This window comes from Aspergillus nomiae (genome assembly GCF_001204775.2).
Source record: "Aspergillus nomiae NRRL 13137 chromosome Unknown contig00215, whole genome shotgun sequence".
Lineage (NCBI taxonomy): Eukaryota > Fungi > Ascomycota > Eurotiomycetes > Eurotiales > Aspergillaceae > Aspergillus > Aspergillus nomiae.
Genome location: NW_015378270.1, coordinates 1 through 52,734, shown reverse-complemented (window position 1 = coordinate 52,734; position 52,734 = coordinate 1). Strand labels below are relative to the sequence as shown.

At 48.5% G+C, this 52,734-nt stretch overlaps 17 protein-coding genes across 17 annotated transcripts; 10 read left to right on the top strand and 7 right to left on the bottom strand.

Moving 5' to 3' along the window:
* ANOM_007268 (histone transcription regulator 3) lies at positions 1 to 2,238 on the top strand (the record flags this gene model as incomplete). Its single annotated transcript, XM_015552524.1, has 4 exons — positions 1 to 258; positions 311 to 533; positions 598 to 753; positions 814 to 2,238. Coding segments are annotated over 4 exons (1,998 nt in total), but the record flags the coding sequence as incomplete, so codon positions are not given.
* Positions 2,239 to 2,436: 198 nt separating this feature from the next.
* On the bottom strand, positions 2,437 to 5,315 carry ANOM_007267 (kinesin family protein; the record flags this gene model as incomplete). Its single annotated transcript, XM_015552523.1, has 6 exons — positions 2,437 to 2,916; positions 2,981 to 3,041; positions 3,093 to 3,623; positions 3,680 to 3,804; positions 3,854 to 4,904; positions 4,953 to 5,315. 6 exons carry the CDS (start codon positions 5,313 to 5,315, stop codon positions 2,585 to 2,587), a joined length of 2,463 nt encoding a protein of 820 aa, XP_015405240.1. The 3' UTR covers positions 2,437 to 2,584.
* A 971-nt stretch (positions 5,316 to 6,286) lies between these two features.
* On the top strand, positions 6,287 to 10,093 carry ANOM_007266 (uncharacterized protein; the record flags this gene model as incomplete). The annotated part of the gene is made up of 8 exons (XM_015552522.1): positions 6,287 to 6,311; positions 6,371 to 6,470; positions 6,526 to 6,675; positions 6,728 to 7,371; positions 8,022 to 8,367; positions 8,450 to 8,570; positions 9,519 to 9,635; positions 9,718 to 10,093. 8 exons carry the CDS (start codon positions 6,287 to 6,289, stop codon positions 10,033 to 10,035), a joined length of 1,821 nt encoding a protein of 606 aa, XP_015405239.1. The 3' UTR covers positions 10,036 to 10,093.
* Positions 10,094 to 13,919: 3,826 nt separating this feature from the next.
* ANOM_007265 (putative GTPase activating protein (Gyp3)) lies at positions 13,920 to 16,280 on the top strand (the record flags this gene model as incomplete). Its single annotated transcript, XM_015552521.1, has 1 exon — positions 13,920 to 16,280. One exon carries the CDS (start codon positions 13,920 to 13,922, stop codon positions 16,278 to 16,280), a length of 2,361 nt encoding a protein of 786 aa, XP_015405231.1.
* Positions 16,281 to 17,243: 963 nt separating this feature from the next.
* ANOM_007264 (choline transporter-like family protein) lies at positions 17,244 to 18,998 on the top strand (the record flags this gene model as incomplete). The annotated part of the gene is made up of 3 exons (XM_015552520.1): positions 17,244 to 17,532; positions 17,653 to 18,660; positions 18,765 to 18,998. The coding sequence occupies exons 1-3, from the start codon at positions 17,269 to 17,271 to the stop codon at positions 18,996 to 18,998; spliced, it is 1,506 nt and encodes a 501-aa protein (XP_015405230.1). The 5' UTR covers positions 17,244 to 17,268.
* Positions 18,999 to 19,238: 240 nt separating this feature from the next.
* ANOM_007263 (extracellular serine rich protein) lies at positions 19,239 to 20,839 on the bottom strand (the record flags this gene model as incomplete). Its single annotated transcript, XM_015552519.1, has 2 exons — positions 19,239 to 20,678; positions 20,753 to 20,839. The coding sequence occupies 2 exons, from the start codon at positions 20,837 to 20,839 to the stop codon at positions 19,239 to 19,241; spliced, it is 1,527 nt and encodes a 508-aa protein (XP_015405227.1).
* A 1,076-nt stretch (positions 20,840 to 21,915) lies between these two features.
* ANOM_007262 (uncharacterized protein) lies at positions 21,916 to 23,891 on the bottom strand (the record flags this gene model as incomplete). Its single annotated transcript, XM_015552518.1, has 2 exons — positions 21,916 to 23,107; positions 23,161 to 23,891. 2 exons carry the CDS (start codon positions 23,889 to 23,891, stop codon positions 21,916 to 21,918), a joined length of 1,923 nt encoding a protein of 640 aa, XP_015405226.1.
* A 413-nt stretch (positions 23,892 to 24,304) lies between these two features.
* ANOM_007261 (uncharacterized protein) lies at positions 24,305 to 25,828 on the bottom strand (the record flags this gene model as incomplete). Its single annotated transcript, XM_015552517.1, has 3 exons — positions 25,495 to 25,828; positions 25,142 to 25,415; positions 24,305 to 24,629 (listed from the first exon to the last, which is right to left on the bottom strand). Exons 1-3 carry the CDS (start codon positions 25,805 to 25,807, stop codon positions 24,305 to 24,307), a joined length of 912 nt encoding a protein of 303 aa, XP_015405229.1. The 5' UTR covers positions 25,808 to 25,828.
* A 611-nt stretch (positions 25,829 to 26,439) lies between these two features.
* ANOM_007260 (bifunctional AAA family ATPase chaperone/translocase BCS1) lies at positions 26,440 to 28,028 on the bottom strand (the record flags this gene model as incomplete). The annotated part of the gene is made up of 3 exons (XM_015552516.1): positions 26,440 to 26,483; positions 26,543 to 27,803; positions 27,876 to 28,028. The coding sequence occupies 3 exons, from the start codon at positions 28,026 to 28,028 to the stop codon at positions 26,440 to 26,442; spliced, it is 1,458 nt and encodes a 485-aa protein (XP_015405228.1).
* A 453-nt stretch (positions 28,029 to 28,481) lies between these two features.
* On the top strand, positions 28,482 to 29,924 carry ANOM_007259 (putative Zn-dependent hydrolase/oxidoreductase family protein; the record flags this gene model as incomplete). Its single annotated transcript, XM_015552515.1, has 4 exons — positions 28,482 to 28,681; positions 28,740 to 28,775; positions 28,842 to 29,480; positions 29,546 to 29,924. The coding sequence occupies 4 exons, from the start codon at positions 28,482 to 28,484 to the stop codon at positions 29,922 to 29,924; spliced, it is 1,254 nt and encodes a 417-aa protein (XP_015405235.1).
* Positions 29,925 to 30,632: 708 nt separating this feature from the next.
* Positions 30,633 to 31,466, top strand: ANOM_007258 (uncharacterized protein; the record flags this gene model as incomplete). The annotated part of the gene is made up of 1 exon (XM_015552514.1): positions 30,633 to 31,466. The coding sequence occupies one exon, from the start codon at positions 30,633 to 30,635 to the stop codon at positions 31,464 to 31,466; it is 834 nt and encodes a 277-aa protein (XP_015405242.1).
* A 455-nt stretch (positions 31,467 to 31,921) lies between these two features.
* On the top strand, positions 31,922 to 33,924 carry ANOM_007257 (chaperonin-containing T-complex subunit CCT3; the record flags this gene model as incomplete). Its single annotated transcript, XM_015552513.1, has 6 exons — positions 31,922 to 31,946; positions 32,003 to 32,069; positions 32,125 to 32,333; positions 32,390 to 32,980; positions 33,036 to 33,673; positions 33,727 to 33,924. 6 exons carry the CDS (start codon positions 31,922 to 31,924, stop codon positions 33,814 to 33,816), a joined length of 1,620 nt encoding a protein of 539 aa, XP_015405233.1. The 3' UTR covers positions 33,817 to 33,924.
* A 58-nt stretch (positions 33,925 to 33,982) lies between these two features.
* ANOM_007256 (PRKRIP1 family protein) lies at positions 33,983 to 34,573 on the bottom strand (the record flags this gene model as incomplete). The annotated part of the gene is made up of 1 exon (XM_015552512.1): positions 33,983 to 34,573. One exon carries the CDS (start codon positions 34,571 to 34,573, stop codon positions 33,983 to 33,985), a length of 591 nt encoding a protein of 196 aa, XP_015405234.1.
* A 761-nt stretch (positions 34,574 to 35,334) lies between these two features.
* On the top strand, positions 35,335 to 41,052 carry ANOM_007255 (ubiquitin conjugating enzyme; the record flags this gene model as incomplete). Its single annotated transcript, XM_015552511.1, has 11 exons — positions 35,335 to 35,397; positions 35,465 to 35,524; positions 35,581 to 35,595; positions 35,663 to 35,761; positions 35,825 to 38,471; positions 38,522 to 38,919; positions 39,585 to 39,657; positions 40,032 to 40,167; positions 40,227 to 40,395; positions 40,492 to 40,566; positions 40,627 to 41,052. 11 exons carry the CDS (start codon positions 35,335 to 35,337, stop codon positions 41,050 to 41,052), a joined length of 4,161 nt encoding a protein of 1,386 aa, XP_015405238.1.
* Positions 41,053 to 41,562: 510 nt separating this feature from the next.
* ANOM_007254 (uncharacterized protein) lies at positions 41,563 to 43,135 on the bottom strand. Its single transcript, XM_015552510.1, has 4 exons — positions 42,668 to 43,135; positions 42,390 to 42,548; positions 41,834 to 42,331; positions 41,563 to 41,771 (listed from the first exon to the last, which is right to left on the bottom strand). The coding sequence occupies exons 1-4, from the start codon at positions 43,015 to 43,017 to the stop codon at positions 41,744 to 41,746; spliced, it is 1,035 nt and encodes a 344-aa protein (XP_015405236.1). The 5' UTR covers positions 43,018 to 43,135; the 3' UTR covers positions 41,563 to 41,743.
* A 2,209-nt stretch (positions 43,136 to 45,344) lies between these two features.
* ANOM_007253 (uncharacterized protein) lies at positions 45,345 to 46,112 on the top strand (the record flags this gene model as incomplete). The annotated part of the gene is made up of 1 exon (XM_015552509.1): positions 45,345 to 46,112. The coding sequence occupies one exon, from the start codon at positions 45,345 to 45,347 to the stop codon at positions 46,110 to 46,112; it is 768 nt and encodes a 255-aa protein (XP_015405237.1).
* Positions 46,113 to 48,175: 2,063 nt separating this feature from the next.
* ANOM_007252 (uncharacterized protein) lies at positions 48,176 to 49,691 on the top strand (the record flags this gene model as incomplete). The annotated part of the gene is made up of 3 exons (XM_015552508.1): positions 48,176 to 48,565; positions 48,645 to 49,239; positions 49,315 to 49,691. The coding sequence occupies 3 exons, from the start codon at positions 48,176 to 48,178 to the stop codon at positions 49,689 to 49,691; spliced, it is 1,362 nt and encodes a 453-aa protein (XP_015405232.1).
* Positions 49,692 to 52,734: the final 3,043 nt, after the last annotated feature.

The window sequence follows — 52,734 nt, the reverse complement described above, 5'->3', positions numbered from 1 at the left end:
CGCCGATCCTACGCCAGAGACTCGAGCACTTATATCCGACCTCTACACTGACTTTGGAATTCGTCTGTACTCATCGTCTCGAGAACCCTTATCCATGGCGGCTTTTAGCCTTTCCGATTTTACTCGACATTACAATAGTGAGGAAAACCAGCAGATGTATGAAGCGCTCCCCTTCAAGGAGATGAAGTTGTACTCCGTCTGGAACCTTGCCAGCTACCTCCTTAAGCGTGCCATTCCCAATAAACCCAAGAGTTGGATGTATGTCTTTCCTTAGCTAGAACTGACAATGTGGCCACTAACTGTGACTTAGGACTCGTTACATGCTAAGTAAATGTCTCTGGAAGATGTTCAGCTGTGATGACTCCGTCAGGGGCACATCAAGGCATATTCACCTTGATGATCTCCTAGATTCTCTGCTCGATGCTATTGATGCACTGCCCCAGAAGAGGGATTCTCGGTCCGATCCTATCTTCGAACCTCACTATAAGCTCGTATCTATTGTTCACAAACTCGTGCACAGAGGAGTAGTTACGGTACGCAACATCCCCCAGGGTTGGCTTTGACCATGTGTGAGCGGCAGTTAACTTTTCTTTCCAGCCGGCTGAAGGAAGCAAGACTCTTGTGGCCACTCCTTGGGCACGAAAGGTGCCACCTCCGGAGGAAGGTGCCCCTTGGAAGCCATATATATTGGCTGTCATTCGAAACTTGAAGCATGCCGACAAATCGAACTGGCATCATCGCATGGCTGTCAGGGTAAGTCTAATCATCTGCACTATCTATTAGCTGTAGCGAACCAAGGCTTACCTGGACTAGGCTGCACATATCACCTATGATGATGACAAGGACGCTGCTGCAGCTGCAGGAGCCAAGGGTGAACTTACACACCAGATATTCACAAAGACAATGACGATCCAGGTGTGGAGGCCTGAGAATGAGCGTCCCGGAAGACACTTCGTCTACACGACACGATACGTGTATTTCTTCGTGGCTCTACTAGAACAGCTGGATGATCGTGCAAGCCTCGACCAACTACTTCGTCGGGTCAGGAAAAAGCAGGGCGATTTCATCAACCATGCCAAACTATGGGAAGACCTCTGTCTAACCTATGCACGAGTCATACGAAAAGCAGGAAACATCAACGAAGGACATGACGAAAGCGTCTTCAAACCCATCGGATGGGACGAATTCGTCGCAAACACAGCTCGCCTAGAAGGCCTCTCGCAGTTAGCTCCAGAGAGCATAACACTCCTCGAACTTCTTCGCGATGCCGTCGAGCTGAAGAAGTTAAACAACAACCTCATGAAAGTCTCCTTGTTAGAAGACCTCATCGCCGACATCTACTCCCGCCTATACGAGGTCAACATGCCCAACGTCATCGAACAAGCGAACGAAGAAAACAAAGAGAAGATGAAGGTAGACCACCTCCTCATGGCCAGCGATGGCGCCGCAGACACCCCTACGCCCCCGACTTCCGCGCCTGCATCCGAAGCCCCGGCACCCCGTGGCCGTACAAAGGGCATTGCAAGACGGGACATACAGAAACGGGCTGAGACAATTGTCCAACGCAAACTCGCGCCTCGCGCTCCTGTCGCCAAAGCACCAACCGCTGCAGAAAGTGAACCATCCCACGCCATCGGCGCAGTCACTTCCGCTCCCGCGCAAACGAAGGATACAGCTACGTCCGCTGCGGCGGCTGATGAGCTGGCCTCGGGGCAACAAAGCGATATCCCCAATAGCTTGCATGACAGTGCCGATGATGAAAGCGAGCTGAGTGAGATAGATGATGAGAAACTGTCTAAGCTTGCGGCAGAGCGCAGCTTGTTGTTCCCTAATCTACAGGATAGGGGATCTTTGGATCCGGAGGTGGAAATGTCGGCTCCGGCCAGCGCTGATGGGGATGGAGCTAATGAAGCGGCTGGCGACGGGGAAGAAGACGGTGATAGGGATGAAGATGCTGATCTTGGTGATGAAGGTGAGACTATGGTAGAGGAAGGCGAGGAGGGTGCTGAAGGCGATGAAGGCGAGATCGACGGAGAGGGCGAGGGAGAAGACGAAGAAGATAATGAAGCCGCTGGGGAAGAAGAAGCGCTGGGGGAAGGTGATGGCGAGCCTGAGGGCGAAGTTGACGGGAATGAACCCAACCAAATGGAAGTCGACGAGGGAGGCGAGCAACCCGCAGCTCCTGAGGTTGACCAGGAAAGTGACCATGTGTCTGATTCTGAGGCAATGGATATCTGAGGCGCTCAGACTCTAAAGCTTTTTTCATGATTTCACTGATATCTCAGGACCAACTCCTACGGCTGCATGATTTCTATCATCTGCTTCTAATTTGCTATGGTAAAAGGCGTTCAGGTGCGAGGAAGTATACGGTAAAGGTGGTATTTTAAAATGTGTACCATAAACAAGAATTAATATTTATACATGAAATGTCGTAACATCACAAGCCAAAGCATAACGCCCATGATCCTTTTCATATAATGTACAGTGAATAAGCGTTCCAATGTGTCAAGTCAAAGAAAGATGAACATGGGATAGGGCATGTCAAAACTTCAATCCGACTTCACGGAATATATCATCAGGGGATTTAGATGTCTTCCTCGGGGGCGAAATCCCATTTGCGGGTTGCCATCTTTCTTAGCCTCTTCCCAGGGGAGTTCGCAGGTGGAGCAGGAGAGAACATGCTGTCTGCAAGCTTCAACTGATCCATCCGCTGGAGAGCCATGTCAATGTCACTTTCGCGACCAAGAATGTTGGAGTTGCGAGACGGCTCGAGCGTATTCTTGGATTTAGACTTCTTTGTAGGAGACCGGCACATCAGTTCACGTTCCAATGATGTAACCTTGCTGCGAAGCTGGTCAATTTCAAACTCCAGTTCTTCCACCTTCTCATCCTTAGAAGGCTCGGGATCTGTATGGACTAGGTGCACCTGTTAGTTTGACCACAGACTATCGAGGGATAAGGGAAGGCGTGGAAACAGTACCTTGGAAGCCACGAGACAATAGTTCGATCTTCTTATCAAGGTGTTCATCGTTATGGCCAGCCTGCAACGATCAGCGATATTGTAAAAGTTGTCTACAAGTCAAGGTGCTCACCTGTTCCTCCAGCGCAATTTGCCACTTCTTTCTCTCTTCTTCCATCCTCTCATCCATTTCGGCCCAGCACTCTTCGCGCACTTCCTGCTCGATCATGAGACATGTTTCTTCGGTAGATTTCAGTCTCATATCTAATTCTACTCTCATGATCTCTTCTTCTGCTAATCTCACGGAAAGTGCCTCATTCTCCTTCATCAGTCTGTTGATTTCGGCTAATGCTTTGTCGAGCTCTTCACTGGTTGCCATATTCGGTGTAGAGCGTCCGCTAGCAGAAGATTTGCGAGGTTCAACTGTAGCAGAGAAGACAGACTCGGTCGCAGATGGAGCCCGGGGCACAGTGACTTCCCGCGCCAACGCCGAATAACGCAGGATCTGCGAAGTTGCGTTGTAGTCCCCGAGGGGATCAGCGGTTACTACCATAATTGCCTTCTGCGGGTGGCGATTGGGACCAGACGTCTGATTAGATGATGGGAATGAGTTTGAGAATAGTAGCTCGGTGAGCTTGCATTGTCTGAATGGGACCAGCGCAGTCTATGATAATTAGCAAGACAGAAGCGGACGCTCGTAAGCGTGAAAGTAAATCATACCTTCCCCTCTTGTATCTCACTCTGCATTTGTAAGCATTGACCGAGATACATCAGACTTTCGTTGATTTTGCCCGCTTCAGCCAGGGTAGATCCAGCTGTTTTGGCGGTTCTTGCACGCTCGGAGCCTAGAACACGGTTAGCATCGTTCCGATATGCCTTTATTTGTCACCTTACCAGCAAGATCTGCCACTGTGAGAGTGTTGCCCATCCATGTTTCTTCTCCCGTTCTCTTGTTGCGCATCCTTCTCTTGACTTCGAGACAGAAGAATCCATGGCTTCGGGAACTGACACTGTTTGCGCCAGTACCTGTGACTTTGCGCTCAGTAAGTCCGACTTCGAGGATGGCCAGTGCCTCTTCGTAACTACTGCAGGCTATTTTGCGTAAGCCCGCGACAACCTTTCTGTCGGGAGATCCTTCAGTAGACTTGAAAAGGAGGGGTCTTCGTCTGTCCTTCTGGGTGGTTCCCCCTCGCGATACGGTACTACCTTGGCCTGGCACTATCGCTGGCGACAAGAGGTCAAAGATGCGGTCATTATAGACTTCATACATTGACACCAGTACAATATATTCAGAGTTAGGGTTCAGTTCCAATGTGAGGTGGCTAACATCGGGCGAACGAGGTGGAACATTTGGCCGCTGGGGCAGATTACGTCGAGGGAAAATAATGGCAGGGGCCGGTTCCTTTAAGTGTTGAGATTGTTTAGCGTGATTCAGCTCAATCAAGGTAGGCTGAGTGTATGAAAGTGCAAGGGAAAAGCCAGGGACCATTTGTCTAGGGCTCGCTTTGATGGCGAGATTTTGGCTAAGGCGGCTCATGTGGCTCAAGATTGGGGAATATCCATTGCGTAGGCTATACACCACATTTTGGCCGCAAAAAGGACTTGGACAGGGGACTTGAGGGCGCAAAACCAAGGACCTGAGCAATTGGCGCTGGGGAGGGAAGCATACCGTCAGAGGAGTCTGAGCTCTGGAGGAGCTCATTGGGGTCTGTGCTCTAGAATTCCTACCACGATCGGCACTTTGATCTCCGTACACAGCCTCGAGAAACGTCTGTGCCGTGAATATCTGCGATTCTGACTGGTCCGACGACGCAACTGAGGACAAAAGGAGGGGATTGATAGAATTATCTGGTGGTTTGATTGTCGATGCTAACGATTTGAAAATCACATCGAGACTCATCTGGGTGAGGCCTCTTTGGGTCTTCGAGCCCAAGATGGTGTGGCTCTACATGGCCGTCAGCGCCGCTTCATATCTTGCTCCGTTTGATCCCACCTTTCCACTTCCTGTCACACCTAATGTAGCGACCAAGCCATCCCTTCCCTCAAGCAACACTCCCCGTATAATTGAATCGAGTCCCGTGTCCTCGAACACACTTAACTGAGAAGCCGACTCTTCGAAAACCTTGGTAAAGCCAAATTTCTCAACTGCCCGCTTTCTAGCATCGCTTGGTGGTTGTAGAATAATATGAGTTGCCGCTGGAGCTGGAGCCTCTTGGCCAATTTCAACGACATCTTGAGATTCAGGATACTCGACTGTTAAGCATCGTTCAACCTGGTCATCTTGCTGAGAGATGGGCGGACGAAGGCGGAGGTACACCTGAAATAGTGACGATTGAGAGGGTTTCGCTGGATTCATAGCTGCGGGTCCTTGTCTGTCGGCTGTTCACATAGGAGGAGACACGACAGCAACAAGTGGGTTAGTATCGCTGTCTCCACGTTGGCCTGGTTAGTCGGATCGTGATAACGTGAAGCAGTTGATGGGTTTCCACTTTCAGATGTCATGTTGAGGCAGTCATGCCCCTTTAGGTTAGTGTCATGTTGCCCAGGCAACTATCCTCATCAGCCGAAATGGCGTTCATGCCCCCTTCATCAGGCCAAAATCCAGCATCCCGAGGTGCAGCCCTAAGCAATACCACTTTTGTTACGTCAAACAACACACACCTCATGCATTGTCCACTGTCAGGGTCTGTTTTTCATGACTTCGAAACTCTCTATACGAGGTCCCGCCTCGTGATAGCCTAGTACCTCCTCTGGTCACTTACTTGGCTCAGCCCTTCTCGTATTCGTTAAGCGGAGCCACAAAATAGATGGTGACTAGCGAAGTCCATGTCACCATGCATGCGCCCGGTAGTATATTTCGATCCTCATTGACGATCCCAGACGTAATAAGCCTCCAGTGCGATTTCAGATGACAACGAGTATGGCATTTAAAATTAGCCTCATTTCCAGAAACTGTTCGGTTTGGGTAAGATAAATTGCTTAAACCAACCCAGAAAGAACGGTACCCACTAAATCCACCTCTACCACAATTTAGATTGAGGCTGGTCTGACTGTGTCATTGGGCACTCATTGAGGCTTGTACTGAACGTGAACCAGATCCAGAACTATTTTCCCCTTTCCTATTTAGGCCAGCTCGTTTTCGCTTGTGGCTCGTTGATAGTTCCTCGAAGGCCGGTTGTTGATATATAGATAGCCATAACTTCTAAAACAACAATTAAGAATTTAGACTGTGTTTATCATTTTGGTTGTTTTCCAAGCCATTATCAAGTATTAGTATATTTTCTCTCTCTATACGAATTTTTATATCTTCAGTGCTAGCTAAGGACTATGATCGATAAAAGATCGCCCTACCGTATGTTTCCCCCCCGACTTGCCCCCAACAACTGTTCATCGCTGACTTAGCAAACACAGAGGAGGGAAGCCTCTGGTACTATGCGCCAAATAAAGGCGCCCCGATCGCTTTTGCAATTCTTTTCACATTATCCGGTATAATGCATGGCTATCAGTGCTTGTATGTTGGACATACTGTATCACCGAGGCTCGAGACTGATCTTATTCCTACGAAGCAAATACAAATCCTGGAAAGTAACAGGCCTACTACCTTGGTCTGCTTTACTCTTCACAGTAGGGTTTGTGATGCGTACCATTGGGGCATTCGGGCATTGGGACGATCTGGGTGTTTTCATTTCGAGCACTGTCTTCCTTTTAGCTGGGCCGTAAGTCCTCTTTACGATAAATGAGTGATTGAAAAAGCTAACCGAGTGTCAGTCCTGTTTATGAGGGAGCCAACTTCTTCACTTTGGGCCGTATCCTATACTATATCCCGTATCATTCTCCAATTCATCCTGGTCGGGTGTTCACCACATTCATTGCAATGGGTATCGTGATCGAGATCATAACAGCAAATGGAGCAGCATTGGTTGCTAATACGAGCAATCCCGAAAGTACGCAGAATACAGGCAAGGCTTTACTCAAAGCTGCCTTGATCTTGCAACTCGCATTGATGGCGGGGTTTGTTGCTCTGGCTACCAAGTTTTACTACAACTGCCATCGCGCTGGCGTTCTGAATACTAAGGTCAAGAAGGCCCTTTATGTGTTGTATTGCAGTTGTGCACTCATCACCATACGCACTATCTACCGAACTGTTGAGTATTTCACAGCTGCAAGTCTGAACACTAGCAACATCGATGATATGAGCCCTATTCTTAAGGATGAATGGTTCTTCTGGGTATTTGAGACAGTCATTATGTTCTTTAACACTACCCTCCTCAACGTCTTCCATCCCATGCGGTGGCTTCCACGTTCAAACCGAATTTACCTTGCAACGGATGGTGTGACTGAAGTGGAGGGACCCGGTTACGAGGATCGTCGGCCATTTTTACTTACTCTCTTCGATCCTTTCGATATAGTCGGTATGGTCACAAAAAGGGAAAGAAAGAGAGGTTTTGGGAGGTTGACCAGCAGCCATCAACTAGGGTCTGAAATAGTTTATGTTTTGTTTTGCTTTGCTTTTGCTTTGCCTTGTTTTGTCTTGGTTTTCGTTTATTTCCCTGTGCCATTCATCGGATACCATTCTGTATAGAGATAGCCTCGATTATGATCATGAAACTGAATTTGGAAATCGACTAGTCCGTTGGTCGTACTATTATTTTCATATGGGGATGTTGTACTATAGTTCATGTTTAGTCCAATCAAAATGCACGGTTGGGTCTGCACGGAAAAGCTACCGAGAGCCGCAATGGAACCACATGGCCTTTTGGTACGGGCAACATTGAAGGACACCTCTCCCTTGCCCAACCGGCGGACAACCACCCACGAGCAGCCGTCTGTTGAAAAGCGTAACACGGCTAATACATACTACTGAGCGACATTAATATCGGACGTGTTATCTCTTCATACCACCGTTACCCGCGAATATCCTCTCCTTCGAACCCCCGAAGCTTCGTCCGCCGCGAATCACAGGCATAAGCTGTTTCTCAACTCGACCGTGAACAAACAATTGAACAAGCGCCTTTATTCTCAATATTTCGGTAATTGAATCGACCTCGTCCCTCCGAATTAGGTCGCCAAAATGTTGTCATTTCTCTCGTCGAATCTATCCACGCCCGGCAGTCACTTGCCCAGGCACTGAACTTCGCGCTGGTGCTCTCTACTGCATTCATGATGTGGAAAGGCCTCTCCGTGTTCACCGCATCCTCCAGCCCTGTTGTAGTTGTTTTATCCGGTAGTATGGAACCGGCATTCCAAAGGGGAGATCTACTTTTCCTATGGAATCGAAGCCCGCGAGCTGAGCTAGGCGAGATCGTCGTCTACAATGTCCGGGGCAAGGACATCCCGATTGTGCATCGCGTCGTGAGAACCTTCCCAGAAATCGAAGGAAAGGCGAAGAAGGTGAAGGAGATTTCCGAGTATGTCCAGCCCTTTGTTCTCTTTGATGCATTAAGTGTCACAAGAATCTCATCACTAACGGATCACCCCTTGCCCGTCTAGGTCCTCACCGATCCCCAACAACATGCTTCTTACTAAGGGCGACAACAACATTGCTGACGATGTTGAGCTGTACGCGCGAGGCCAGGACTATCTCAATCGCGAGGAAGACATTGTTGGCAGCGTACGGGGGTATATCCCCATGGTGGGATATGTGACTATTTTGCTCAGCGAGCACCCGTGGCTTAAGACAGTCCTCCTTGGAATTATGGGATTGATGGTCATGTTACAAAGAGAGTAGTAGCACTTTTTTACCATTGGAGTTCGGCAATGAGTACTGCTGACATCTGGTTGTTATTTCCTGGGTGATATTGATTCAGCGTATTGTGTAGACGAGATCCTGTGCATGGATCGCGGGGGCGGGTAATTATAGCTCTAATAGTAACGCCCGATGCAACCCTGGGGCCATAGTGCACACTGCACAGCAAATAACGCGGCAATAATAGTACCCAATAGTCAGAGGGGTCCACAGATGCCATCCTAGCAAAATTGAACGCATAGCTTTGCCACCATGAATTGTGCGCAAAGGACTTCTTTTCAGCGGAGGGGGTCATAAGCGCCAACAAAAAGGGGATGAAAAGATGAAGCCCGTCCCTGCTAAATAAAGCAAACATTCAATACGCAAGGCCGCTCTGACGTCGTCCATTCATTCAACTTTCCGCCCCGCCTGATCGGCTCGGCGGCCCCGCCAACTGCTTGAGCTCGAAGGTGGATGACTCGACTTTGGACAACACACTCTCTTTAACGCTTGCGGTCCTTTCAACCCCTGCGTCAATCTTTAGTCACACGGGTTCTTTGACTGTGTATCAGTTCTGGGGTATTCTTTATTCTTCTAAACAAGATCCCCCAACTTTCATCATCTAACCCAATAGAGCTCCGTCTATTCGAGAGCTATTACCCTCTTTTTGAATTTTCCCCTCCTACATTTGCTCTTCGGGCCCTCCCAAAAAAACAACTTGAAACGATGGGTAGCAAAAGAATAGCCAAGGTATGCACAAGTTTCACGTCTCGTCCTAGATAGAGCTCCCAGTGATTATTCATCAAACAGAGGGGCTAACAATCAATTTACTAGGAATTAGCTGAGCTCACAGCGTCTCCTCCAGAGGGCATTACAGTCGAGCTAGCCAACGAGTCGGATATCTACCAATGGAAGGTTTATATGGACGGCCCAGAAGGTTCACCGTATCACGTAAGTCTTAGGAGACGGAAGAGCTCCTATCCTGCTTTGATGTTAGCGCAGTGAAACACTGACCCGTATTCCCCTGAATCAGACTGGCAGATTCCTAGTCAAACTCAGTCTTCCCACTGAGTACCCCTTCAAGCCGCCATCCGTTTCGTTCGGGACCAAGATTTACCACCCCAATGTGACCAACGATGACAAGGGCAGCATGTGTCTGGGCATGTTGCGGGCTGATGAGTGGAAGCCTAGCTCCAAGATCGCAGCGGTGCTTGAGTTCGCGCGTCAGCTGCTCGTAGAGCCTATGCCTGATGATGCTGTTGAGGGCCGTATCGCAGAACAGTACAAGAATGACCGCGCACGCTATGACGAAATCGCACGGGAGTGGACCAGGAAGTATGCGATCGCATAGGGTGGTTATCTAGAAGCGCGATTACCAGGCTTAACTCCGTGATGCTGCTCTCGGAGGGAGATTCGTTGACCGGACAATATTTCATCTTTGAAAGGTGAGGTACCTGGCTGGCTTTACGTTCAAGCTGAAAATAAGAAGACACAAGAGTACATATCCGCTACTGCCATTATTTCATTCGAGCCAAAATCTCATTTGGGGGACTGTAGGGACAGGTTTGGGAGTTCTCATATTCGATGTCTGTGCCATTCATTAGCATTGCAAATCTTTTCTAGGACAGGGTCTTACCTTGCTCCGCATGTGAATACTTCAGGTTAGAGTCATAGAACCATCCAAAGAAAACAGGGGTCTTTACACAAGTTTATGTTTTGTACCCGTGAAGGGGTCAATCATAGGTACATCACCATTAGTATGGGGAGAAAATGCTGAGGATAAACGTACTACACTGCCAGTTGTTTGTAGCTTGTATACCATACAGGGGTCCAGTAGGCATATTGTTCGGAGTGACCGTAAGGAACACGTAGCGATCACTTACTATTGTATGTACTTCCAATTGATCCTACACTCTAAAATCAGTTTTGGCTCGACTATCATAGATCAACAAATCATGTTTACAGAGATGGTTCAATACCATGACCAGATTACGTTAATACTGCTCAAATCAATCGACTCCGAGGCAGATCGACATGATCTACCGCAAGGGTTACTTGTCTCGGATTAAATAGAACGATATATCAAGATATCTGATTCCGACGCTTGTTTATACCCTTACGGAAGGGTGACTACCCGGGCGAATGGTCCGCACAGGAAGGTCAGTGGCGATGAAATGAAGTGGATCGGATATAACCGCCGGATTTCCCTGGATGGATTACTACTAGTGGTGTGTATGCATCGAGGATGCATGCGTGACGGGGGTCGTTCGGAGAAAACACGGCCTGGTAGCCTCAACGGGCGCCTTAAGATATGCGTCTATACTGTAGGCCGCCAAGCCCAATGTTTTTCTTGATGTGGAAAATTGTGGGTGAAGCTGAGTCTGATGTGCATTCCACCTCCATGATGTTTCACAACGGGCCCCAGTTACCCAGCAGTCGCTTACTTTATGGTGGGTAAGGGACCGTGGGGTGACATGTAAGTGTATCTAGTATTCAGTGTTTGAGAGAAACGTTGGGGTCCATCATCATGGAACAATGGTTCGGAGACGACAGCGAATCCGAGATGGGGATCTAAAACACGGGGGTATAACAAGCGCCGTTGCAATGCGTGGGAAGAACATCAGTTTGTCAGATGTATATCGAACTGGATTGTTCCCCTCATCCTTCGCAGGCCCGGTATGGTGTGTGCATGCACTATTGACCTGTGTGCCTCTACTAACGATACAGATAGATTACATGGGACACGCCAAATGCCGAGAGGCAAAACCTCGAACGCTCGGTTCGTTCCCCAGAAGAACATGGGTGTCAAGTAATGTCGAGCAGATTCTGCACTCTCAGAGCTAAGAAAGCTAATAATATACCCTCGATGCAAGGTCAGAGAGTATCTAAGCGCTATCATGCCATCTTTAGTCATATTTCTGCACTGTTGTCAGGACGCTGTTGGTTTGTTGGGGTACCAGCGAATCGCCCAATGCAACTTCGACCCACCGATCTGTTGCCTTCAGGTACAATCGGAGAACATCGTCTGGTATACTACGACGCGCCCGGCAAACGCCAAAGCAAACTTAACCACAGCGTGCAGTAGTCTGCGGACAGTTACCGGTAAGCAAATCTCATTGTTCCTTTTCTTATCTCCGTCTCTTTTGCGTATTCAGATTTCGATTTGCGCCTATTCCCCACCCTTTTTGATTTTGAAATTTACGCCAATTCCGAGTGTTCCAGTCGAGAACACGAAAAGCCAATCTGACGAAGTGCCAAGCCGAATTAAAGAAGAAAAGAGATTGGACGGCAAATTTTCTCTTTCTGGAACTCAATTCAACAAGCCCGCGAGGAGTCAATCTACCGTTCCCCCCCTATCCAATAATAGTGATGATTGATAGACACCACTCTCAGCCGCTACGGCACGACGCAAGGGTGGCTAACGGTGAAGTGATCTCTCACAAGGGGGGAAAACCAACCGAAACAAATCCAGAGCAGCGGATTCGCGTCCACATGTCGAGTATCGGAAAAGATCACCAAGCAGCACCACTTTCTCGAGAGTTCGGAAGGACTAGGAAGACGCCGGCGTGTTCTTGGTGGCTTCTGAGGGTGGAGCGAGATATTAGTACCAAGTATGTTAGGACGATGCTAATTATCTGAGTCTGGTTAGGATCCTTCGCGACGGAATCCGGCATTTCTCCACTTCAGAACAGGTGTGCTATTCCTGTCGGGATTGGGAAATGGATTGCGGGCCATTATATCCATAGTAATAAGATTAAGGCGGGATTCTTTAGTTCCTCCTCGCTAGTATCAATGGATGGAGTCGGGACGACGGGAGCACTCCCGTATAGTGCTAATTCACCGAATTAGTTCGGGCATCTGTGGATTGGCTTGGGAAGCCTTCCATGTGAACTGAACGTGATCAATAATGTTTGATATCGTCAATTCGAAACGAATTGCAGTTGAAACCCGTTTGTTGCAGGTATGTTTTGTCTTGGACCAAAAATGCGCATCCTACCTCACGACTAGTAGGGGACTTCTCTTAGCGATGCATGCAGTCTCCAGACGGAACGGAACGAACACCCCACATACGATGTATGGCCATGTATGTATGTAGATACGAGCAACTGTAAAATACATGAACACCATCTCCTCGAGTCATACAACCTAAAGGATTGACCCCAAATCTCGATGGTTGGGGGCAGTTCCAACCTGCTGGTGGGCTGTGGGACAGAGAGGATGCATGACTGGCTGTCAATGATCCTCGTGCATATTACCTGTCATTATTATGCAGAGTAATGATCTATCATATATGAACTGACTGTGAGGATGTCTATAATGACTGATGATGTGAAGGACTCTGACCTTGCAGTGAAGACTTGGGCGTCAGAGGTGGTCAGGTGCAGCGACAGGTATTTCAACGGTGTTTGTAACCCATTGTTGACAACGGAGAAAAAAACCCATCCAGATGTACAATTCCATTATGGCATTTTTCCACCATTGATGGTCAGCTTCAATCCCTGTTTGAAATCCCGCGTTTCGAGAGGATATACAAGGAAACGATCAATAAAACAAGGCCGTTGATATCATGCGATCGTCACTTTGAAATCGCACAGCGAATCATAGCCGATGAAAATATTAAAGGATTTTATATTGGGAAAGAAACCCATTGGAAAAATACCACCAGGGTCCGTTTTGGTGAAACCCCATCCATACCGCGCTAAGCCTCAAACAAGCTGTTAGCTTCATTTTGTACCAAAATTCCCCTTTTTTTCATTCCCACTTGGGCGCTCCGCTTTCGCGCCCTCTCAGGTTTTTCAATCGCTCGTTTCCTTTCGCTCTTGTTGCTCACAGTCTCTGTCTGTGTCTCATGAGGGATGGAGTCTCCAAGTAAACCTCTGGTAGGATCGAGAGACTTTTGATGGATTGAAACACCGGCGTGGTTAGTTGGGGCAACTTCTCCGATTTATTTTCCTTCCCTCCACTCATTCCTTTTTCCCGCATTTATTGGATCGATTGTCGGGTAGCTTGGCTGCTTTTGAGATCCCATCATTCGTTTTTGAACTACGACCATCCGAGCTCTATTTACAGCTCGCTCAGCCTTTCCTTTCCTCTGTCAATTGTGCGCCGCCTGTTCTCAACTACCTTTACATATCTGAATCGGTCCGTCAAGCGGTGAAATTCGCTTCCTATTACATTCCATTTGACCTCGTTATCGACAAATGTCCAGCGGGAACTGGGTTATCAATCGTGGCCATGGTCACAGAAAATGGAGACTTTCGGTATCCGCCGTCTCCAGGCGAACATAATACTCCCAATGGTCGTCGAGGGCCTAATCCTCTTCGTCTCAATCCTTTAAGAATCAACCCCCCCTCTCCGCCATCTTCTCGAGCGTTAACCGCCACCGCCCCACGTGCGCTTCCGCTGCCACGCTCTCCGAGAAGACCCCCTGCCATTCCGGACGATCCTTTCCTGCGCTCACCCTCACCCCAACCCGGAATGGGGGGTGATATTACCTCTCACAGGCCGGCATATCGCGTACCCGTCACTGCCAATCCAACGTTTGACCGCTTTCCCAGAGCCCCCTCTAGAGAAAGCGACTTTGATCGTCCGTCGTATCGTCGCAAGACCCCTCCTCCTCAGCCGAGATTAAGAACCTCCAAATCTACGTCGAAGCTCCATAACAGACCCCCCAAGGCCTTCCATTCCCTAGAACGCCAGTCCAACGAATCCCCACAACAGGGACTGAGCCTACCGCGCTTTTATCCTAATGGATCGACAGAGGCCAATGGGGAGGATGCTCTCCGCTCCAGTGTGAATTCCGCCATGACGTCGCGCTCCAGTGTCGGACAGGCGAGTGGAACGGAGCGAAGCAGTGTCTTGACGAAGAGTAGCTCTATCACCGATCTCTCTCCAGATACACCAGATGGACCGTATGAGAAGGACGGAGGAATGAGTGTGGAAGATGCGATTTCCATGTATCTCGATGGGTTTAGTGATGTCACAGAAGAGCCAGGGTCTCCTGACTGGCGCGGAGAGAGCAAACCAAGACCGCTCAGTCCCCGTCCGCCAACGGAGCTGACCCTAGACGATGGGCATACTTCCGATGAACATTCACCCGAACTAGATGCTACCAAAGATTTACCACCGGTGCCACCGCTCCCAGCTCTAAATCCACCCGACCAGAATACGCTGGATGAGCAGTTCTTGGGCGACACGCAATTGAATGAAAAACAATTCAGCGAGCCCCTAGATCAGGCCACAGCGGATCGGCCAGCTGATACAAGTCCACTAGAGACGAAGATTTTCATTCCCGGTACCGTGCCGCCTCCGTTCGTGAAGCCTACCGAGACCAGGGACCAGTATGGATTTCGGAAGGCCAGTCACCATGTCACATTACAACAGTACGAGGCCTGGAGTCGCCCATATGCAGCTTTTGCTAGGAGTCGGAGAAATAAATGGTCAGAATTGCTGAAGGAGCATGGACTGCCCACCACCGAACCGAGGACTTTCCCGCCCAAATCGAACAAGATCAAGCGTCTTGTCCGCAGAGGCATTCCTCCCGAGTACAGAGGGGCTGCTTGGTTCTTTTATGCGGGTGGCTACGAGCACTTGAATCGTAATCCTGGACTGTATGATCAGCTTGTCAACCAGGCTATGGAAAGCCCAAGCAACGATGACAAAGAGCATATCGAGCGAGACTTACACCGCACTTTCCCGGATAATATCCACTTCAAGCCCGAATCTACTGACGGGATCGGGACTTCAGGCGCTAGCTCTGGTAGCAGCAACCTGAAGCATGGCTCAGTCACTGTCGAGACGCAAATGATTCAATCGCTCCGGCGCGTGCTCTATGCCTTTGCGTTGCACAGCCCCCAAGTCGGCTACACGCAATCACTCAACTTCATCACAGGCCTGCTCCTCCTGTTCCTCCCAGAAGAGAAGGCGTTTTGGATGCTGCATATCATCACTTCTGTTTACCTCCCCGGCACGCACGAGATCAGTCTCGAAGGGGCTAATATTGACCTATGGATCCTTATGGTCCTCTTGAAGGACTCAACCCCACTAATTTACAACAAGATCACGGGTTCCGCTCCCGGCAAATCCAAGACGCCTCCGTTAACGGTCGACTCGCGGTTACCGGACATTACCCTAGGCTTGACCAATTGGCTCATGTCATTGTACATTGGGACTGTGCCGTTGGAGACGACCTTGCGCATCTGGGATGTCTTTTTCTACGAAGGGTCGAAGACATTCTTCCGAGCCTCGCTAGCCATTTTCAAGGCTTGTGAGAGGGACATCCTCGCCGTATCTGACCCCATGGAGGTTTTCCAGGTAGTTCAAACGGTCCCCAAAAGGTTGCTAGATGCCAATACTCTACTGGATGAATGCTTTGTGCGGCGCCACCGAGTGGGACAGGGCCGCATTGAGGAGCTAAGAGCATCTCGACGGACGGCCGTTCGGCAAGAGAAGATGCGACGGTCGAAAGCTTTGAGCAAGGGATACCTTCAAGCCGCCACGGATGAATGGCCGACGACACGATCGCGGACGCCGGTTCCTGGGGTTGAGCGCAGCATTGCCGATGGATGGCGTCATATGAAAGATGCGTTCCGGTGAAGGTCTCGCCGTTGCTTTGTAACGAAATCGTTTTTATTGATACCCGAGAAACCATGCCTTGTTCCGAGACTATTTGGTACTCTACGTCATCTGTTGTGTTCTTTTGTCCCATCATCCTCGCGCACGGTCGTCTCCGGACGCGAATAGTGCTTGCGAATTTCGCCGACGCATCTCATATTCTGTAATGTTTACACCTGTAATTTCGCTCACTGATTGACGCATTTTGACGGCCAGCTGCCGGGCGTTCGTTGTGGAGTTTTATCTGTGGTCGGATATCTGATTCTTGGGTCTGACATTGCCAGCGCATGGAACTGCGCTGGTGAACTGCCATGGATCTCTTGATCGTGAAATGTACAGACCATGTTCGTGATGATCTTTCTATGTTTGTATTGTGCATATGTTGCATGAGCGCCTTTTTTTCTTTTCTCTTTCCTCAACATCTTGCGTGGCACTACTTTCAATAAGAATTCTGATACCACTGTTAGTTACTATTCATGTACATAGATTCGAACAATGATCGATCAATTGAAGAGATTACCAAAGTTGATAATAACAAATTAAATTAATTAAATTAAATGAAGAGATTTCAGGGAACGATAGAGTTGTAGCGGTGGTACACTATGGCGGACTATCGGACGCTAACGAGTAGGGCTGAGGAAGGCTGATCGCTTGGATTTTCTTGGGTTTTCTTGGAACTCCTCCGATGCAACCTCGTCATTGGCTCGCATTTGTTCGCGCGAAATCATCATGACGCGAAGGAAACCCTTGAAGGCAGTTGGTTGGGTCGTCCATTTCTTGGACATGGAGCCCTGAATTTCAGCGACCGCATGCGGAAGGGCTGCGGGTTTGGTGCAGGCAAGGCACGGCAAGGGGGAAGATTGTCTGTGTGCCTGTGCGGTTTCCTCCTTCTTTTACTCTTTCCCCCCCCCCTCGTGTTTCCCCCAATCTTTGTCCGTTCCCGGCAGTTGGTGATCTTTTCAAAGCAGCCATGAGCGGTCAAGCGGCCAGTTACTATAACCAAAACGAAAGCTTTGGTGGAGGCCAGCCTCCACCTCCGCCTCAGCAGCAGCCTTTCTACAACAACCACCCCAATAATGGCAACTATCAATACGCCGACCCTAACTATCAAAGGGGTCCCGAGCCCAAGCCGCCGCACGAAGCGCCGCCGACCTATGACCAAGCCGTCTATGGTTTTGCCGATGCCTTCAAGATTGAGAAGCCCAAGTTTAACGATATCTGGGCTGGTCTTTTGGTACGTCTTCCTTTTGATTCCCTACCACGTCTCTGGATATCTGGATATCGGGATATCGGGATATCGCATAATCTTTGTTGCTGCCTATGATGAGAGAGTCGAGACTAACCCGTATTACAGCTCATCGCGGTGTTTCTGGGATATGTTGCAGTATCTGGAGTAGCCATCCACCGATACGCGAAATACAAGGGTTTCAATGGCGGCGGCATCTATGATTCGTCCAACACCTTCTCGCTTGACACCAATACCCTGGTGTTGTTTATTTTTGTGCTTTGCGTGGCACTCGTCTTCTCGTGGGCCTACTTCCTCGGAGCTCGCTATTTTCCCAAACTCATTATCTGGGTTACAGGGATTCTGAACATTGTGTCCGCTCTAGCCACTGCGATTTACTATCTGGCGAAGAAGCAATATGGCGGAGGAATTGTGTTCCTCATCTTTGGCGTCTTTGCCATCATTTGTTTCATCAGTTGGATCCCGCGCATTCCCTTCACGGCATTCATGTTGGAAACCTCCATCGATGTTTCCAGAAAGCATGGACACATGTTTCTCGTCAGCGCCATTGGAGGTATCGTCGCAGTGGCTTTTGGAGCTTGGTTCTCTGTAACCCTCGTCTCGATCTATGTTGCCTTCGAACCCAATGGCAGTGGGGTTAACCCGGCTTGTCGTGACGGCGGGTGCAGTACGGGCAGAGTGATTGGTCTGGTCGTCTATGTGACGTTCGCCATGTATTGGTTCAGCGAATGGCTGAAGAACACCGTCCACACGACCATCGCTGGAGTCTACGGAACCTGGTACTTCTGGAGCAACTCACCAAACGGCATGCCGAAGGGAGCCACTCGTGGCGCCTTTAAGCGCGCCACCACCTACTCGTTCGGCAGCATTAGTTTCGGTAGCTTGATCATTGCCCTCATCAACATGCTCCGACAGGCGTGCTCAGTCGCACAGCGCCAGGAGGCGGCAGAAGGGAACCTACTGGGAACCATCGCATTCTGGATTCTGGGGTGCTTCATTTCCATGCTGGATTGGCTGGTTACCTTTTTCAACCGTTACGCCTTCTGCCACATTGCCCTGTATGGCAAGCCATACATCGAGTCTGCGAAGGATACATGGACCATGATGAAGACCGGGGTGTGGACGCGCTCGTGACCGACTGTCTTATCGGACCCGTTTTAACCATGGGGTCGGTCTTTGTGTCGTATATCTGCGCCTTGCTAGCGTATCTGTATCTCCAGTATACCCACCCGGCCTACAACAGCGGCGGCGAATTCACGGCCGTGATCATGGCATTCTCTTTCGTGATCGGCCTGCAGGTCTGCCAGATCTTTATGACACCAGTCGGCAGCGGAATCGAGACGATTTTCGCCGCCATGGCATGGGATCCGCAGGTGATGGTCCAAAGCCACCCGGACCTATGGTACCGTCTGGTCAACCTTTACCCTAAGGTTCAACAGGCGGTTCACGTATAATCCAACTTTGCGAACACAACAAGCTTGCACTACCCTCTTTCCTGAATCCCGTATCCTCTACATAAAGATTGTTAAGACTCAACGAAGTTAATGGCATGAGGAACGACCGCAAACGTTATCTAGCCTAATAAACACTCAACCAAGACTATATAAAGCACTAATCTAAGCTACATCAATATCATAATGAACAATCATCTCTTCATGAAACACCTAGCCCATAACCACAATCCAGCCACAACTCTAGAGAACCAACCAAGCTCCCAGCAAGCCCGAAAGTCCCACCATAGCAAGCCCAGGCACCATCTTCTCCGACGCGGCGCCCTGGAACGTCTGGAACTGCTCCGGCCGACCACTGGGTGTACCACTGGGCGCACCGCTTCCCAGAGGATCGGCCCCACTCGGCGCAGCCGCCTGCGTACCGAACAATGCATGCGATGGAGTCGCACTGGATGCAGGGCCATGCACCCACCCACTGGACGCAGTGGTAGGCGTAGCCTTCGCGCTGGATGCGTGTCCGAACACAGTAGACCAGGCTCCGGGCGTAGCGTGCGCGTTTTCACTAGATGCTGGACCGAATACCCGTACGCTTGATCCAGAAGGAGTGCTCTCAGCACCATAGGCTGTCTCGCTGGATGCTGCAGCGACAGGCGTGGCCTCCGAGTTGGCGCTAGATGCGGGTCCGAACACTCGCACACTAGACTCAGCTGCGGGTGTGGCCTTTGCAACCTCACTAGATTCAGCCGCAGGTTCACCCCTCACGGTCTCGCTAGGACCAGGACGGATGACTCCCTGGCTGGAGGTAGCGGCAGGTGTAGCCTCCGAGTTTGCGCTAGATGCTGGACCGAATACTCGGACACTAGACTCGGCGACAGGCGTAGCCTTCGCTGCCTCACTGGATGGACGGCCGAAGACTCCCTCACTAGACGCAGCCGCCGGGATACTATCTACATTCGGACTAAACGCAGGCGCAAACACTCGCACGCTCGACTCCGGCGAAGGAGTCGCAGCACTCGCCCCCTTAGACGAATACACTGAAACAGTACCATGAGCAGCCGCAGACGAAGTCCTGACAGTGTTACTAGTCGCAGGACCAAACACTCCGGCGCTAGACTCCACAGCAGGCACATTGGCACTCGAGGCAGGACCGAACACCCTAACACTAGACTCGGACTCAGCTGCGGGTGTAGCTTCATCACTCCCACTGGGCTCGGACTCAGCTGCGGGCGTAGCCTCGTCGCTTCCACTGGGCTCAGACTCAGCTGTGGGTGTAGCCTCGTCGCTTCCACTGGGCTCAGACTCAGCTGTGGGTGTAGCCTCGTCGCGTCCACTAGACTCATCCGCAGACGGATTCTCCGCCCAAGGACTCGGCACAACACCCACGCTCGACCAAGAACTCGAACCGGAAGTAGGGCGAGAGCTCTCCCCATAAACTGCCTGGCTGCTGAGCGGGACGTGTCCTGCCCACGGCACCGACGAGGCAGACGCCGACGCCTTGTTCGTCTCGCAGTTGCAGGTTGTGCTAGTCTCGGTGATAAGCTCGGTGACGACGCGGGGGTCGTCGGTTGGGGTCGGGGTGGGCGTGAGCTGCTGGTCGGGCTCGTCGACTCGCATCATGGGATGGCTGGCTCGCATGGGCAGATTGAGGTTGTTGGTTCGTTGGGTTGGGAGGGGCATTATATTCTTTTGTATTTTGGTTAGTTTCCTTTGCTATATGGATAGGATGGGATGGTATGGTATGGTATTCACACACACACCTTGTACTGAGGGCTACTAGGACCCTGGGGCACCGCTGTTGCGAGGTTGGCCGCGAGGGCGGCCATGAAGAGGTGAGGAGCTCGCATGTTTTCGTTGCAATCAATCAATCAATCAATCAATCACGATTATCTTGATAGCTTATAGTGATATATAAAGAAAAAAAGGAGATCTCCCTCAAACAAGGTGTATGATCTATACAGACAAGACAAGAATAAACCCAAGACCAGAACCACCAGAGTAGAAATCACCTAATATATATATACCCCCAACTCCCCACACACCTACATCCACAAATCCATCCATCCATACATACATACATCCCACATTCAAAAAACCAACTATACGTAGCACCTAGCAACACGCTCTCCAGAGTAACGAACCAAACTTCGAAAGATGTGTGGCCCGCATCCCTTGCCAAGGGCAAAAGGATCGGATGTGCGGTTCGGTATGTGACTGCTGTCCGGGCTACGTTTGAAAGTATAGTGCGAAGTATTACTACGCAGTAGGAGGGTGAGGGCATGGGGGGGGTCTCTGAAACGCGTGGTGTGGACATGCCGATGATGTGTTGGAATGTTGAGGGTTATTTTTATCAGTGGATTAGGGTTAGTGCTGTTGCTTTTGCTGATCTCGTATTTGCTTGAGTGGATTTGTTTATCTAGCGTAGTTTACTTCCATGTGTTTGGTATTTTCCTTTAGTAGGTATATACTAAATAGGGAATATGATGGTTCCTGAGTCGGTCTTGGTTGCTGTTCGTGATATTGATATGGCTAGGTAAGGTGAGGGGTTCCTGTGTCTAGCAGTTCTCGCATTCTTCAGGAAGTCTCCCGATTCAGAAACCCCCCGGATGTGAGCATGAGCGCTAAGAAGATCTGCGATGAGAGTTGGTTTCATTACACGATTGGACCGGACAAGCCATGGAATGTGGCGCAATATCGCCGAAGTATGTTATAATCCAGCTCCTCTTATGACGAGGGAGTTTTTTTCCGAAAGGCCGCGAGATATTCATGATTCATTCGAAGGTATGTTGCGAAGCAAGACTACAAAAGAAGTATATATATAAGTGTAAACAATATAAGCAATACGCTAGGGAAATCATAAGCATTCTGGTCGTCGTCCCGTCCCATCTCAACGCCACAAGCATTTAATCTCGATCATGAATCATTAAGCTTTCGCGCTGGTGGCACACCGGGTGGTATTGACCAGCAACCAGGCGATTATCTTTACCAGCATGGTTAGTACGCGCACAAGAAGATCCAGCCCCCAGAAGAGCATGCGTAAGCATCCCCGTGTCAAGCCCGGGAGCTTCTGTCCCGCCCGCGAGGAGCCGTCGCCGTAGCGTCCATACTTCTCTAGGTCGAATTCCTCGACCATGATTTTCTTGGTCTTGGGCTTTGCGGGCTTCGGTGGGCCCCAGAAATGGAACCATTTTCTCTGGGTGGAGTCGGCGCATTGCGATCTTGCGGATCGGATCTTGGACATAAGTTGGATGCCCTCCTTGGCGTCTTCGTGCTCGGCGCGGCTTTTTATGTTGCTATCTGCGGATGATCGTTTGGATAGTGCTTCCTTGGTTGGGTCGTAGAGTTCCATGTCTGTGAGGACGGTATTTGTGGACTCGTCCGAGACAGCAACGGCCAGCATTGCCGTGACAAGGGAGTCTATTGCATACAACGATGGGACTGTGGCGATAATGGCAGCCGCGGAAATAGAGAGGGTCAGTGTGCCCAGATCCAGTGATGCTAGGGGTTCGTCAGCATCGGTCAAAGGGAGGGTCGACGTCCGAGGCGTGGCGGCCATGTTGGCGCCTTCAACCGCATTGGCCGACATTGGAGTAGTCACAAGAATTGTTGGAGGTTGTCTAGAATCTGATTCTTTCGACGGCGTCGAAACAGAAATGTGAAGGAGTCCGGAATACATTGACCTCACTGGAGATAATGGGATACCTGCCGCACCGACAAGGGCTGGAGGTGGGAGTTTGGTAAGCGATGGATGATGCAGCTCATACAGTTGCTTGGCATTGTTCCACGATAACCTGCAAGATTCTTGTGCTGCAGCTCGCTTCAAAGCTTTCCCTTCTGCTTCTGCAGCTTCTAAGGGACCCAGATGGCGCTTTCTAGCTAGTACCTCCGCTTCGTCAATGGCCAGCATTGCAGCCAGACGGGAGAAGAGGATGGACACAAGCCCGTCATTTGGGGGTCCGCGCCGGCGGTCTTCAAGTTTTAGCATCATGATAGGAATGCTACTATTCGGCTTGGATGGATTGGTCCTGGTGACGGATAGTTCGTTGGTCGAATATGTCTGCATCTTATAGAATGGCGCTTGGGGGTCGCCAAACGTGTATGTTTCAGCTTCCGTCCTAGTTGAGCTATTAGCATCCCTCTCGGAAAGAAGAGATGTGTATTTACTTACCGTGCTACACGCAAATTGAAGTTTCCTGCTAGGTCTTGCGGACGCTGGCCGTTGGCTGCTTCCCAAAGACCCCTCAGCTCGGTAATGGACGAGTATTGTATCTCGACTTGGTCGAGAACACCTGCTGGAAAGTTCATCACGCTTGCGGGGACGGTCTTTGGCCCAAGAGCACGGTCAATCTCTGGCGGTGGTGTGAAGGAGAGCTCCTTGGGCCTATGTGTTCGTGTATTGACTGAGAGTTGGGGGTAATATTGTTGCTGGCTGAGAGGCACATTGGGATTATACTGAGGGAATATGGATCTCATAGGAATGACAGGTGAGCTGTAGGCCCCGGAAGCTCCCTGAGCCAGTGGGGAAGCTACATGGTTGTTGCCACTCCCCGTCGGGGACGCCTGGCTGGCATTACTCGCCGGCGAACCCCATTGACTTTTTGTGTTATCTTTTGGGCTCTTGCTAAAAAGCGACTCAGGCGTCCTCAGTTCCTGTACAGTCTCTGGTATGGATACAGGCATCGACCGAGGGGGTTTCGCTTTCTTCGCGGCCTTCATGCTCTTCGCGTCGTCAACGATTTGGAAAAGCAGCGCCTCTGTCTTGATATCTTTGCCATTGAGATCATTCAGAGGGATTGAACCCCCAGGTTGTGTGCCCGTGGCTCTTTGGTTCTCTAGGCGAAAGGGGTTCGTGGAAGCCTTGGTTCTTGACGGCGATGGAAAGAGTTGAAACTGACTCATTGTGCAGATCGAAAGATGATCGTCAGAGGGGTATAAGTATTGACTCTTGAAGAAAAGTGGAGAAACAACAATATACAGGTGTCTATATGCAATCCGCAATCGTGTCAATGTTCATGACGATGCACAAGATTGATCACAACACCGATAATCTCAACACTCCAATTCTAATGAAATGCCAAAGAGACTTGATAATGAAAAGGTCCAAGTATTGAACCATGAAGGTATAGAATGCCATCTTGATCAGTGGGATCCAGTGTGACATATACCCCTCCCTCGTGGAGTAGAACCCTGGCTGCAGCATAGCGTCGAAAGCTAGTTAAGCTCAGCGTCAAGGATCTGAACTATGAGAGGTTCCCACTAGTGTGAAAGATGGACATTGTTATGCATGACTGCCGAATTGCCATGGCCGGCGCTTAATCTCGACCTCCCGGGTCCGATGATAGGCTGAAGCCTGAGCGCAAAGACCAGTGTGACATCAATCGCGGCGCTTCGAGGATTAAACCCTGGGATGTGATTTGCGACGATCCTGACGCACCAGAGCCAAACACAGCTAGTGCTATGCTGCAGTTAGTGTGAAGAAGTCGGAACAGGGGGATACGGTGTGAGCCGCCAGCAGCTGGTTGGCTCTTGTATTCAATACTTTCTATGACTGGTGGGTTTTCCAGAAGTTTATCGCCTGAGAGAAACAAATAGGGGTCAATTGTTTCTGTTAAATTGTGATACGGTGGCTGTGTCGCTCTGAGAGGAGGAGGAAAAGCGGTTAAGGTTGTGAACAAGGATGTGATGAAGTGATCGAGGCAAACCTTCTACATCCTCGCTTGACCCTTTAGGAAGAGATATGCGCCCACACTATCTACCACAAAAAATCTATATCGCTACTTTAGTTGAAATGGATGGATCCTGCGTGTCTGTAGCCGCTCTAATTCGCGAAGGCACGGTCATTCGGTGATGCCATTCTGAAACGTTCATCATACCGGAGTAGAGTGTGTATTCAGTCAGTTAACATCTAATATCTAAGACCCAAAAATGGTAACTTCCGGAGTATCTGAGTCGTCTCATGCTCATAGCCCAGAAGGTCATCAACAATATCATACAAACACCCAATCAGGACCTCCAAGGAGCGAACAACGGGAGTATATAAAAAAGTACACAGAATAATGCTACTTCCCAGTCAGGACAGATCGGACCCCGTCTGCAAACAATAGCTTGGCATATATGAAGTGAAACTTTTCAAGATACCCCGCACTGACGGGGTGTCCTTGGTCGGATTACATATAAACTGCTGCAAGCTGATCTCAGGCTGCGGTGACCGAGTGACCTGGACTCGGTGACATCCGGCGAATCTAGACCGATCCGAGCCAAATCCATAGTCGACGTAGCTAGGCTCCATTCCTGAAGCTTTAGATATATGCATGTCTATCAGCTTGAAGGAGCCAAAGAAGCGGCTGCCAAGTGGTAAGAGGTTGGTGCTTGGGATCTTAGTGTGGTTCCAGATGGCCATTGCCGCCGGGTCATCCTGAAAATCTAATACATATTTGAGTGCCCAATGTCTTATTGAGATCCAACTTATGATGCAACAAGCTATGGAGGAACGCGTGCTTACTTGAAAACTGTGCCGAGAGTAATTTCCACCCCCCAGCCTTGAGGATCAGCCTTTCGCAAGCAAAGACATATCCGCCAAAGAAACCGGTGGTAAACAACGACAATACTTCCTCGTCGCTTAGTCTTGCGATGTCTGATTCTAGGAGTTTTTGTGTCACACAGTCTGTGGTGGTTATAACATTGTGGCGTGGATTGACGAAGTTGAACGAGGAGGAGCGTAGAAATCCAGCGTTAACTGGATAGTCTCTGTGAGATTGGCGGAGGGATTCAAAGAATGGACCCCGAGACAGAGTGCGAAACCAATTGATCGACATGACTAGCTGGGTGCTGTATAGCCTGTATTTTCCAATGTTCAGATGAAAGGAAATATGGGGAATGTCAAGAGCCTCGCGGTTTCGGGCCGAAAGGGTTACGATGACTCAATCGTATACGAGCGCTAACTGCTTACACTCCATGTCTTAGATTTGCTACTTGAACTGAAAGGGCCTTGCTTCGGATTGATTTTGAACAACAAGCGTCGCTACTAGGATATAGTACAATACTAGATTTTCCCCAACGAGTGGTCAAATTCAGGGTATAAATCTCGAGTCCCATTTTCATAGTGCTCATAGAATAAAGCCCATGCTATATACTTGCTGGATTCAATTCTGCCGAGCCAATTGAGCTTGAAAATCTATCGATGTCTTGAAAAGGCATAGTAGAGCTGAATGGCCAGCTTAGCGCCGTAGAGGATATAGTAGGTGGGAATGTGGGCAGCTTGACAATATGGACGGCTTGCCATGGCCAAAGAAGGCATGGTACTAAAGGGAACGCATAACTTTCAGATAATAGCACCGTTGCTTTAAACAACTGGGAAGGGTATATGTAAATAACTGTTTATGTCGCATAGAAGTACACTGTATGTTGGGGGTCCGTATGCAAAAGATGTCTAGAAGATAATATACAGTTAGTTGCCACTTGGACGATCATGCTCCATGGCTTCCTCATGGACTGAATATGTGAGCGCGTCGGCCATCGCAATGGCGCCATCCATATTTCCTTTGTTATACAAAATAAGCCCTGCAGGGCGGCCGCACTTGTAGCCTTCGGTTGGTCGGGCTGCCGGCCGTTTTCGTCTTCTATTAAACCAAGCTCGTGTAGTCGGTCGAGGAATGTCTTTCGATACTTTCCATCTGTATCCAACTCACTATAAAATCGATCCCAGAGACATGCAACCTGGTAGCGGGTGACCTCGCCCAAACGAACCGTCATGTCTACCCGGCCAGGCCGAACCAGAGCTGGGTCTAGCCGCTCCACATGGTTCGTCGTCAGGAATATCACGCGTTCTTCAGCACTTGCAACTCCGTCCATGGCATTCAGCAGACCGGAGAACGTAACGTTAGCACCGCGGTACCCATCGGCGTCAGACTGAACTCGCCGATTGGAGAAGGCGGCATCTACGTCTTCGAGCAGAACAAGTGTGCGGTTAGGGACAATGGTGAGAAGATGATTCAACCGATCATCCGTCAATCCCCGTTCACTAAGGTTGAGAATGGCAATATCGTAGTCTAGTTCACCCGCCAAAGCCTGGATAAAGGAGCTTTTTCCCGTGCCTGGCGGCCCGTAGAGCAGATAGCCCCGTCGGTACGGAATTCCACGATCATGGTACCATTTCCCGCTAGATAGAAAGTCTTTGACATCGTCCACAATCCGTTCCTTGACACCCTCATCAAGAATGACTGATTCCAAAGGGCGCTTCCGTCGCGGTTGTCCAAACAGTTTCCATTCAGTCCCCCAGCTGTTGTAGATTGATGTTTTGCCTTCATGTGATTTAGCTGCGAATGCGTGAGCCTCTCTGAAGAGATCTTCAAAAACATGGCGATGCGAATAGAGAGTGGTCAGGGTAATCGTCTCCCACGGGCGACCAGTCTGAAGGTCGAGTGACTTCGACTCGCGCATCCGATTTACAAAAATAAACGCATTCTTGTAGCGCAAGACATGTCTCCCTGGGCCAGGCACTAACGAAAAATGTGTATGTATCGCACCGTTTGAGTGTTCGACTTTCTGCGTTTGGATTGAGAGGTGGCGCATCCCGGGGGTCATTCTCTGGAGTAAGGATTCCATAAAGCCAGACCTGCTGGCTGCCGACTGAGCCGAATTGAGCTGCGAACGTTGATATAGAGTCATCCAGTGAAGAAACCAGGGATATGAATCGTCCTTTACGCTGATTTCCACATCCACGAGCATGCGCCTTCGCAGGAGTGCAGCGCCATGTCGAATGCCCTTCTGAGCGAAACTTAATCCAGCACCCAAACCGGCGAGACCGAAGCCCTAATAGTTCCAGAATCAATTAGATCAACCGCTTCTTGAATACGTATCACAATGTGGCCCAAACCGCCTTACCGCTGTGAAGAAAGGATTGCTAGATAGCTGGGCGAAAAGCCCGCCATCTCCGGTGGGCTGTGCGGCCGCCTGGATAGCATCTTTCTTCTGTTGCAGGATTAAGTCGCCAGGCGAAGGCAGCCCCGGTGTACTTGGTGGTCCATTCGGGTCCATGCCAACCGAGGGAAAATTGAATACTAGAGCTGACAGTCAATCCAACACTTTCTTCGGGCAATCAAGTGATTGTTCCGAATGATATCGGAGACCCGGAAGTACAACGGGCCGATTCTTCGATAACCCCATTGGGCAACGTCTCGGCTTCGAAACATACTGCAGACCGGAGATATCGGACTTAATGGAAACGTCGCTGTTAGTGCTGAGACTTGGAGGTTTAATCATGTTCAAAGAACCAGTAAAACTTGAGGTAGTGGGCTACATTAGGCTAGCTGACAATTATTAGGTAGCTACAAAGGTACGTAGTCTCATGCCATGTGAGCGCAAATCTTTGGGCTCGCAGAAAAATACTACGCTTCGTGGCAGATAATAGATCGCCGCCAGTTTCGCTAGCAGAGCTAAAATAAATACAGTTATATTTGAAAGAGACTCCTGAATTCCTGCACAACCGGCATGAGACACTTCTTTCGGCGAATCTTTGGGTTTCGTCAACATACTTCATCTCACAGCTCACCTCAGAGACGCGCCATGAGCTCCTCGACCGTGGCAGTTCTTTACGCCCTCACCCTTTCGATACCTTCAACCTCCACAGGTCCTGAGGATGCAAAAGAGAAGAAACACCATGTCTCAGGGGGTTTCACGAATCCATGGGAGTAAGTACTGCAGGGAGATGCTCGTTACAAACCTTCCGCATACTAATCGATCACATAGTTCATATAAGACCCCCGCTGTTCAGCGCTTTTTTCTGTGAGTACTATCAAAAACTGGTACCGGGGACCTATATCTAGCCTAACGTGTGAGTACCATCTCAAGGCGACAAATAAATGGTCAAGCAAACCGTCCCGACACTACACCTCCAACTGTGCCTGTCCAAAAACCAGAGTTCTTGTCTAGTAGAGATACTCCTAAGTTGCGTGCGACTTGGCTGGGTCATGCCTGTTATTATGTCGAGTACCCCAGCGGTCTGCGAGTACTGTTTGACCCCGTCTTCGAGGACCGTTGCTCGCCATTTTCTTGGCTGGGCCCCAAGCGTTACACTGAGATGCCGTGTCAAGTCAAGGATATACCCATAATCGACGCGGTGGTGATATCTCATAATCACTATGACCATCTGTCGTATCCAACAGTTAAAGAGATCTCTAAGCGACATCCAAATTGCCATTTCTTTGTGCCTCTGGGCAATGAGGCGTGGTTCAAAAGCTCTGGAATTGACAATGTGACTGAATTAGACTGGTGGGAGGAACGTGACATTGTTCTCTCGCCGTCCCAATCGACAGGGACGCAAGTTGAAGAGCCAGCCGAGAATGGTGGTTCAAGTCCAGGAGATATAAAAGGGCGGGTTGGATGCCTACCCTGTCAGCATACTAGTAACAGAGGCGTATTCGACCGAGCAAAGACATTGTGGGCTTCATGGTATGTTGAGTCCGGCGGACGCAAGGTCTACTTTGCTGGGTATGTAAACAGACAGATATTTGTGAGTATTTAGGCTCCGCTGCTAACCTATGATACAACTACAGAGATACCGGCTACAGAAATGTGCCAGAGCTTCCTGACGGTGCTGATGACCATGCACCGGAATACGACTTTCCAGTATGCCCTGCTTTCAAGCAGACGGGTGAATTTCGTGGGCCGTTCGATCTGGGATTGATACCGATTGGAGCCTATAGTCCTCGCTTCGTTTGGAGCCCAGTGCATGCTGACCCTCACGATGCAGTTCAGATATTCCAAGATACCAAGTGCAAGAAGGCCCTGGGTATGCACTGGGGCACTTGGGTGTTAACAGAGGAAGACGTCCTTGAGCCACCTAGAAAATTGAGAGATGCGTTGAGAAAACATGAAATTCCTGAGGTCGGAGTTTTCGATGTTTGTGACATTGGAGAAAGTCGGGAGTTTTAGTGTGAGGGTTATTGGAGGCTACTGAAACACTGGTGAATCTGGGTCTGAAACTGTATGGAAAATGGCGGGAATTAGTATACGTGGTCTATATATAGCACTGTTACATGTACGCAATATTTGACTATATCTTCAATGGTAGAAAATAGCTTGCTGAATCTTTCGTCGAGCTGGTCGGCGCATATCGATAGACTGTAAGCGCTGGCCTAAAAGTTCTAATTATGGAGTAGAGTGAGTGAATTGGCGCGGCGCTACTGATTGAACCTGGTACACATCTTAAATATGAGTGCCTAAGTCTCAAAGTAAGCAGGTACTTTGCTTGAACAACACAATTTGACTTGTCTTTCTTACTTTGGATGCACTGTCCCTATGACCCCTGCTGAAAAGTGCCGGATGTTGCATGATACAACCTGCATAGTATGAAATTACCCGACATAATAACAGGACCAAACTAAGTAAGTGATGCATGCAATTAAACAATACGAGAAAAAGGAGGTAAAGAAAAAGAAAACATGCATACAGGAAGCCTAACGTTGCACATCTGTATCAGGTCATTAGCCTTGAGCAAACGCGTTGCACTGAGCAACCCACAACAAACACAGACCAAACACAATCCTCAGCTCCTCGAGAACTATACTCACATTCAATAGCCCTTGCCCTTGAAGCCTAATCTTTCTAGGGCAGTAAAGGTGTTATTGAAGTAGTAAAATAATGCACGTCGAGATGTCAGGCTATTTCGAACCGACAGCGCTCATTCCAGATCCCCTTTCGTTTCACCAGGAGAGAAACTCATGGGAAATGAACCGATATAGGAGCCCAGAAGACGGTTACTTCACAGAGAGCGAAGAAGAGGTCCTTTACGGTTTGGATGAAGTAGCCATGGCCGCGCTACCACTCCGATTACAAGAAAACATGCGCGAGTTACATCTTGAGCGCGTACAAAGATTAAAAAGAGAGGAAAGCAGTACTCCATTCTACAAGCCATCTTACCATGCAACATCACCAGTGATTTGGTATAAGGACTCGATAGCCGCGATGGAAGCAAGCCAGGACACGGAGAAGAGCGATCGCGGAGGTTTGCCAAGTTCAAGCCCGGAGCAAGCCGATTGGTATCTGTGGCAGAGAATACGTGAGATGAATGAGAGAAGGCATATGGAATATGATACTATCGCGATGGCGGGGCATTATTCCCACAGCTCGAATGCGCGCTTCAATCTGGGCAACAATCTGTTTTCAAAGCACTCGACCTCAACGGAAGAGGCCATTGAAACCGAATATACAAGCGACCAACAGACTCGCAACAGATACATATCACAGCTGACAGACACAAAAGCCCGGACATGTGTAGTTCACACAGTTGAAGACATCGAGGCACCTCATGAAGGGTCCAATGTGCATGAGCGAGTTCGCCAGAGAGGCTCGTCAATGATTTCCGCTATGCGTGGCCGCATGCGAAAGAGTATCCAAAGAATGAGCAGGGTCTTCAAGAAGCAGCCCAGTTTCCGAAGTCATAATCGAGCATGCGAAACCTTTGTTTCGAGTTGATACATGGCAGCGCCATACTGTTACGGAGATAACGATGATCACCAGAGTTATGACAGAAAGTTGTTACGGGATGGCTGGACACATCACCAGGGAGCAATAATTTGGATGTCATGTAGGCAAACAAGCGAGTGCAAATATTTCAGGTCGTCTAGGCAGTTGTACGAATAGTACATACAATAAAAGTGTTTGGATTTGATAGGAGTGGATTTAATCAGGAGAAAGGTAGACTAATCCTGAAGGGGATTAGTGGGGGTGAGCTTCCAATCCGCAATCCCACTTCGAGGTTCGCTGGAAATTTGATGGTGAAGGCGGGCACAGCACTCCAGATCCCCCTAACGAACGCGCCCCTCATTTATCTTGTTCTTCAGTTGTTTTTGAAGAACCCTTTCAATAATATTTAGGAATACCCAACCTCTCTTTTTCCCTCCCCGCAGTACATTAAGACCACCGCCAAAATGCAGGCACCGGTGGTGGTAATGAGTATGTTGTCAACGGAATTCACCTTGGCTTTGACCTCATATGGCTAACAATCATAGACACCAACGCTGGTGAACGACAGGTCGGCCGCAAGGCCCAGCTTTCGAATATTACTGCCGCAAAGACGTACGTGACAATACGCTTTCTAGCCACTCCGGCTCTAACATAAAAATACTCGCAGTGTTGCGGATATCATTCGGTCATGTCTGGGACCTAAGGCTATGCTGAAGATGCTGCTCGATCCTATGGGCGGTATCGTCTTGACTAACGATGGACATGCTATTCTGAGAGAAATCGAGGTGTCGCACCCCGCAGCAAAGAGCATGATCGAGCTCAGCCGTACTCAGGATGAGGAGGTCGGGGATGGAACCACGACCGTTATCATTCTAGGTATCATCGCACGCTCTCTCAAGATGCTATTATGTTGGTATACTAACGCTTGGCAGCTGGTGAGATGCTCGCTCAGGCCCTCCCTCAGCTCGAACGTAACATTCATCCCGTCGTCATTATCTCTGCCTTCAAGCGTGCTTTAGCGGATGCCCTTGCCATTGTGGAGGAGGTCTCGATCCCTGTTGATATCGACGATGATAAAGCGATGTACACTCTTATCCAGTCGTCCATCGGGACGAAGTTTGTTTCCAGATGGTCGGAGCTGATGTGCGGTCTGGCCCTGAAGGCTGTGCGAACCGTTTCCTTCGATGCCGGTGGTGGAAAGAGGGAGGTTGACATTAAGCGGTATGCTCGTATTGAGAAGATTCCTGGTGGCCAGATTGAAGACAGTGAGGTTATCGACGGCGTGATGGTGAACAAGGATATTACCCACCCTAAGATGCGGAGAAGAATTGAGAACCCCCGAGTCGTCTTGCTCGACTGCCCATTGGAATACAAGAAGGGTGAATCTCAGACAAACATCGAGATCACGAAGGAGGATGACTGGAACAGGATCCTGGAAATTGAGGAGGAGCAGGTTAAGCGCATGTGCGATGCCATCTTGGCTGTCAAGCCTGATGTTGTCATCACAGAAAAGGGTGTTTCGGGTAAGAAGCTTCTGCTCCAGACTGCGGGATGATTCATTACTGACCACCCGTCCAGACCTCGCACAGCACTTCTTGATGAAGGCCAACATCACAGCTCTCCGCCGAGTGAGGAAGACGGATAACAACCGTATCGCTCGTGCCACTGGTGCGACGATCGTGAACCGGGTCGATGACCTCCAGGAATCTGACGTAGGAACGGCTTGTGGATTGTTCGAAATCGAGAAGATCGGCGACGAATATTTCACCTTCCTCAGAAAATGCCAGAACCCTAAGGCTTGCACCATCCTTCTGCGTGGTCCGTCTAAGGACATTATCAACGAGGTTGAGCGCAACCTTCAGGATGCTATGGCCGTTGCCCGGAATGTCATCTTCCACCCACGACTGTCCCCTGGTGGCGGTGCTATTGAGATGGCAGTTTCTGTCAAACTGGGCCAGTTGGCGAAGTCTATTGAAGGCGTTCAACAGTGGCCTTACAAGGCCGTCGCTGATGCTATGGAGGTTATTCCCCGGACGTTGGCTCAAAACGCAGGAGCCAGCCCTATTCGTGTCTTGACTCGCATGAGGGCCAAGCATGCCGAAGGCCACACCACATGGGGTCTTGATGGTGACTCTGGTGCCCTCGTTGACATGAAGGAATATGGCGTCTGGGAGCCTGAAGCAGTGAAACTCCAGAGCATCAAGACTGCTGTGGAAGTAAGTAGACTATGTTCTCCTCGTGTTGCTGGTACAGTTGCTAACCCGGTTAGTCCGCATGCCTACTTCTCCGTGTTGATGATATTTGCAGCGGCAAGTCTGCACAGCAGGTGGGTGCCAACCTTGGTGGTGGCGATGAATAAGACTAGTAACAGGTTTAAAAATGCGTACATAATGCTGCACGATCACCTCTTGATATTGTACGAATATCCTAGACTAAAAATTACACGGGTATCTTTATATCGTACACTCCAAAGTGACAGCGATCTCGTAATATCCTGCCCACAGTTTCTGTTGGCAACCGTAGTCTCAGTCTTCATGGATTATCACCCCTGGTGTTTCCGCATGTTCGACGGCATCTACTGGCCAGTTTTGATCTTCGTCCTTATTCCCGTCGAGTGCCCTTTTCGTCGGCCCATCAACAGCCATGTTGTCAGGCCCCTTACCATTGCTACCAGCGCCTTTCTTTTTATTCTTTGCCGCATTCCTCTTTTCCCTTCTTTTCCGGTTCTTTTCCGTCTTTTCTTCATCCTTCCGCCTTGCCTCCTCTCGTTCTTTCTCCCAATCTTTGTCTTCCTTCTCCTTACTGACCTCGCTTTCCATCATGCGTAAGCGCTCATATTCCCTCCTGCGACTGGCCTTATAAACGTGGAATTCTCCGGAACCGGCACCAGCAGAAGAACCTTGAACATTCGCCACGATTTCCGGTGGAGGAGGCAATGACGCTGATGAGCGCTGCTTGGAAGAATCGGGGAGCTTGATCTCCTTCGCGGGGTCGCGAAAGAGAGACTGAATCTGAGAAGCTTGCTCCGACTGCGCTGTGACAGCACGACGTTTGACGGGCCGCTTGCTACGCGGATCCGCGCTCGTAGGGATCGATTCCGGGCCTGGTTCGGACATTCTGAGACTTTGCGTTTGCCTTACGCGGGTAATTATAAAGTAATCCTGCGGCGATCTACGCAAAGTGTGACCTGGCAGGCGCAAGATCTGACGTGATTTCGTTGGGTTTGGTTGTTTTCGCAACTTGAGGTCTTTGAGGTAGTAAGTTGGGAAATTTTGTTTTTAATCGGCGTAAATTTTATGACGTTTGTTTTGTTTTAACACCCGGGCCAATCACGAGTAGACGGAGTTGTCTAGAAGCTCAGGGCTGGAGAAAAGTTGATGCTCAGGTGCTCGGATAAGCCTACTAAATTAAACCAATCTAGAGCGGTGAAGGCGTGGGGTTGTTTATCTTTGGTCCTTTCGTGACTTTGTCTTCAGCTGTTCAAACTCCCCCTTTGGTTTCTTGGCTGTTTTATGTAGGACAATGAAATCTTTTTGGGTTAGTTGGTCTTTCTTGCCGTTGTCACACCGATTATAGCCTTAGAAACGAAAATTATAATAATTAAGTGAAGGAATTGAGACGGGGCAGTAAGACGATTCTGTCACGGCCTCAAGTAGCGCATGTGACTACTGCCTTAGGCGACGTCTCTAGGATCTATAGCATCCTCCTACTAATCGCTCTCTCTCATACAATTCGTTCCTTTTCCTAGTTCTTTCCACTCACGCATCTTTGTCCCTTTGTATCAGGGATGCTTCACTCCCTTTCGGCTACTATTAGCACAAGTATACTCATCTAACGGCGTTATCTTCTCCGCGCAAACCCCGCGTCTTATCGCGCGATGGATGTAAGATCAGGACTCACTGACCAAGCAACTAAGATAGGAGGTAAGAAAGATGTGAAGGTTGGTAGGATCAAAATATAATCTTACTGCACGAGTCTTCGGCAAGGAACTGATATATTATCTACAGTTTGAAGCCGACGATGCATGCTGTTTAAAGTCCAATCCTACTTTGGTGGGACATGTCTGCGTAAGTACCGCCGTTTGATCGATATCGGTTTATTCTGGCTAAATGGTAATGTACAGAGAACTGACCATGATGTATGTTCTCTCTCCTTTCTCCGATGGCTGAGACGGTCGAAGCAGTTGCTGAATTGACCTGTCCAAGGTTGATACCGATGAACCCCTGAACCTGAGTACATGCTTAATCCTTTCTTATACCCCCGTTCCACAGAAGGACTTGGAGGAGTTCCTGGAAAGTGGAGTAGTATGTAACCACAACCCAACTGTCGACTCTCTCTCTCTCACTGAAAGTTAATTCTCGTATTAGCCTCCAAAAGGGTATGTTTTTGTTAGCTTCCCGGAGCCCTCGCAGGGAAACTCGCTCATACATGAGAGCGACCTTGAACTAGTCGATCGCACTTTGGATCTTGGCGACACTGTCAAGCGGCACCCAGATGACACAATCAGCGGTACGGTCATCAGTACCTCTGCAACATGTAGCCTTGAGCCAATCGCTTATCGAACGCTCGATTCCAAGACTGGAGAGTATGGCTCTCTCAACTTCGCCGAAAAGGTCATCAAGCGGGAAGGCAGTCTAGCAATTGAGAACGATGCCACAAAACCTCCACTTCTGCATGAGATTCCAGTAGTAGAACTCAAGAAATACGAAGAATTTTCCGAAGGCGATTATATTGTCTACCGGCAGAAGCTTGGAATCATCCATGGAATTGATCGTGATGCCATACTGCTTCTTCCAAATCAAAGCGTTGTATCTCCCCTCGATCCGGGTGCTCTGGAGATCCCGCTTCCATTCGAAATCGAGAGCCTCGTGTCATTGCCCAACAACACCAGTGCTATGCGGCATTACCCCTTGGCTAATGGTGGCTCAATCTGGTCCAACGAATCAACTTTCGTGTTCCCTGGCCAATTTTCCTTTACGTCCAGGAAAAACCTGAGCAGAGGCGACTTGTCCTCTAGTGCAGCATCAATCTCACAGCCAGAAGGCTATGTCATAGCTACGCCGGCCATGGATATCCAAGTCGACTGGCTGTGTCCAAATGTTTTTGCCGCAGGAACATCCCATAGTGGGGCCAACCTCGAGGTAATAAGAGCATCTACTCTCCGTGGAAACGCAGTGGTATGCGACTTTGGGCAGATTCCCCAGGGGAAAGCCAATGAAAAACCTATTTATTCAGATACCTGGCTTAATATCGGGGATAGGGTGCGTTTCCGGGATTCAATATCTGCAGCTGCAAAATATCCGGCATATCAGCACATGCCTACTGACCAAACATTCGGCTACGATATAAACATCCTCCGTGTTACTTCCAAGAAGTCGGAGGCCACTGTTCAGTGGCAAGATGGGACTACTACCACCGAAGCAACCACTTCTCTGCACAAATTCTTTGGCGCTGAGGACGAAGTCTGGCCGGGAAATTTAGTTGTCACGAAGGATGGTATTGAGACTATCCGGGAGCCCTGCAAGAACAATACCGGCCCTTTAGGGCGCCATATGAAGGAGACATTGCATGTCAAAAGAGTCGGGGTGGTTCAAAATGTGGATAGCCAGGAGAGGATAGCATCGGTCCGCTGGTATAAGGATCCGGATGTCAAAATGACACATCGGGGAAGCATGTTAGTGCCTGGATCCTTCCTAGGCGAACTTAGCGATGTTGTCACAGAAGTCTCCATCTATGAGCTTTACTCATATTCTAGCATGCAAAGGGTACTGAATGATCTAGTACTTCTGGCACCCAGAATAGTTCACCGGTCATCAATACCAGCAACTGACAGTGAGCCGACTAGAGCAGCTGGCCCTTGTCGGCTGAGCGCTCTCTCTCCTGTCACCTTCTCTGAAACAATTTCATACCTCGAGTCCATGAAACTATCCATGGTGAACTCTGAATGGTTCAAAAGGACTACTGATATTGACGCGTCACCTGTACCCCCCAGATACAGCGTACACCACGAAGAATTTAACATCAAATTGCCAACTGACTTCATTGGCAAGATCGTTTCAATAGATACTGAGGGCGCCATCACCATTCGAACTGCAGGCGCCGACAGTGTTCGTGATATTCGCGTGCCATGGGAGAGAATCATGATGATAATTGATGAGGATAATATAATTCCGCCTATGGCGCTCCCGCCACTCGAATTATTGAGCCTCGCGGATATCGATCGTTTTGTACAACCAGCCGACCTCCCATTCACTGAGACGATTGAATATGAGGGCGGCGAGCGTCTTGATAATGATAGTGGGGATGATGACTGGGCGACTGAAGGCGAATCCGAGTTTGACGATGAGGACTTTGAGGACGTGGAATACAACAGCGACGATAGTGATGGGCCGGTGGCCCCCGCATTGTCAATTATCAATCCTCCTGAGAGACTCAACCATAACGAGCGGGAACAGCCTGTTACTGATGAGGCCCGAGCTGAACTTCCTCGAGTGGAAAATAGACTACTTATACTCTCAATACCCTTGCCATCGTCATGTCCTCTGGGCTTCTCTCTGTTAGAAAGCCCGCCCCCTTCTGACCACCATTTCTTTTCCAGGGTCCCGAGTGAAGCTCCTGGACTGCGTACCAAACGTATACAAAAAGAATTCGAAATTCTGCAGTCCTCTTTACCGGCTGGAATCTTCGTGCGGACATGGGAGTCTAGAATGGACCTCTTACGTGTTCTGATAATTGGGCCTCAAGGAACACCATATGAGCATGCGCCGTTTGTGATTGACTTTCACTTCCCTGATGATTATCCTATTCGTCCTCCAGCAGCCTATTTTCACTCGTGGACGGACAGAAATGGGATGATCAACCCCAACTTGGGAGAAAATGGCAATATCTGCTTGAGTCTCCTAGGAACTTGGCCTGGGAAAAGTCCCACGGAAAGTTGGTCCCCCACCAGCTCGACGGTCTTGCAGATCTTGGTTTCAATCATGGGTCTCGTATTGGTAAAAATGCCATTCTACAGTACGTATAACCTTCGCCGACGGGCTTGCATGAGTACTAACCTGATCAAGATGAGGCTGGCTACGAAACACTTGCTGCGGAGGAAGACAGGCGTGTCGAGTCGACCCAATACACGGAGAAAGCCTTCCTGATAACACGGACTTTTATCCAACACGCCCTTGAAAACCCTATCGCTGGCTTAGAAGATGTTCTAGCTTGGCATTATTTCGCAGAACCCCGACAGAGACAAAACGATACTTGCATCCGCCCACGACTACTACGTCGGGCTATTGACGAAGCTCTTAGCATGATTGAGCATCATAACCGCACACCAGCAGGTGAAAAGCTGAGTGAGGAGCATGCGGCATCGGCCTTTGTGTCTCGTCTTAGTCTAGGGGCAGTTGTGATGTTGCGAAAGCATATTAATACACTGGAGAAGATTGAATTAGCTGCGAGTTCTGTCGAGAGGGTTTAAGCTTCTTTGATGCTGCGCTTTGCTCAGTGTCCAGTTTATCTAATCTGTGTTTATTTAGGGTTGTGGGTGTCAGTATTGACTGCTCTCTCGCATTCTTATCAGCACTGCAGCTGTCGCTTGGAATATAGGGAGGAAACAAAATCAGCAGTTACTGGGATATGAATGGTATTATAATTCTATAAGCTGTCCTCAATGATTTTCTTGAGCAATGCTGGGTCTTTCGTGCAATTTTAGAGGCATATGTGTTGGAATGAACCTGCCGACTGTATATACTTTTCGCAACCATAAACTGGATTAACAGGCAGAAAAGGCTCCAAACCAGAAAATGAAGGTCAGCACGTTGTGACGCCTTGTTCACAAAGACGAGAAACCTGACCAAATAAAACCAAGAAGAATTAAATAATGAAATCCAGGGGAATAAAGAGGAGTTGGCCTGCGACAACTGTAAAGAGAGCTGCGGGTTTGGTCGGTGGCGTGCTCCGTTGCTCTCTCTTTTGTCGGTTTTCTTTTCTCTCCCTTCATCCTCCATCTCTTTCCCTCTTGCACATTTCCTTCCCCCTGCTTCTCTTCTGTTTCTATGATACACTAATAGGTTTCAATATCACCATTAGTTATCGTTCTAAAGCCTGGCATTCTTGAATAATATCGCGACCTTTTAGCGCTTCTGTCGCACCGCGGATCAAAGAAAAACAGCCGCGTCGCTTGTTTTTAACATGCCATCTTATCGCTTGGGTAAGTGATGTTTTTGTCAATATTCTGTCTTATATTTGGGTAAAATAATTGGTGGTATATCACTGCCATTACTGCGATGATGCGATAGAGCCTATTCAATGAGATCTTGGATCTGTTTGCTGTCGTCTCTGGGTTGCGGTTGTGTCCCCAGCCATGTCAATCAGCCGCTGGGTGCATACTTGCAACCAGGCAGACGTCGCACAGTTCCTTCTCTTTTACCTTTTCTTTTTTTTCTTCTACCTATCTCCCTCTCTATCACTCTTTCTTTCTGCGTATTTCGGCCTTTATTGCTATACCTATGCATTGATTGCATATGGATGCTGCTTAGCTCTGTTCATTTCCATACATAGAGCATTATCCTAACCCTGAAACAGAGCAAGCCTCCACCGGCAGAGCTGGCTGTCAAAACAAAGAATGCAAAGACGAGAAGGTCAAGATCGCCAAAGGCGAGCTCCGTCTCGGCACCTGGGTTGACACCGAGCGCATCCAGGCATTTTTCTGGAGACATTGGTGAGCTCCTATTTAACTGCCTAGACCTGTCAGAATTGCCAGACTGACGCTTTCCAAAGGGGCTGTGTAACACCCAGAATCATTGCTAGTCTCAATGAAAATCTTGGGGATGATGACGAGAAGGATTACGAACAGCTAGATGGCTTCGAAGATCTTACTCCGGAAAATCAGGAGAAGGTCAAGAAGGCGCTGGAACAGGGCCATGTCGATGATGAGGAGTGGAAGGGGGTATGTAACTCCATTTTCTTGTCTCTCTTCTTTTCACCGGTCTTGTTTTTTAAGACTCGATGCTGTGTTTTGGATTCCAAGTGCTGACGGATATAGGATGTTGAAATGAACCGTCCTGGTAAGAATGGCTTCCGCGTGCGCGGATCAAAGAAGAAGACGGCTGCCGCTGAGGTTTGTTTCATCACCATTACCATGTAACCCATGTACAATGTTTCTAAACAATGTATGCAGGAGAGCGAAGCTGAAGCAAAGTCCCCTGAGCCAAAGACCAAAAAGCGTGGCCGTCAGTCAATCAAGGACGAGGCTGAAGGTCATGCTGAAGATCATGCTGAAGAGACACCGGAAACCAAGAAGCCTAAGACAGGAGCACGTGGAAAGCGAGCCTCCCAAAGCAAGGCGACAAAGGAAGAAGCAGACGACGATGCGGTAACTCCTGCAAAACCCAGGGCAACTAGAAAGGGCCGTGCCTCGAAGAATGACACCGAGGACAAGGAATCACCGAAGGCTCCTGCCAAAGCTACTAAGCCCGCTGCTAAGCGCCAGCGGAAGGCTGCTGCGAAAGATGATGAAGCGGAGCCTGTTGAAGAAGAGCCTGTTGAAGAAGCGCCTGCTGAGGAAAAGCCGAAGCGAGGCCGGAGGAAGAAGACTGCTGCTTAATGGTGCCCTACCGCCAATGGACACTCTCGGTCTTAATTTCATGCATGGTGTCTTGATGTTCTGTGGGAGTTTTCCGTTTTCTCGTTTCGTTGTGAGCTTCTAGTGTCGCTCTGTGTTGTTGTTATGCGAGTATGTTGAAGGTTCGTGTGTGAGCAGGCGAGCAAGCGTCTCCGTTGTATGTCAACTTTCATCCGTCCGAGGCGAAATGGTTATGCCGATAGTTACTTACGGTGTATTAATAGTAAATTTTAATAGGTGCTATAATGATACAACCACCTAATTCTGTATAACTGAAATCCACGGGCTTGTGAAATGAGGCGGCCTAATCTCTCAATTCCTAGCTTAGATCATTCTACTTTCCGACATCAACCATGAATCCTAGATATCAAACAAATTGGCACAGACAAAACCGGGCAATCCAAGAGAGTGACGGTTAAAACCAAAGACTTGCAAAAGCATCATAGATTCAGCTCAAGGAGTGGCGCCAAAACAAACAAATCATGCCTCAAAGTTCATTAAAAGATGATATTGATATGGTAGGCCAACCTCGAAGAAGTGAATAATTCAGCATGAGTCATAGAATGGAATCGATCGATCTGAGTTCAAGCATTCCAGTTCAACTCGTAATGTGAAGATCGGGAATTTTTTTTAGTGATTTTCTGTACATATCGTCGTGCTTACTGTGCAGTCGTTAGGTCATCTTAGGCGATTCATCGTTACTGTGCGATAATGTAAGCGCCTATTCAGGTTCAAAATAAGCAGAAAATGAGAGAAGACTAACCTAATCTCCTCCAGATCGTCCATGTGGTTACACATAGCAACAAACAGATCGAAATAGAACTTATGGCCCATCTCCATCTCAAACTGCATGGTTCCACTGGTCTTGAAAATCTGTCGGGTCCGAATAATCATAGCTAGGTAGTGAGCGCGTAGTCGATACTCCGAGTCTGGCGTGTTGTCGTAGGCATACCGAGCGGATCGTAGAATCACATCGATGGGGATTCCGCTCTGAAGACCCTGCTTGCGGATAGCAAGGCTTTTGAGCCCCTCCAGTCCATACTTCTCGGCTGCACAGTACACGACCGTGTCCCTGAGGACAACGTCACCTACGGCGGAGTGGAACATAGTCGCTTCGCTCGATCCGCGGCCACCGGGATGTGTGGTGACGTTCTGGCTGTTCTCAAGTTCCATTGAATTGGTGTCCTTGTTACGGAGCAGGCGCGGGAAATAATCTCCCTTGTACAGGAATTCGAGAACGCAGGACAGAACTTCTGGCTCTCTGGAATATGTTAGGGATACGTACGGTGCTAGTTCTGGGGTTTGGTTTGAGGACATACTCATCTGGCAGAGCCACTACCTTATTCTTGCTGTCCCCAACGAACTCGTCTTTGAGTAGAGACCGGAATAAAGGCGAGCGGCACAGAATTTCCTCATGAGCTACGAAGACACGTTGCTCGTGACTCACGATCATGGTGACTATAGGGCTGGTGAGGGGACTATAGAAATCATCTACGATCAGCTTAAACTCTTCTATCTCATTGTGCTTGGGCTTGAGAAGGCACTCTACAACGGGAAGTAGGATCCTTGGGAACAGGAAACAATATTAGTTACTCACGTAGCCGGTGACTGATTTTCCACCTTCTCTTGCATTTTCTTCGCCTTCGCATGTCTACCCGGTGTCTTCCTTGGAGACCTTCTAGACTTGCCGACTCGATCGCTTCGAGTGAACGAGCGATTAGAGGTTTTCAGTCTATCGTCCATGCCCATGAACTTGGCCAGAAATGACACTAGAGACATCCAGACGTAGAGACAAAAGATTGACAGAAGAAGCCAAACAAAAGGAAACGATCGAACAAGCTGGTCAATATAAACGAATGACGCTACCGACTCACGCACATTGCATGAAACAGAGAGTCCTGGAAGCCTTCCCAAGATGAGATCCTCCTCGTAATCGCAAGCCTTCATTAACGAAAATGATAGCTTACAGACTGTTGAGAAGGTGCAGGTTTCCTGGGAGCTGACTTTCGCCTACATAAATCCACATATGCGGAGTAGATTCACGTAGCGAGACTTGGTCGACTCTGGGGGGCGCGAGAAAGGAAAGGAAAGAAATGAGATGGAGCTGGCAGAGGGTCTTATATAGATGCGGGGAATGAATCATGTGATGATGAGATGGGTGATCAGCCACATGACGGCTTATGTAGATCACGATGTATATAGATATCTTAGTTCCGATATAATTTATTTTTCAGGTTGTATGGAAGTGTGTGTATTAGTTCCATTCAGTATACACTAGTCACAAGTCAGTCCTTTATATGCAAGTGTAGTTATTGTCATGAATTGTGATCACTATGAAAATTCAATCATATTGTACCAGAAATAGGGTCCCCTCCACGATAGACGATCAATATCTATCTCAGAACGGTTAGGGTGTAGTAAAGCTGAATAGTTCTGCCTTTACAGGCTTACTTCTACTCTGATTCATATCAGTCTGGAGAGTTATACCCATTGTACTAGTGCTCCATTTTGGGATTCATACAAGTAACACCAAAGAACGACATATACCAGCTTCTTCTCAGGCGGTGACAACCAGCACTTCTATATATCTATACTAACAGGCAGAATGCTTTTACCACAGCAACCAACATAATATCCACTAAAACACTGATCATCATAACCAACGGATTGAAAACAGCGAAGCTAGGCGCAGAACAACAGGTCTTGCCGCGGCCAGAGCCACCAAAGCATAAGCGTCTACTTACTTCTACTTCTCAAAGCCTTGCCATTTCATAAAATCCAGGTAAGGAAGAAACAATACCATTCCATTATTATATTGAGTCAGCCCTTTTTCAAGCCCCTGTGTCTTTTGTTGCCAACTGTCAATGTCTAAATCATCCACTGATCCTAGGGAAACGGTCATAGGGTACTATGGTGAACTGGACATTGGCAGGAATTTCCGTCCAGGGCGATATACTCATTACATCTATAATGATACATACACTGCTCACGCTGCTTAAGCTGTATGGATTATATGTGTTGGCAGTACTGGCGGAATTTGCTGCTACTTTTCAAGCAGATGAACTGGAGGAGTTGCTGGAGTATGCTAGAGCTCAAAGGGACGATACCTATGCACACAGCAGTCTCGCGGACAGTGATGGAACAGAGACCGATCTCACGGATAGTGACTCCACTGACAGTCACTGAGATGTTGGCTTAAGCTACGAAAGTGGGATTAGGGATACTGGCTCTACAGGCGGTCCTTTCATAGCAGCGACTAAGGTCATGATGCCGGCTTGACCCATGGGTAGTTACTTTCCAGAGGTGGTTTACGGACAGTGATTGAGATGTTGGATTGACACATACATTGTACTTGATGGCTAAACTGCCTTGATTCATCTTTGCCTTTCAATACCTGCTAATAGTATCATGCCTGGTCAGAATCAAGCAGCCACATATTGAAAGCTCTCATTATTCCCGGTTATTGTATGATTTTCGAGCTCAGCGAGTAAATGTCGACATCTTTTCGCATAATACTATTCTTTTTCCTTCATTTACTTCATGCCTTTCCACCGATGAATATAATCTTGAATATCACCGCAAGACGCCACCTTCTTATCGCGCAATATCGCGAAAGCAAATTCGACATATTCCTAACCACTTACTGTCCGTCTCGAATAGCCTTATATGCATCCACGAAGTAAGGAGTATCGGCTGATAAGCCAATCCTCTCCTTGCGCAAGGACACGAGCGAAATCGGGCTAACGGCAAGGCATCCCACTGGAATTTTATGAACTAGGCGCCAAATATGTCTACTTTGTTCTCCTGACTGTGGAATGTTTGCAAGTTTTATCAGCATAACCGTATAGATTTGTTGATAGCCAGAACCATGATCGGCAATCACTCCTTCGTTTTCTTTCTATCATTTTCCTAGTGGGAGCAAATTTGGGGGTTACAGTTGAGGCTAAATGAAACGCAATAAAATCACTGGACAGGGACTATCTTGGGAGGTTGATTGCGTGCACCCCCAGCCATGACTTTCGTCCCGAATTGCAGATGATCATCACAGCCATTTTCTTGAGTGGGCCAACGAATAGGGTTCTATGAGTACGCATCTTGCGGTCTACAGGGCTATTATAACTATAATCAGTGCCACCCTCCCTTTGCGTTATACTATAATACTCTGTACTCTGCAATCTAGCTTATTTTCCAGAACTCCGCGGCACACAAAGTAAACTTACCTAATAGCAATACTACCCCTCTGCTTTTGATCCAACAGTGCGCTTTTGCATACCATGAGAAACAAACTGACCCACCCCAATGTAAAATTTCGCAGGAAGGCACTTTCAAAGATTCTCAAGCTATTTCGCCAGGCGCCCAAGCATGAGCGCACTGCATTCCCGAGTCTCCTGGATCTTCCAAGCGAGATTCGTTTGCTTATCTACCAGTTTGCCTTTGCTACTACCGGCAACCATATACTCGTCACTGTTGATCGTGACAGACGTGAGAGTCGTCCGATGCCAACCACAGATGACCCAAATGAGCGACCTACTCGAGAGCTCAGATACACTCGCATGCCTTCCACACCTTTGCCAGCAGCCTTACTGCAGACGAACCAGCAGATATACTGTGAAGCCCTCCCGGTTCTATACGCGAACACCATCTTCTCAGCCTCATCGAATCTCACCTCATTAATGTACCTGAAAGATCGCCTGTCGCAATTCGCGAGAAACAATATTCGACAAGTTCAGCTTTGCCCTACCTCTTTGCTCTCTGAATCTTTTATTCGAGAGCGAGAGTTGCTGTCGTGGACCATCCTTTGCGCTGAAGTCGCCGATCTTCCCGGCCTCGGTCGAGTTTGGATATCATACCCCAAGCCAGAGACGTTGAAATATGGTACTATAGAGTTCCATCGAGGGCGCTATGCCAAGTGGTTGGATTTAGTTCGAGCTAAAAAGTGTCTTGTCTTTGACGTATTTGAGGGTAGCGCAGAAGACAGGGAAAAATGTCGAAAGCGGTTCAGAGAGATCGTACGAGACACCGGCGACGCTTTGGGGGATTGATGTTAAAGGTATATTGTACACTACTAATTTATGTTCTCGGTTCTTTCTATTCGCTGTTCGGGTTTCGCAGTAGGGCTTGCGCGGGACTTTTATAAATCAAATTGTTCACCTCGGGAAAGTAGAGTACCTCTGCTTCTATTGCTGGTGAGCGAGACTTACGGGCATGTAAAGCTATCATCATTAATTGTCTAACCAAGGAGGGGGGCGGTTGTAAAATTTATATTTGAGGGTCATTTTTATATCATGGAGCAGCTCTAATCGTACCAAGATGATGTCTTCCCGATCACCGACAACTCCACGTCGGAGGTTTCACGAGACTTGCTAGAATGTATTATCACTTCTGACTGACACAGCAATGGCTGGCTTCCATATAATATATTCGAAAGTAGCAGTAATGCTGGTATATTGAGTTGCCAAGAAATATATTTGATTCTGGTTCAGAGGTAACTAATCTATCTCAGCATTCAGAGGGCCTTTTTTTGTCTGCAATAGTCGATTCCTTTTGGCGGTACGTTCAATTGCTGCTCGTCTCACAAGAGTATTATCTCTTCTGTGAATCTCTTTTCTGGTAGTAGATTCCGGATCGGATAGTTTGTCTGACTGTTACTGACTATTTGCGATTCTTTTAGCTTCTTATATCTCAAGTTCCGTTTGAATCTTTTTTTTTCTTTTTTTTCAATTTCGGCGGGTATCTTATGCAGCTTCTCCATCAATACATGATTATACAGATTCTCCTTCAAGTAAAAAGTATACACATCGCGATATGTCCACCATTTTAGCAATGGGGCCTTGGCCTGAAGCTCCTCAAAAGTAAGCGGAATATCGGGTTCATTAGAACTAAACAGATTTGCAAGTTGCAATCGACAGTCATTTAACATGAATGCAGACGCAGGCCTAGGCATCATACGACCTGGATTTCTACAGAGGTTCTCTGCGTGAATTTTAGCCCATTCGTGGAGCAACTCCAGAGCATAGCGACTATGAACCCCTTCATATTGCTCTCTGAATTTTGTTCGACTACGAATATCTTTTTGAGTTTCTTCTTCTGTCATCTCGTGCAGCTACTTGCGTTTTCCAATCGACACGAGTTTAGTGTGTAATATAGAGCCGAAAGGAATGTACATGGTGGTTATAAAGCGTCTGAGCGATAGTGGTGTTAAAAGATGTGCGTGGTCTTCACTTTACTCCCTATATCTAGACGTGAATAGTTAGTTTCTGTAGTTTAAATATTCCTAGTATATAGAGTTTGATTTTACATATGCTAGTAAGTGGTCTCAAGATGTCAACATCTAAATCGGTCGAGTAATCCAAGAATAGGAACAAGAGCTCTAGAATTTTCAAGTCGTTTTGATCCGGCTGAACACTACTAGTACAATAGACGACTAGTGCCAATCGATTTGTCTCTGATTGGTCAGACAGTTTAGCGCCGACATTGAACAGAAAACAAGTAATTTACTGGAATCCGATTCAACGCCGTCGGAAGCGAGGGTCAGAGGTGGTGCTGACAGTAGGCAGATGATAGATCAGAATTCCATATCAATGCTCATACATTAGTGAAAGCATAACATGCATCTAAGGTGCTGGTGAGCAACCCGCCAATCATAGTTTGGCAGAGTAGATTCTTGACAGAAGGAGTAACTGTGGCTGTGCAACCAAATGTGTGGCGCACGAAGTCAGCTGTAGGTCAGGCAGTGATATCATCGCCCAGGGAGCTTCAACGTTCCTGAATTCCTGCCTGCATATGTAGCCCCTTTCTCCGGATTTTGGTGAAAGCGGATATTACTGATCTTTGGAATATTCAAGTGATGTCTCTGGTCTAGATGACTGTCAAGGGATACTCTAACTAATTCTTTCTCTTGGAATTTCCAGCTCACCGACCCAGCCATCTACTAACTTTAATACCCCTCTGTCGATCTGTTCGATCTGAATCGTGCCAGCCAAGACTGCCTTTTAACTTCGCCACAACCTTTAAGCTATCCTAGAGGAATATAATTAATTGCACTTACTTCTTTTCATACTCTGATCATTTAATTATTCGTCCTATTTAGATGAAATAACTCAACATGCAGCAAATCAAACATTGGCGGCGTCCGTCACAGGCTAGACCGCACGACCCAGTGCTGACCTCCGAGGACGAAGCCTTCTTACGAAATATCGTGTCTGAGCCTACAAGCGAAGCGCCTAATTCTTCTGCCGGCGCAGTTGGTGATAACCGCTCGCCTGTCAGTCCCCTTGCGACCGATGCGCCTGAGACCCTCTGGTCACCGGTGTCGCCCTTGGAAGAGTTCAGAGAGCTGGGTGAAGAAGCAAGGAAGGCTCGAGAGAAGGAGGAACAAGGGAATGGTCCTGATCCCCAAAGACAGAGCTCCAAGGATGGAAGCTCTTCACAGGCAGAGGAGAAGAAGAAGAAAACCTGGAGCAGCTGGCTACGAAGGAAGACCACTGTGAAGAAGGTAAGCCCGTCCTCAGTGCCTATCTTATTAGCCTTCGCCCTTGTCTATAGCTATTCATTCTGACATTCGATGATAATAGGACAAACAACCTGTAAAGACCGAAGTGTCGGGCGACGCGCAGATCAACCCACCCGTCAATTCCAAGGACGAAAATGACGCAAGGCAGGAGACAGAGGATATGACGGAGATCCTGGAAAGGCTGAACCTTGCAGCAGACAATAACCGTGTTTTCTCGGTCAGTGAAGAGATGCAGGAACTTCTGCGCAAGTTCAAGTTGATCTTCAAGGACTTGATAAACGGGGTCCCGACTGCTTATCATGACCTCGAGATGCTCCTTACCAACGGCAACACGCAATTGCAAGGTGCATATTCTAAGCTCCCGGGGCCTATACAGAAGCTCATCGAAAAGCTTCCAGAGCGCTGGACGGAAACCTTGGCGCCTGAGATGATCGCTGTAGCAAGTGAAAGGGCAGCAAAGAGCGGCGTTAATATAGACAACATTGGAAAGGCAGCCGCGGCTGCCAATAAGATGGGTATTAAGGTTCCCAGTCTGAAAGAACTGGTTGGGAAGCCGGCGGCTATTGTCGGCATGCTACGATCAATCATGGCGTTCTTGCGAGCTCGATTCCCTGCTGTGCTGGGCATGAATGTGCTTTGGTCATTGGCTCTATCTAGTAAGTGTGATTGACAGACTTCTACCCTCGGTCTGCAATTATTTGACGAAACAGGCTGACAGCTGCGTCACACAGTTCTTTTGTTCGTTCTTTGGTACTGCCATAAACGTGGTCGCGAAGTCCGCCTCGAGAACGAACGTCTCGTCACGGAGGAGGAGATAGAAAAGCTGAACGAGCAATCTTCATCTGACGAAAGAATTCGAACAACCGAGACTCTCACTACAACGGCCCCGCAAGGTGCTTCGGCAGCTGAGATCCGGGAGGGCGTGAAAGATGCCCAACAATCTCGTGAGAGAGCTATTGCTGCGGCCGAAAGTGCACAACCGGAGAAGAACGATGCGAAGGACAATACGTCCAAGCCGACGAGATCAAAGTCAATTTTAGCCATTTGGGGCAGATCAGGCCAAAAGCCAGAACCAGCTACGAAAATTCAGCCATATCCGGGAACGTGATTATCTTTTTTGTTTCACCATTTGTTTCGAGTTTGATGTTTCCTATTTGCTGGTTTCGTGTCTGGGCTGGCAACTTGGGGTTATGTTTCGATACCACTAATTACTTCACGAAGCTTTTATGGTCATGATTACAGGATAGCGACACAGAAACGGGCCTCTCATTTCTTGGTATTTAGGATTTAGTTTATGCAGATGATGATGACGATTCCATTTTAAAAATACGAGCAATATGACATCTTGTTGTCTTCTTCGGCCAGTCAGGTAGCATCGGTGTACGATGAGTAATCGCTCTCGGGGCAAAGAAAAATGGAAGTAAAAAGTAACAAGCATCGGGGGGGTAGAGAGGACGTCAAATTTGGCCACCTGTTCTATTCAAAGATAGCACCTAATTTCCCTTGAGCCATGGAATGGGATCGGTCCGGCCAGAAATTGCGGATTTGCGGTCCCGAGTGGCAATTCAACGGGTTCCATGAGGCTTCCTGGAAGGTCGGCATCAATCCGGCCCATCCTCGCCTGCCGGAATTTTCTGGAAGATCGGCTCTGCACTAACTGGACTCAATTTACTCCGTACAGACACCCGCGACAGTCTGCACATATGAAGCACATGGGGCAAGACGCTTTGAAGTTACTGCGAAATTTTACTCTCGTGCTTCGTACTAATGTGGTGCATTGTATTGTATTTTTAAGGCATGGATGCTTCCATAGTCTGCTGGAAAATAAATCGACGGGTGCGGGGTGCAGAGAATGAGTATGCATTGGCCAATGGAATCTTCGGGGGTTGCCGATCATGAGTAAGTGATGGGGCCTAATGGACATTTATGGTTAGTGAAGCCTGGTATCATACCCAAAATTACCGTCTTGATAAAGCTGAGGGCTGCTTACTACTACCTAGTTTGGTGCTACTAGGTGAGAAGGACTTACCCACTGAAGGTTCAATACTTTGAGATAGTATAGTATAGCAAGTACTCTACATGTCACATGATACCTGGCTACCTTCTGGTAGCTAGTACATTGGATGATGTCTTCTAACCCTTGTTGTATCGTCCCGTGAAAAGCTGGCCTCTTGAAGCATTGTTGTCCGGAAGAGTGTCGAACCACCAATGTGGGGACGGACAACCGTACATTCATCCGGAATATTCTGGGCTAAAAATGCAAGTGATTCCTGGCATCTGTATATAATAGTTTGACGTTACCCAATAGATTCAGGGTTCACGAGCTGCTGTTGCAGCCGGACTCGGATTAATCTCCCAGTTTTATGCCCATGTGTGTATTAATTAGCGTACCCATGTTATAGCCCACTGCCCAGGATTGAGCCATACCGGATAGCGCGCCTGCATGGCCCATTCATCCTGCATATAGATAATCAGTTCCACGATTCGGCAACCATTCCAATGCAGCCAGCTGTCCCCTTACCGCCTCCTTGGCCCAATCAGGCCATGCATCATGCGCACCAGTGTCGACGACAAAGGCTAGGTGAGTAAGTAAGTATGTACCTGTACGACCTAGGTAATAATAGGTATTCATCCTCCATCAAGTAGCTACCTAACTCCTAATCCTTCCTGCTGCCAGGGGAATGGGCAGTGTGTCGTGTCATGTCCTGACAGCGGCAACGGCGGGAATTCGCTTCGAATGAACCTCGCTATAGCTTTCCCACCCCTCTCCTTGTCTCGGGTTATTGTCCTATGCTTGCCACTGTGGAGAGAAACTGTGAAAACATGAAGCAAGAAGGACGACAGTCGTCCGATCAGACCAGGAAAAAACAATAAAATAGAATTTGCACATGAATCATTACTTCAGTCGTTGGCGCGGTAGATGGCCGCCGCTAGTGGCGGACCTCGGCCAATCCGAAGCAGGATTGCAGGTAAGGAAACAATACAGACATTTCAATATGGAGGGCCCATTGTAATTCGACTTGTCCTCCGCAGCTTTCCAACGAACCGCGGACAACATTTCATACTGCCACTCGCAGATACATGGTTTGTTATTCGTTCTGACTCATTTATGATGAATCAATTTTTTCCTCGGGCAAATACAGTTGTGATCTGGAGTTGGATGATGTAGTGTCTGCAGGCTCGTGCAGGAAGCACGGTTCAAAGAAAGCCCCCTGACTTGATGGGGCATGTAAGTATGTCCTTAGCCTGTACATCTTCCTGTCCCATCTTTTGGGCGATGCTTTTTCCGTCGAACGGTTGGTAATTTTACGGAGATTTTGGCGCATCCGTTGGAAGATCGCTTTCTTACATACTTGATATCGCATTCCACATGACCCCTCATTGGAGAGAGGAGGCTCAGAAGAGATCTACATTCCTCTCACCGACAGGGCTATTGGTAGTTCGTGTGTGAGTTTCCCGTATTGGGATGTGGAATGGCTTCGAAGGAAGATAGACGTACGTATGTAGGAAATGTAGGAGATTTAAAATTGCTATCACGGTCTGTCGGAAGAAGAAATATGCCTCGTGAATGAGGCACCCTGCTTCCCTTTTCGCTTGTCTGACCATGCGATTATTTACGCCGCAAGGGAATTTTTCATTTGTAGACCAAAAGAGCGGGCCAAGCGTCCTGTATCTCTGACATGGCAAACGCAAAACTGAGTGAGAGTCGTTATTAATGGATCATCGACGCAAGCTGCAGAATAAGGTACCCAACCGAAATCCTCCTGTACAGAGAACTACAGCACCTACATCCATATCGGTTCTCCTTTCGAAGTCCTTTTCATGACTCCCTAGGTACCCTTGTATTATCCGAGGATCGTGACTCAACGTGACCAGTGAATCTCATCAATCTGGTCAAATCCGTATTCCATGACTGGCTGTTCAAGTCCACGATGACTGATGAATATCGCCTCAAATCAAATCCTTTACAGATCCATTCATTCATTGGTTCTGGCCGCTAGGAGAATTCGTAGGTAAGAAAAGAGAAAAACTAGTACTAGTAAGTGAAGGAAAAAAAAAATTGATAAAAAAAAAAAAAAGATGCGGTGAACACCTGCCGACCAATGACAATGCATGCTTTAGTGGTTCCTGGCCAATCAAGGATGACAATA

Bases quoted from the DNA above. Each gene is read 5' to 3' on its own strand.
- ANOM_007254 (XM_015552510.1), bottom strand. From the start codon at position 43,017: ATGAAGGCTTGCGATTACGAGGAGGATCTCATCTTGGGAAGGCTTCCA. The intron at 42,549-42,667 runs GTGAGTAACTAA...TGATTTCTATAG, and splicing joins GAAAATCAGTCACCGGCTAC to TCCCCTCACCAGCCCTATAG. The intron at 42,332-42,389 runs GTATGTCCTCAA...AACATATTCCAG, and splicing joins GTAGTGGCTCTGCCAGATGA to AGAGCCAGAAGTTCTGTCCT.